Genomic DNA, 70654 nt, shown 5'->3' on the forward strand with positions numbered 1-70654 from the left:
AAAGCAGCACTTAGCAGACTTCCATGTACACAGGGATCACCTGCAAGGTGTGCCAGAGGGCTTGGCACAGCCATGGTGGGGGAGGCAAGGCAGAGGGAGGAAGCCCTTGCAGTGTGAGCGTCAGTGTATGGGAGGCTGGCGTCTTACACTATGGCTGACAGAGATGACACTTCAAACATCTGCTGGAGGCCGTGTGATCAGCATGGCCGCACCCCACCCACTGTGCACTCTATGGCAGTGACCAAGTGTCAGTGGTTTTTCCATCCTTTACCAGGTCCAGGGAATCTTGGTACAGCAGCCTTTCAGAGGCTGTCTCCTCTTCTAGGAAATGGGAGTAATAGTGGCCGCCTCTCCTAGGACAAACCTTGAGATTGTGCCTTTACTAAGGTATTTCCCCTCCACCCACCTGGGCCTGTAAGCCCTACCTCCCGTCTTCCTGGCTGCAGCGAAGTGGAAATGGACAGAGAAGGGGGTGATGCAGAGGGGCCAGGTTTCCTCAAGGTGGGGAAGCCATCAGAACAGAGGTGAAGGCGGGACTATGGCCCACGGTGAAGCTCCCCTGTGGGGTAGCCAGTCCATGAGCCTGGAGGACTGAGCCCTCCCCAGCGAAATGACCTCTCTAAGCAGAGGGCAGCTGTCCTTTTTAGTTGTTGGATAAAGAGTGTTTCACTGACATCACTTCTTTTAAAGTTTCCCTTTCTTCATAAAATAGCAGGCAATTGTGATGATTTATAAGAAGAAATTAAGGAGCTGGAGACCATGTTAGTCCCAGTTCTACCCGTGAGCTGCCTGAAGTGCAAGCACCCTGGAACTCATCCGAGGACTTCCATGGGCTCCAGTGTGCTTGGCCCTTCCATCTGCTCTGCCTCCTTAGGGACACTGACCTGCCTTTCTTGGCCTGCCCCTCTGAAGATCCTTCCTTCCTTAACTACTCAGGACACACCTATGATCAGATTGAGAGTCTCCCTGTTACACTTAAACCTCTTGTGCTTTAGAGAATGGAGCAGATTTTCTGGGTCCCAGTGTTCACAGACACTGAGGTTTCATCTGAAGTTCACTAATTTTTTTTTTTTTATTCCCCCAAGTGTCTTGCATGGACAGTCATTCAGTTCTTTGGTGTTACCCTGTGGCCTGTCTTATGTCCCACCTATCTGTGCAGAGGCAACCCCAGCTCCCACCCTACTGCTGCCTGCCTTAGGCTGGGAGGCGACAGGGGCCTAGGACTGTGGAATACTGCTCTGAAGGGCCCAGGCCATCAGACTTCTTTGGGGTGGGGGAGGTACAAAAGTGCCTTAAAATGAGAACTCATGTTCATGGATGTGCAGCTGGACAAGGGAAGCTGCCCACTGACAAGGGGTGTCAGGCTACTGTGGCCCAGCTCACCTTGGGGATGACGGACACGCTGGGGGAAAGGCAATTAAAACGCGACAATCAAACCAACCTTTAAATAGTAACTTTTAAAAATATAAAAACAGCTCATTACAATGACTTTTCATTTTCTTTTTTTCTTCAGGAATAACTTTCTTCTACCCTCACCCTCCCTCCTGGCTAGAGCCTTAACAAGAGGTGGCAGATGAACATCTGAGACCCAGAAAGGGAGACAGAGACTCCAGATGCCCAAGTCCCCATCTCAGACAGACTCAGGGTGCTATGCCGGCTCCATGCCACGACCTCCACGTCACGTCCGGGAAGCTGCTCAGCTGTGGAGCACCTGGAGATGGGCGGTTTTCACAGAAGCCCCTCCTCCTCCTCACCAGACCGAATCACACATTATAAAATAATCCATAAAAATGCAGTATAAAAATTATCTTCCATATGCTACATCCACAGAGAGCCCACCACCAGGACTCACACTGCCTTTACTTTCTCTCTCTCTCTCTCTTTTTTTTTTTTTTTTTTAAAGAACAAGGTTAAAAAAAAAAAAAAAGAAGACCAAAACCCAAATCCTAATACCTCAGAACATTTGGTACCAAAGCATGGTAACCGCAGGAGACAACTTTCTACCTGGAACCTGTCTGGGTCACAAGAGACTAAAAGCTGTTACAAATCACCACAGTGCACCAGGATGTCCCCCTGCCCCAGCCCCCTCTGCCCTGCCCAGGAGGGGATGAGGGCAAGTCACCTGCTCAGACTTTATAACCCTGTAGATTAATCTGCTTGTCCCCTCTAGGGAGAGAGGAACAGGGAGAAGGCATTTTATAAAAGGACATCACTTCTAATTCTTTTTATTCAAATTAAAAAAAAAAAAAAAAAAAAAAAAAAGCACCCACATCAATTGCTGTTTTTCTCTGGTAGCTCCCTGAGCTGAGTTGCTATGCTTCCCTCTACTGTGTTGTCCTTTTCAGGCTGCGTCCATCCGTCCATCCGGAAGATTAAGAAAGGCTGGAGAGGGAGTTCCTTTGAACCTCCATTTCTCATCACAATGACCCAGTGTGCACCAAAGAGAAAGAGGAGAAGGAGAGAAAGATCAAGACAGGCCTGAGAGAGAGGGAGATAGGGCAAGAGGCAGACAGAGCAGAGGAAACCCAGCTGTCCCCTGTGGACATCAACCCAGGCCGGCCTGGTCTCGGCACTATCCATCAGTCCTTCTGTCTATCTGGCACACCCTCCAGGCTTGCCTAGGATGCCAAACCTGCATGAGGCACGTTCACCTGGCGTTAGGTACCTCATGGCCAATCTGCTTGGCAGTACAGGTTCTTCTCCCACCACAGGACTCTCCTTCCCATTCCAACCCCTCTTCCTGTTGCTCCCTCCCTGTCCCTTTCCCTGATGGGAATTTCTGTTTAAAAAAAAAAAAAAAAAAAAAATTAAAAAAAAAAAAAAAAAAGCCACCACCACGAGTGGATCACAAATACAGCAGGCGAAATACACGGCGCGCTCCCGCTGGGAAGGGGCGTCCTCCCCGACTGACCAGTCCATGACAGGAGTCTGTTATTTACAGTTTTCACAAACCTTGCGCACTGCACAATCAGGAACGAGGTCCCCCTCCCCAGCACTACAACGTGGTCTACTCCAGTGTCCCCAACCCAAGCAGGGAGGGGACAGGTCAGAAGAACGGGGAGGAAGAGACAGAGATTCATGAGGGTGTCTGTGGGGAACTGGAGCCATAAGCCTCCAAATAAATCTATTTGTAGCATCTGCCAGCATTGTTAAGGGGGAGGAGGAGAAGAGAATCCATCCGAGTCTGTGAGACACATCAATCCATGCCCAGAAGTCCGGGCCGTGGCGGGCACGTGCCCTCTCGGCCTGCTGGAGCAGAGCCCGGAGCGCTGCTGCTCACGGCTCCTCCTCCGCCATCCTCGGGGCCTTGACCGGGGCCTCCCTGTCAGAGCTGAGATGGTTTCTCCTAGAGTTGGACAGCCCTGTTAGAGTCCTTGTTTAGTAGATGACCTCATAAACTGTGGCCTTCTTGTCACCAGAGCCTGTTACAATATATTTGTCATCCGCCGAAATGTCACAACTCAAGACAGACGAGGATTCTTTAGACTGGAGGAGGAAGACAAGGAGAAGCAGGAAGGCGTGGGGTGTGGGGAGAAAAAAGACAGGAATTCATTTGGAGCCCTTTGTACCGTTCTCAACGCTATCTGCATGAAATCGCCCCGCTGCACCGCCTGCAGCTCCCGTCCAGAGCACAGCAGAGGGTGGGTCTGGAGCGGGGTGCAGCGAGGGGGCCTCCCACCCACCTCTCCATAAGGAAAAGCTCATTCACAGCTCCCACGGGACTTTTGGAACATGCTGTAAGGATGGAAACAGGACACCTCGCGTGCATTCACAGACAGGACCCGCCCTTTGAGAATTTCTGAGCTGGAGCAGGTGGCAGCCCACCAGACCCTCAGTCCCACAGGCCAGGGCTGGTATCCAAACTTAGAAGCAATCAGTTTAACTATAGACTCTGAAAGGGTCATGTGTGACACATGGGACACCAGACATTTTAGCCTAGGGCCAGGAAATGGCTTGGTGAGGGAGCTCCTGGCTCTCTAGATCAAAAGGAGCCCCCTGCTTAGAAGCCCTCATCTTCAGGGGTCAGAAGCCATTAACAACAGAGTATGTGTCCCCCAGTGGTCCCCAACCTTTTCCTATGCAAAACCCATCCTGGGTCCCCATCAGGTAGGGGCAGGGAAGGGGCCAGGCAGGTCTGCTCCTAGCTCCGGGCTTGTCCTGTTTTGCCTCCTGCCATTCTCGCCTCCAGCATAGCGGCTGAGTCCTGGCTCAGGGCAGGATGGAGAGGAGGACTCGGAGGTGGGCGTACCTGGAAGATGCTGGCTCCATAAGGTGTCCTCCAGGCATTGAGAAGGTTATCTTTCCCAGTGCTCACAAACCACTTGCCTGCAGGAGGGAGCCAAAGGAATTGGTTAGGGTGTGGCTTGCTGCCCTCTAAAGCAAGACCTGCCCCAGACATGGTTGGCTGCCATGGAAACACCGTAAGGACTGCTAAGCAGGGCTGAGTGTGACTCTCCACTCAGGAGAGGCATTTTGCAAAGTGATACACATGAAAACCCAAAGAACACTTTTCTCTGCCATCTGTGGGAATGGGGGGCTAGGATGGACAGGAAAAGGTAGGATCTGAGGTGAATTGCAGTTATCACATTCCTCTAAAAGGTTCCTATTGAAACCACTAAAGCCAACTGGCCCTTCTAAATCTACTACTAGAAAAAGTATTCTTCTAGAAAGTATTGGAAGTAGGAAAGTCCCAGCAACCTGGAGACCCATCTGAAGACATCAGTCAGGGGGCGACCTTCCTCCAGGAGGGCACTCGACCACGAATCCACATACACTACCACACTAATGCTCCTCCAAGCTACGTGGTGGGCACCGTACTCTTTCTGTCACAGAGGAGAAACTCACTGGGGTTTAGAGAAGGTGAGGTGTACTCCTGGTTGCACTGCTTGTCAGTGGAGGAGCAGGGTACCAGATGGCAAAGCTGTGGCCTTAACCACTGGGAGGAGCTACGTGAACAGCTTCATGTCCTATTCCTTTGCCCTAGGCTATTGAGGACAGGTTCTGGCCCGGTGTCCTGAGAACTCAGTACCTCTGAGGAACAAGGATGGGGGACAAGATCCCCAAAGGGTGTTGAAGGGATACCAGCCCAGGGCTGAGCTCTTTCTATTAGCTCTAGACCACTCAGCCAGGATGCCAGCCCTCCCCCAAGTTCCATCAGGCTCACCGCAGTAGGCAAACTTGAGAGAGAGCACACAGCTCTCGTGCAGGTGCAGCTGGTACTTGTCCGGCTTCGTGTGGTGCAACACCTCCACGTTGCTGCTCTCCATGCCCACAGCCAGCCACTCCCCAGTGGGGCAGTAACCCAGCGAGAATATCTGTAGGGGCATACAGAGTTCAGCATCCTCTCCCTCTCAAGGATGGGCAGCTCCCCAAGGCCCTGCTCAGGTGCCCAGGGCCTGGCCCTCCTCCTCCCCACCCCTGCCATTTGCAAACCAAACCAAATGACCACCTGCCCACTGACCCAAGGGAATGGGATGTCATTTCCACCCCCACTCTACAGATAAGAAAGCCCGGTTTTAAGAGCTGACTCTAGAGAGGAGGCAGTGGAACCCCAGTTCAAACTCAGAGGAGCATAGACACTTCATTTCCAAAGACACCCTCTGCCCCTGAGACTTTAGTCACTCCTTAAGAAAAACATGAGTAAACAAAACACTAACGTACTAAATACTTAAGATCAAAATATTAAAATGAGTAATAAAATAAGAAATATCAAGGCCTGGCACTTACTGACACTGTCTACGAACCAGGCTTGTGGCCCTGGCTTTAAGAAGCTTGCCAGGTACTCACGCTAGGTTTGTGGGGAGCTCCTATTATTTCCACCCCATGAGTGAGGAAAGTGAGGAGGGAGTGCTCAATAGAAGCTGGGAGCCAAATCCCAGTTGGGTCAAGTGTATCCAGGTCCAAGGTCTTGCCCACTGTTTCACTGCTTCCTTCAGGAAGCCTTCCCACATGGCCCAATGTGGTCCCAAGTCCCTTGGCAAAGGTGACCCTGTGAGGGACCTTTGTCCCGAGCCAGGCACTGGGGCTCTGGAGGGAAGGGAGCTCTGTGGAAGAGGGGAGCCTGGCTGCGCACCTGAGAGGTGAAGTCGTGCTGCTGCAGCTGCCGGCCCTCCCGCAGATCCCAGGAGCGCACCGTGTTGTCCAGGCCCCCAGTCCACAGCTTGGTGCCATCGTGGGAGATGTCTATGCAGCTGGCCCCGTCTGTATGGCCCTGGAACTGCCTATGAAGGCCAAGCAGGGAGGAAGGGTGAGCCCAGGCAATCCCTGACTGGTGGCCAGTTCTGCCTGAGAGCCAGCAGAGAGGAAACTGAGGACCAAAGACGTGATCCCTTGGCGAGCCTGAAGCAGAGCTGGCCAGGGCCCCCATCTCACTCTACTCAGAGGCCTTGCCCAGGGCCAGGTCCCCTGCAAAAGAGGGGCAGCGGGGTCCTGGGATCCTGAGACTAGTTCCTTCCAGGTGAGTCCTTCAGCGAGCCCACCCTGCTCTGGAGGTGGTGGGACTGGAGGATCAAAGGCCAAGGAGACAGAAAGGCCCTGAAGACTTTTGTGAGATGATTCACAAAGAGAAAGCAGCCCCCTTTCTCAGGACACAGCTCCTGGGCCTGCACTCAGCCTGCCTGGGGCTTGACCCATTCTCCTTGCCCTGGGAGGACTACAGGGTTGAGGCTGCAAATAATCCACACGACTCTGAGGAACACAGGCAGCTGGTGGGTACCGAGAGCGGACTCCAGGGTAAAGTGACCTGTACAGGTTGTCATGGGAGAGCGAGCAGCACTGCTCCTGAAGCCCCAGGTCCCACCACCAAGTATGGCTGGCTCCTCTACTTTGGCCTTTTCTTCCATCCTCTTTGCTGTTTCCCTCCCAAATCTGCTCCAGCTTCGCCACATTCCCGCAGCCTCCTCCAGCCTCCCAAGCCCAAGGAGCCCTCCCTCCCCTGCCCCTCGCAGAGGCAGGTTGTCTGTCGCTTTGCCAGGGCACTCTCATTCAAACTGCTCTGGCTACCCAGCTCTGCAGACAGGGCAAGGCCACAGCAAGATGCTCCAGGCCGGGTGGGTGTAAAGCCTGCAGGACAAGGCAGATGCTCCCTCCTGGCCTCACCTGACCAGGGTCTGGTTGTGCAGGTCCCAGACTGCAATGTTCCCGTCACTGCAGCAGGAAAAGCAGACTTTGGCGTCAGGGCTAATGGCCAGGGCATAACAGGCGGGAGCGGAGGATGTCAGCTCCGCCTTGATGCGGGGTGTGGGAGAGGCCAGATCCCAGATGGTGAGTGTGCTGGCCTCACCACCCACGATGAGTGTGCGCCCATCAGGGAGTAACTTGCAGGAGCGGATGTAGTTGTCCCTGTTCTAGAGGAAGAAGGAGCAGGGTTAAGCATTGTCCACACTTCCTTTCCTGAGCACCCTGAAAGTCACATCTAGTGACACCCTGCACCCTTGCCATCTAATCTTCCAGCCTCCCCTCAAACATGGTAGCTGCCAGGCTGCCTCTGAGTTCTCCAATTTATTGGAGAAAAGAAAATTTATTGGAAAAGTTTTCCAATTTATTGGAAAGAATATTCCAATATTCTTTCCCACCTTTCTTCAAAAACTCCATGAGGTCAGGATCATCCCCACTTGCAAATGGCAAAATGAGGGCCCAACACTGTTCAATCAATCCAGGGCTAAGCCAGGCCAGGTCTAGGGCTTTCCCCTCTGGCCCAGGCTGCTCCACTGCCCTGTGCCAGCTGGAGATGTCCGCAGCCTGGGGATGCTCACCAGGCAGTCCAGCTGGGAGATGGGGCTCTTACTGCCCGGCTGGCTGATATCCCAGATCTTCACACAGCCCTTGCCACCTGTGTAGACGTGCCGGGTGGGGTTGCTGATGGTCACGGCACACACCACCTCCCCATGACTGAGTGTGTTGATCTGGCGGGCATGCCTTGGGATACCAGGGCCTGCCAGGGCATCGTGGGGGAAGGGCACAGGCTGCATCTGCCCATCAGCGCTCACATGGAAAGAGTAGGCTCTGCAAAAGCAAGAAATATCACTCCAGCCATCTATTTCTGCCTCTTGCAGTTCCCACAGGTCCTGTCCAGGTCAACATGAACCACCCCTGACTGGCTGCCCTGCCCTCTCCCCTGAGATCTTTAAATTCAGGAACCCCATGTCACTGGAATGGCTCCACCAGGGTGGGTCTGCTTCATCGTGAACATCAGTTCCGCTTACATTCTCATTCCAAACTGGACTACAAACCCCACGGGCACCTTAGGATGCCCTTTCCCACCGTTTATAAAGTTCCCTCACATTCCAATCCTGGAAGGACCCAGCTGAATGCCACCTCTTCTTTAAGGAGTCAGCGGTGGCAGGGAGGAGAATCTGCCTGCCCCTCCAAAAGCAAACTCCAGGGGCTACTTCAGAGCCACAGGGAGTCAGCTTGGTCTGCCTGCTGTTCTAGATCTCTGAGGGAGTCCTCTCAATGGGCTTCAAGATTCTCCTTGATGATGTGAGCTCTGGGTAAGCACAGGGCAATATCTCTAATGTCTACTCAACCTTTTAAATGATTTTCCCAAAAACCCACGAAGGTGAAAGGCAAAGGAGAAGTGTGCCCTGTAGCCCGTGGAAGACACTGGAGACAGGGAAGGGCCAAGTCTAGCAAGGATGATGGCCTTTCCAGAGTCCCCAAGACCCACAGCAGCCCCGTGTGCTTTGGTCAGGAGTGTTCCTTCCCTCCCAGAGCCCAGCGACTGTGCTCAGCAGTTCCTGGCTCCCCATTAGAGGAAGCCTCTGGGTCTGGTCACACTTGGTAGTTCCCCAGGACAAGGGGCCTAAGTGCCTCTAGCAGGCCAGAAGCCTTCCCAAGGGGAGGCAACCCCCAGCAAGCTGGTGCTCAGGGCATGGGAGGATAGGGTTGTGTACCCTCCCCTGTCAGCCTCATGAAGCATGCAAGAAACACAGCCATAGCTTACGGTTTCCCTCCGGGAATGGAGGCGAGACTCGAGGGCAGGCCTGTGGCCCGCATGGGAGGGTGAGGGTCAAAACCAACCTGCAAGAAAAGACAAGGTAGCCCTTAGTGATGCCACCATACATTCCCCTCCCTGTAGCCACCCCCCCCCCCCAACCACTTACTAAGCTCTGCCCACTCAGTTCAGCCCTCCAGGGCATCAGAAGAGCAGAGCAGAGCAGAGCCCACCCACCACCTTTTCAGAGGAAGCAGGTTGGGAAGGATAAGTGCCTTGCCCGGGACAGTGCAGTCCAGAACCTGACTCTGAACCAGTTTCACAAGGCACAGCCAGCTGGCCCTGCCCCTCCTTCCCCTGCTGCTCCCATGAGCCTGGCACTAGGGTGGAAAGGGGACCACCCTAGGTACAGGAAGTAAGAAGAGAAACTGTCCTGAAGGGGGCCTCTCTCCACTAACCAGACCCCGACTGCTCCTCCATCATGACAGCTGTAACAAGCAGCCCCACCTCTCTAACCCCTGCTATGTGGATGTCACTTGACTTATTAGGACTTCCAACCCCTCCTGAGCCCAGGAAGCAGGTATCAGCCCTACATTCCAGAGTGGAAAGAAGCAGCGCCTGCAGGGAGGTTGCCCTGCAGGAGGACACACGACAGGCAAAGGGGGTGGAACGGAACCCAGACCAACCCCACAGTACACCCTCACGGCGGAGTCTCAGCCCCTTCTCATAAATGTTCTCCTCAGGGCAGCTGTCTGATTTCGAGACCCCCCATTTCCCTTTAGCATGCAAGGAGCACCACTGCAACCTCCATCAGCTCCCTAATCCCTGCCCAGTCCCCAAAAAAGGAGCCAAAAGGTCTACGTACAGCTCCAAAGCTCACCATTGGCGATCGGCCATAGGCAGCAGCTGCGGCGGCGGCGGCCGCGCTCATCTGGGGTGGGATGTTGTGGAGGCCAGCATAGGCGCTCGGGCTGGTGAGGGAGCCGTTCATCTCGTGGTGGCTCATCATGGCAAAAGGTGCTGCGTAGGAGCTGGTGATGGAGATGGGCGTGCGCAGGGCTGAGGCTACAAGAAAGTGGGTATCAGCAGGGAGGTGGGCATCAAGGGGAGTGGACCCCACCATCTGTGGCCACTTCCTTGCCCAGCAGTAATCCTTCCTGCATACTAAAGTTGCCTGCTCCAGGGAGTCCCCCAGCATTGAACCCACCCAGCTGGGATCCTTGTCTTCAGAGCCCAAGCAAGCTATAGCGGGGAGATGCATCTACCTTTCTACATACCAGGACGTGGAGGCCCAGAGAAGAGGGAGCAAAAACTAATGACAAGGGCAGAAACAGGTCTGGGTGCCCTGACTGTCTTGATGCTCCTTTCACACATGCAGCCTAGCAGGGGCCCAGCAATCCCTGACATCAGTGCTGAAGACTCAGGTACCCACGTCCTCCTCAAACCTGACTGTGACGCCCTCAAGGGCAGGTCCTAGGAGGACCCCAGCTCGGACACTTTGTGCTCTGGCCTGCCCATGTGGCTCCAACCCCGGCCTGAGACCAACCCTCCCGCCGTTCCATCAGATCAACCCAGCTCCATGGTGCCTACCCATTATACCTATCGGGTCCATGCCTGGAGGTTTGCCCGGCATTGAGCGGAGCCCCGGGGTTGTGCTGGTGCCTGGAGTTGGGGCATCATTCCTTGGAGTTGGTGTGTTGGACTTAAGACCAGGGGTTGAGGATTTGTCATTCTAAGGAGGGAAGAGGCAGAGACCAAAGGAAGTCCTGAGGACTCTTCTCTCCTGAGAGCTGGGCACAGCACCTAGCATCATCCCCACAAAAAGCTTAGCCCCACCCTAGTTCTGCACCTTCTGCTCAACAGATCCCGTTTGTCAAGGATATGTTGATGGTTCCATAATACAGATGCAGCCAACAGCTCAGAAAGGTTCCCCGACTAGTGTGGGACCAGCCAGCAGGGGGAGGGAGGGTCAGGCACGAACCTGAGCAACTTCACAGCCAGGTCCTTTGTACTCCACCCCCCTCCCGAGTCAGCACACTCCAGCTGCAGCCTGTGTACCCCCACTTCCCGCCCCTTTCTGCCCCCACCTCCTTGGAGGTGCCAGGGCCGACCTCACATACATGACCAAGGTCTTTGGTCTTGGAAGAAGGTGTACTGCTGGAGGAGGCCACCGAGGCAGGGCTGGTGGGGGCATCCTTTTTCAGGCCCCGGGCCTTGTCCAGTCCATTTTCAGGAGGGGAGTGTGCTGGGCTGACCCGGGGTGTTGCTGGATCCTAAAAACACAAGTTACACAGAAATGCTTTGAAAGCCACAACTAGGCTAGTCTTCCCTGCCTTAAGACTGGGATCAGAAAGAGCAAGGGTGACAGGAAGAGTGGCAAAAAGCCTGAGGGCCCCAGGGAGGGACAACTGGATCTTAATTTAGTCTGACCCCTCTGTCTCACAAGGGAGCAGACTGAGGTCTAGGACAGGGTGGGGGAAGTGAGCTGCCCAAGATCAAACACAAGTTCAAACTCAAATCTGTGAGGCTGGACTTGGCCTTGTGTGGCTTCTCTTCAGCAGTTGCTATTCTGCTGGGGACTCACCACTCTCCCTCAAGATGAGGATGGAGCAGAACCAACCTGAAGACTATAAGGGATAGAAGGTGGCCCCTACCTGGGCTCTTTCAGGCTCTCTCCTGGAGACCCATCTCAGGAAGTTCTCAGGTCAGGGTCTACTAAGCCCAGTCACCATGCAGGAAAGCCCTGCCCTTCTCCTCCTGACCCACTTAATGCATCAAGACCAGAAGCCTCATTGCCCTGCTCAGGCAACAGAACAGATCCCACGCTAAGAAGAGACAATCCTAAACACCCCCAAACCAAGAGCCTCCCTACAACGGGGGCCTGTCCTTACCTCATTGGAAACGTCCACCACCAGATCGTCACTCTTGTCCCCATCACTGTCCTGCAACCGAGAGAAGCCAGTAGACCAGTGAGAGGCCACACCCTCCCCTCTTCAACCAAGCCTGGACCACCCCTTGCTCTCCATCAGGCAGGAAGTGAATCCCTGCCAAATGCCAAACTCCTCACTGTATCTACTGTGCCCTACGCCCTGTGCCAGCAGCACTCCAGGTCAAAGTCGGCCTCCGCTGGGGCTGTTTCCAGCCCAGCCTCCTGGGCTCTGGGGCCTCTCTGCTGCTGCTACTGTGCCCACTGGATGGCCTCCTGCTCTGTGGTCATACTTCTCGGCCTCCCTTCGGCCTGCCCTCTGGCTTGTCTCTCTGAAGCCAGAGCCTCCTTCCCAGCTGGTCTTGCAGTTGCCATCATTCAGGAAGCAGTGTGACTCTCACCTTGGTGTTCTCACCACTCTGGGGTCGGCCATTGGCCTCATGGCACAGAAACACAGCTGAGCTCCGAATGTGCTACACATGCAGAGCCACAGAGTGGCCAAGCACTGAGGTGGGGGTGCAAGTACCTCAAGCCCCAGCACTGCACTGCCCCCATGTCCATCCCAGCTCAGTCCTCCTGCTCAGTCTGGCAATGGAAGACACAATGGCCACATTCCCACCAGGATCTCACGTGCCAGAGGACATCACATTATAAAGCTACTAAAATCCATGGCTGAGCAGCTGAACACCTGGGATAGACAGTGAGGACTGCAGGGGCAACACGTGGGGACAGTCTCTTACAGCAGACTGGGATTCCATGAGTACCATAAATGGAAGCACAGAACTGGTGGCCCACCAATGGGAAGAGCCCACAACTCTCCCCAGACCCCAGAAGGCCAGGATGACAGCCCATCCACTCCCTTCAGTGACTCGCATGCTCACAGGGTGTATGACTCTCCTCGCTAGGCCTCCTGTCCCACCTGTACCTCTCTGACTCACTATCCAACCTTCAGAGGGCTCAGGCCATAGCTTAGTTACAGCCTGGAACCTCTCCTACCCAACAAAGCTCAGTGGTACCGGCTGCTCTCAGACGTACGTATCGGCTCAGGCTGTCCTTCTCCTCTGCCTTCCTCTTCTTGGCTTCCATGCTGTAGTCTGCAGAACCCCGGTGCTTCTCGCTGGCCCTGAGGCTTTCTGAGGGTGACACCGAATTATTCTAGAAGCAAGAAGAGGATGCAGGGTCAAAGCCTTGTGCTGAACCTAGCCTCTCACACAGCCTCCAACACAGCTAAACACAGGCTACACAGGAGACCAGAGGAGGGAAGAGGACCTCCACCCTGTGTCTGTGTATCTGCTCACTCAGAGCCTCGACAGGGAGCTGAGCCCTTCCCCAACCCCCAGCTTGGGTTCCTGGGAGCTGCCCTGGCTCATCCTTACTTTTTTTTTTTTTTTTTTTTTGTTTTTGCAGTATCAGAGATTCAAGCCCAGGGCCTCCTGCATGCCATGCCAGGTAAGCCCTCTACCTCTGAGTCACAGCCCCAGCCCGTTTTATTTTTAATCAGCGTCTCAACTATGTTGCCCAGGCTGTCCTCAACTTTCAATCTTCCTGCCTCCACCTCCAGAGTAGCTAGGATAACAGTGTGCACCACCAGGCCCAGCTCCCCATTTCCTTTTGTAACAAGGCACTCCTATTAAATAATTAGCCTTACATTAGTAAGTTCCCTGCGTTCTGGCCTGAGAGGTCCCTCCCCATGAGGGTGAGAGTCACCTATGTGGCTCACTACCCTCTCATATCTGCCACACGTCTCTGTCCATGCAGGGAGATCTGCACGGAGGTTTGAAAGATGGCCCTGAGTTGACAGACAGGAATGTGACAATACTTCATCATCCCCACAGGAATGAGAGGGTAGGAAAAGGCTCTCAACAGCATTCTAATTGTGGAGAAGCAACTGTGACCATCCTCCTCCTCTCCACAGCCAGGTTGCAACTGAGAGAGACATTAGGGCCACAGAGAAATAAAAAAAGTCCAACATTCCAAAGCATCTCCCTCTGCAAGACAGGAAACACAAGGGCAGGGAGAAATGTCCCCCTCTGTCACAAAGCAGGGCCCTATGTGCTTGCAGAATGTACCCAAAACCTCCCAGCAGGAGGCCACAAAAAGGAAAGCCAAGCATTTCACGCTGGACGTAGCTGAAGGAGATCTCTCTCAACTATAGGAGGAAGGGGCATGGGGATCCTTGGGGATCAAAGACCTGGGCATAGGGAATATGGGCAGGAGAAGCACTGGCAGGCAGGCCTGGGAATGGAGCTTTCCTGAAAGTGAGGGGCCAGGAACAAGTTCCATCTGTGGCTCTTAGCAGTAGTGGGGAGCTACTGGCAAGGGTACCTGACAACAAACTTTTGAGGACCTAGCCCTTCTAGGATGCTGCTGAGACTCACTCCTCTCCAAGAACCAAACTTTACAATACAGTCACTCCCTCCCCTTACCCAGCCATCATGTTCTTAGCACCTGCCTTGGGTCAGGCCTGGCACTGGATGGCAGGGGGTGGCAGAATGAGCAAGACCAGTCTCTGTCCTCCACGAGTTCAAGTCTAGCCACAGGGAAGAAAAAGGCCAGTTGATTTACAACCCCAGGAAGTGAGAGATGCATAATGGGGTTGTGGCAGTACAGAGAGACATCTGTTCAGAAGAGAAGGGGCATCGAAGGCAAGTGGGATAAGCCTCACTTCTCATCTTCTCATTGGACTGGAGGCCATGCTGGTCCAAGGGCAAAGGTTGCTGGGAGGGGATGGGACGATGCGGTGTGGGAGCCAGCCACAGAACTTAATTTCCTTTCCTAAGCCGGTTTCTGGGCAGCCCTTCCCTGCCAAGTTTCTGCCTGAAGCAAATTAAAATGGCAGAGTTATCAAGCCTTGAAGAAAAAATGGAGGTTATAATGGAACTGCAGCTCAACCTTCCCACAGCCCTGCGAGAGCGGCGGCGATGCGCGCACAGCCGCAATTCAATTAGCTGCTGCAAGCGCCGGCAGAAAAATCACCGTCATTTCATTTCATTTCCTCCGACGGTGGCGGCCACCCCGTGCTAAGCAGAAATGCTTCCAGCCCCTTGGGCTGGCTGCCCCTCGCAGGCGGGAGGGTGGGTGGAGAGGAGGGGGGCGTGCGGCTGCTCGTGTTTCTCCTTGCGACCCGGTGCGCGGCTCGGGAGAACAGCGAGCTCTTTCTTCTCATGCAGTCAGGCTGAAAACCCTCGCCGCTACCGGAGAGTCATGTCAGGCATTTAGCGGCATCGATCCAGCCCGCCTCTGGCTGGCAGGCAGCCAAAAAACTAAGTATTTTTTATTGCTTCGGCTAGGCAAGGAAATATGAATGAAGCTACCTCTAATTGGACTCCAGACTAACCCCTCTGGGACAGCTTCCAGCCCGTCCACCCGTCCCCCTCCCGCTCTGACACAGCCCTGTCCTTCCTGCCGTAGGCCTCATCTGTTGACAACCTGGCTTCCAAAGGCTCATTACTTCAGTCTACACCCTCCAACACCATCGCCACATGCACACGGCCCCAGTGCCCTGACTCTGAGCCACCAGGCCTGGCCTTCCCACCCACCCCGGCCCCGGGATGGCCTCTGATTCACTTCCATCCCATTCTCCCGCAGCCTAGGTGTGCCCCCTCTGCTCTGGAAGCCTGGCCCGCATAGATGTCGGCAAATGCTGTGGAGGGAAGAGTTTGGGCTCCTGAGGTTGCCTGTGGGCTTCTTCCAGCAGAAGCTTTCATCAGCAGGGACACAAAGCCAAAAGCAAACAGGAATGAGGGCAACGAGGCAGATGAGGTGAGGACAGGAGGGTGTGGGGCTCAAACACCGTTTCCCTGCAGGAGGTTACTGTTACCCAGGAAACCTAGGCATTTATAGGGGTCCTCCTGATCAAGTTGAGAAGCCACCTGGAAGGGAATTATCCCTGTGGTATGCAAAAGGAAACTGAGGCTGCGAGAGGCCACAAGTGCTACCCTATGTCTCATAAAGCTGGGACCAGAGCCAAGCCTGAAGGTGTCCACTGCAGCCTTCCTTCTATCAAGGCAAACAGACTCTCCGAAAATGCCACTGTTTGAGGATCAGCACTAAAGCAATCAAAATGGATTTTCAGCTTCAATTATTCCTTTCTTCTGCACCTAGCCATTCCCGGGACCAAATGGGGACCTGGATTTCTGAGCACATAGAAGACAGAAGCATTATAGCTAATGGGAGGTCTGAACACCCAACCTGGGGTGGAGGGAGGGCTGGGAAGGGAAGGTGGGTCTGGAGAGAGGGAGGTGCCTGAGGAGACTGCTGTCTAGATGGTTAGTTAACTGCCTGACCTTCCAAGTCCTACTTAACACGAGGTAATAACCAAAGCCATCCTAACAGATTAGATGGCCCCAGATACAAGGATGGCGATGAGGAATAAAATAGCTCTGCTAATCGCTGGAGGATTTTTTTTATCCAGACTCCACTGTGCTTATTCAGAAGGCTTATTCACTTGAAACAGAACCTCGGAGCCTCAGTGTGATCAGAAAGATTTACAACAAATCTCAGAGCTGGCAGACACGCAGGCGGCCTGGCCTTAATGCTTGCTTGCTAGCACTTTCTTAAACCAAGTGAAAGCTCAGAACAGGGAGAAGCCTCAGGCATTTGAAGCAGTGGAGGATTCGGGATCATGCGGGAGGCACCCAACCTGCCGGGTGGGTAAGAACCTTAGCCAGCAAAGGACACCTGGGTCCTCAGCCCTTGGCTGAGCTCAGTGACTCCAAAAAGACCCTTGGAAGACTCAGGTTGTCAGCTGACCTGGTTTCACATGACAGGGAGAGCTCATTTAGCCAAAGCTCCTCATCTGATAAATGATATACCAAAAGCCTGAAGAGATAAAGGACTTCCATAACCAAAGGTCACTCAACAGGTGACGGCAACTCCTATTTTATGACAGTAACCACCCCCTTCCACCAGGGGATGAAGGCACTGTCACCAGAACATCAGCACTGAAGCCATATGTGCTCTCCTAGTCCGGGGCACACATAAATCACAAACCCTCAGCTTCAACCCACAGAACAACAGAGAATCCTGAGCCCAGAGTGGACAAAAGGCGAGTCTCAGGTGTAGTTCTTGGACAAACCTCCAGGCCAGGAGCCCAAGTCCCTCCTCCTCCCAGCACCCAAACACAACTTCACAGGGTGCAGAGCATTGGCACTTACCGCACTGGATTCTCTCTCTTTGGGGAAGGAAGGCCAGGGCAGAGTCAGGACCCGCAAGGAAAAGGACAAAAAAGAAAGTAAAAAGGTCAGTTTCCTCAGTCTGGCTGGCTGATAGGCCCACTTCACTGGTCTTACAATGGGAAAAAGGCCTGGCACTCTCTCAGGGTCAGCCAAAGCACAGCCAGTGGGCTAGGTACCTCAGTTTGGAAATTATCCAACCCAATTCCAGTGCCCCTCCTTAGTTCCCAGGGTGGGCCAGGGGAGGCCTTTGGCCCAGCTCTTCTTGATGCCAGAAGGACATCAGTTTACTCTTGAGCAGACTGGGGTTCTTAAAGTCCCGAGCCTGGGAAGGTTCATGCTATGCAAAACACCCGTGGGATCTGGGAATTGAGAACATTATGGTAAAAAGAAAGGAATTGAGGAGTGGTTTTTGTCTTGTTTTTTTAATTACTGCTGTCCTCTGTTTCTTTGCCAAGACGACCCTGGAAGCTGAAGCCTGATTATTTGCCCAGCTAAGCAGTAGCTCCCATTCTCCTGTCTGCTGTGGAGGCCCCTTTCCCTGTGCCAAAAGGACCATTCTATAGGGACAAAAACTTGGCCTCTGGTTCCCAGGATGTGGCCTGGGGCAAGGCAGGATGGTGACACTGCCTCTCCCTGGGTCCAGAAGACACAGAAGGCATTGGCCATGTGGCTCTGTAAATACCCAAGGGCACAGCACACGAGCTGACAAGTTTTGTGAAGGGTCTGCCATGGAGCCAGGCCCTTCCCTTTCCTGACCTGAGAATCCCTCCCAAGCCCCAACTCAGCGCAGGTTCCTGGGTCCTCATGGTCAGAGCCTAGGTGCAGGTTAGAAGAAATAGTTCTGGTTCCAGTTTCCCAATCATCTCCCTGCTGGAATGTGCTTGCTACCTCCACTTAAAGATGCTCAGCCAACAAACCTTTACTTGAGCACTGACGGTACCTTTTCTGAGGCTTCTGCATGTGTGAGACTATATGCTTAGAAAAATATCTAGAAAGATGGTCCTTGTCCTCAAGAGCATGGATGGTTTTGGTAAGGACAAAATAATTTCCAGGGATACAGAAAAGGACAGCAACAAAGGGCTGTCTTGGGGTGACAATTCTGACCAGTCTGACCAGGAATACATCTTGAAGGCAGAGGGCTGGACTAGCCCTTGAAGGACAGGTGGGGCATAGATGTAAGCTGAACAGTGGAGGGTGGGCTGCTCCAAAGGCATGGTCAGATGCCTGCCAGGACACAAACACCAGGAACGAGGTGGGTTGGGCAAGGTGCATAGGAATGGGGTGCCGGTTTCCACGCACCAGGGGAGTCAACAGATCGCTCCAAATCTTTGCCTAACTCCTAGTCCTAGAGTGACAGCACCTGCCATGTCCACAGTCTATGGGGTTTGCAGGCACAGGAACCCCGCCCAGCTCCATCCCGTTCCCAGCCCCAGCTCAAGCCGCACCTCGATGATCAAGTTCATGGTGGTTCTTCTCATCCTTCACCGCAAGGTGGGCCTGGCTGCCCAGGGCGCCAAGTGCCAGCAGTCCAGAGCTGCTTCCCGTCACTGGGGGGATCCCAGGAGGCTGGAGGCCTGATGGGTGGGGCGGCAGCTGGACGGGGGGGCCATGTGTGGCATGGGAGAGGTGCTGCGCCTGGAGCTGCTGCTGCTGCAATGAAGTTAGTGGTGAGCACAGCTGAGCAGAAGGCAGGGGGCTTAGACTGCCTCTTCCCATCTCCCTCACTCCACCATCAGGAGGTAGCAGAGGGAAAACCACCCCAAAACCTTTGCCCCCAGTTCAGTCCACATGCGTGTATCACTAAAGGAAGTCTGTTAATGAACTGCAATTTAGATATAAGATTTATGTCTTCAAGCACCCCACCCAACCCCACACTCCAGTTTCAGGACAGAACTTCTCAGTATTTGTTTCCAAGCCAAAGATAAGTAATGCATGCACTTATAAACCACACAGCCATCAGGGCTCCCTCTCAGTTGAGGGGAATCTGCTTTTAAGCTCACAATTCATGCGTACATGCCTTCAACATCAGCAGCCAGAGCCTCCCACCCTGCAGTTGAATCCTGGGGAAGACTCCCTAATTCCAAAGCACTCCAAGCCTGGCTTAGAGCCAGGAGAGGGAAGGCCATAGCAAAGAAGCACCATGAGCAAGATGAACTTGCAGCCAGTGGAATGAGAGCTGATGTCCTTGGACATCAGAGCAAAAGACGGACCTGCATTAGAAACCCAACTCTGGCAACTAACTATGTGGCCTTGGGCAGGTAACTTCAAGTCCCTGAACCTCCAAGTTCTTCATCTGTTAAGTGGGGAAAGAGCCGCTTACTGAAGCAGAAGATCACTGTAAGACAATGTTTATAGGGCTTGGGGCACATAACCACTGCTCACCAGGCACTGGGTCAGCAGCTAGCACTGGCTGAGTCCTCAGTGGGCTCCCCACTGCTCTGACAACTTGGTATTCTCATCAACAGCAGCCATTCTCCCTACTTCCAATCCAGGACTCTGTTCCCAGGGCCTCAGGACTCCTTGTTCCCTCCCTCCCCCATAGCCAAGTGGAAAGACAGAATGCCACACATCATTCCTAAACTGTGCCAGGTGCCATACTACACCATGCCGATATTTCTTAGGGATGGGACTGTCTCTTAGGAGTGGTGGGGCTGTGCTTATTTTACAGATGGCAAAAGGATGCTTAGGGGGATGGAGGGGGCAGCCAGTAACTGACAAAAGTCCTGCCACTGCTAAGTGGGATTCAGACTCAAATTAGTCAACCATCAACCTCGTCCTAAAAGTGTTATAAGAAGATCCTTCAAACAAGAGGAGTTGGGAGCGGGGGGGCGAGGGAGGGTGGCACAGACAGGTGAGCCATAGAGAGCAAAGATCTGCCAAGCTTCAAGATTTCACTCCAGACAGGGAGCTTTACCCACCAATGTGAAATGGCTTTCTGGAAATTGCTAACATACAACAGGACATGAGGAAGATCTACATGTGTTTGTTCAAAGGTTAAGGGTCCCTATTCTCCCCTGACTAAGATGCAAATTGCCAACCCAACTCCACCCCAAAGTTAAGGTAGCCATGGAGGCCACCATGCTCCTAGGCCAAGAGGCCACTGCTTAGGACTAGCAGCACACCTCTGGGATGTCTGTTGTTGGGCACTGGTCCTAGGATGGTCTGACCCCAGATCTACCTGAGATACCACCACTGCAGACACAGAGTAAAGGTGGCCTTTGAGCCAGATTCACAGGGCCCCATGCAGACATCAACCCTCCCAGCTAAGGAGTTCAGACTCCTCTCAAATGGGCACTTACCCAGAGCCACACCAACTTTCAGAGAAAACACCATTTTTACATCTTATTCTGAAAATAATGTATGCTCATGTAAGAAACAACTAAAAACGAGTACAAACTTATAAGTTTTTTTTAATTATCCTTAAATCACACACACCCCTAAAAGATTCTGCTACTTGTCTAGAAATGTATTTCTTCACAAATGGGCTCTTGTTAACCAGATTGCTAGATAATCTGATTTTAATTTAAGTGTTCCAAAGAAATCAACTTGTCCTTTTGGATGACTACTTAGTATTCCCTGGTGTGATGGGACCATGCAACCTTATCTAGATACCAAGTTACAATAAGTCTCCAGGGGAACCCTATGGTTTTAAACTTGTTGCTATGAGGCCCTTTAATTCTGTTGATAATAACTAGAAAAGGCTAAGGTATTTCATCCACTTTCCATAGTACAGAGCCAGTAAGACTCCTTGCAGAAGAAATAAGAAAGAGGAGGGAGAAGATGGCTTCAAAGTGGCTTTGCTAGCTACAGACACTGCTAACTCCTTCCACACAATGCATTCGTGTCTGCAGCTGAACTTACTGAAGCTAGGTATCTGGGGAAAGAAGTAGATGAATAGTTCCAAACACCCTCTCACTTGACCAGGTTAAGCCCTCCTCTCCTACCCAACCTTCCAGGCTCAACCATACCCAGTTAAATGTCACATCCTCAGGGCACCCTTTCTACCTTCCCAGTGAGAACAGATCTCTCCCTTCTGAGGGTTCTCTGAGCTCAGACTTGGGAGCCGCACACGATGGACTTGCAGCTCTATTCTTCATCAGCAATCTAGGGATCTAGGACAAATCAGTGGACCTCTCTGGGCCTCAGTTTCCTCATCTGCCAAACGGACATTAAAGTGGAGCTCCTCTCTTCAGGCTGGGCAAGAATCACACATATCGCTATGTGTTGAAACAAAGGAGGTGTTCAAGCAACCATTAGCAAACCTGATGAATGGATCAGACACCACCACTTTCTGTCATCTTTACATGGGGCTCGGCACCTTTTGAGTTCCAGGACGACGGGCCATTTATCTCATCCATCCCGCCACCTCTAACAGTGCCTGGCACATTTTCTGGGTGAGTAAGTGAAATGTTGGAAAAGATATAAATGGAGAGACTGAAGTCAGTCAGCAGAGAGCTCTGTCCAAAGGGGATCAAGTGCCGCCCAGATCCATGCCCCTGAGGTTCAGTGCGAGGCAGCTACAATAGGTAGTTGGCTAGAGAGCACCAGCAGTGTTAGGCATCCTGCTTCCTCAGATCACGACCCAGGGAACCACCAGAAACCTGGGACAAAAGCTGCTGGGCTTCCAAAGACCAAGACAATGCTACTCTGCCTTCGCACCTCAGGGAGGAGCATTCTCTTTGCAGCAGAGGAAAGGAATCTTCTGTGCAAAATGCAAATGTTTCTTTCTTATCTTGAAGGACAAGAGAAACCTGCTTGGCAGAGCCAGAAACCACCCTGTGGTCTCCTGAGGGTGATCTGAAGGCATGGTCAGCACCAGTCCAGCAGACTCCGGGGTGCAGGGACAGAAGAGCCACTCTATAAGGAGATAGTGTGGCTATCTTCTTGCTCAGGGAGAGAGCAGATGCCAGCGGTCGTCAGGCAGAGAGTCTGCCAACAATCGTCTTGGTTGCAATACAGAATAAAAGTTTTCTCCCTGATAGGGTGAGGCAGTACGCAGCTGGTAGTGACCCGCTTGACTCAACGTCTCTGTTACAGCCTCAGCCCTGCAGGCAAATAGGGCACAGCCATCCTTAGGCTGAATTCTGTTCCCTACAACACATCCTCTGGCTTCAGAGGACAACATGCTCAAACACAGTGATGTCTGAGTGAGAGGTGACACTGTATTTCAACTGGAAGCCTTCCCCATGGTAGAGAAATGGCATCAACTCCACAGTCTGAGCCCACCTGTCTACAGTTTCTATCATTACTTCAATTCTGGCACTTCTCCATCCATAAGATGAAGGATGTCGAGGACTCCCCTTTTCCGCCTCCAGCCCCAACAAAGGGGCCAAGAGCCTGGAACCAAGCCCACTCCTAGTGCTTCTATCTCCCACCTTGAATACTGCATGTCAGAACACAAACACAACCAAATTGCATGTCTCTTGGGGCATATATGGGTCCTCTGTTCTCTGCGTCTGCATCAGACACTGTGGCTGGAGCTCAGAAGCTTTGGTGCCCACAGGAGAGGCAACGGGAAGACCTTGCTGCAGAGCGTCCATAACTGGGTGATGCTCCTCCTGCTGTAGCCTTTGCTCGCCGCTGCAATGCTTCACTTCTGAGGTTCACCACGTTGGTCAAACTTAGTGAAGTTGTCTAACCACTGCATTTCCAGAGCCGAACTGGGCAAGGGCTCCCACCAGAAGAAGCAAAGGCAGGATCCTAATGCAAAAAGTGAACACCCCTGACCCCCACCGGAGGGAGAACAGCCTCAGGCCTCTGACTGTTGCTCTTTTTCACAAAGCTGAGTGGGCAGACAGCACAGTTCCACATGGAATCCAACTTTCTGGTTTGGGAAGAGCTTTGCGAGCTCACAATGATCCTTGTTATCTCCACTTCAGAAAAGGGCAATGGCTCCTGGGGCTGAGCAAGTCCACCAAGCCAGCAGCAACCAAAGCCAGGACACAAACCAGCAGGACCTTCCCCAGCACAGCTGCCTGGCTGAAAGAAACTGACGGATTGAAGGCACAGACTCTGCCATCCCGTTCCACTGTGCAAAATCGCACCACATGAATCTAGCTCATCAGCATCCTTGCCATAAATGCCAGAACCTCAGGTAGGGCTTCGCACGCAGTACTTGTGTAGTTTGCAACAAGCTACCATCTCCCTCCCTCTCCTCCCCGCCACTTAAAAACAAACAAACAAACAACAACAAAAAAGTCAACACTTTACAGCATCTCTTCCACTAATAAGTCCCCCCAGGAAAAGCAGGCCAATTCATTTGTGGACCAGCAACTAAATGCCCCCACTGCCCAGTGCAAAGACCTTGGCCCATCACAGAACACTAAAAAGTGGGTTCTGGAAATGGTTGATCAGCTCATGGGGTCTTGGATCAATGCTTCCCACAAGTTGCTGACCAAGCATCACACTTCCCACCTCATGCTGAGGAATCCTGTCCTTCTAAAGATCCCCCAGTAAGGTGGATCCCAGAAGTAGGGCATGTAACAGTAACAGGTCTTCAAACCTTGAATGGAAAGCCTGCATCCCAGGGGGACATGAATTCCCTGGGGTCCAGCAGGGCAGTGGGTGGGTTTGGCCAGCAAGCCTGGCTCCCTCCATCTGTCCTTCCTTCTCCTCTCCACACATACCACCCTGACCTTAAATCCAGCCTCGACTGGAAAAAAAAAAAAATCCCAGACTCTAATCCACCTGGTAAACACGCTGCTGGCTACATCCATGCCCATGCTAGACATATCTAACTGCTTTCTGAGTTTAACTGACTCATGACCTCCAATCCTTCAACGCCATGCCAAGAGGGCCACAAACAGCTGACTGGAGCAGACATGCCACGTGAAAACTGCCAGTCCTCCTCCATCTTTTCACAAGTGGGGAAACTGAGGCCTGGAGGAATGCTATGACTAGCCCAAGGCCCTGCTACCTCCCAGACCAGCCTGCTGGGCAGATGCTTCCCTTCTGGCAGTCCTTGGCCCTACGCCCTTGTCATGCTTCTTCACCTCACTTTCTAGGGGCAGCTCAGCTGCCGGCTTGCTCTCCTCACTCCTCCAGGAGGAGATGAAAGACTCCCTGACTAGATTAGCCACCTCCTTCGCTGGAGTGCAGCGAAGCGCGGCCCCCCGTGCGAGCATGCCTCAGCTGTCCGTAATTCCTGCCTGGTGAGGCTCTGTCAGGCACGGCGATTAGACGGCTGCCTGCTTAATGACAGGGCGACGGCTGCATTCACTCAGAGCCTGAGAAGCAATTACCTTGAAAATGGGGGTCACAGGCCCCACTCGTCCGCTTTAATTGAATTCCAATATCTGCCTCCAGCTGCCTTGACCTAACTTGTAGCTTCCTAAATACTACTTAAAGGAAGTGGAGCTAATCCAAGCTGTGCCTCTTCCCCAATTTTATTCCTTTCTTCAAATGTAAATATATATACATATACACATATATATGTATTTTTTTTAGAGGATTTTAATTCCCAAAAGAGAGGCAGAGGGGGAGTAGGGACCCCACTGTCACCATTGTAGGGGGTGGAAGAACTCAGCCTGGAAACCTTAAGAAGATGCCTGGGAGCGGGGGAGGAGGAGGAGCAATCTGAGCAGGGAACTCACAGTGCTGGCCCTGCCCTTGCATCCCCCGCCCCCATCACCACCACTGCAGAAGCAGTGACTGGCTGGTGAGGAGGACACCTGTCATACAAGCTACAGCTGCACCTGGCAAGTGATGAGCCCTGGGTCTTGGGCCTGGCTTGGCTGCTGAAGATCTCTTATCAACAGCATCAGGCTAGGTCAGTGGTCCTTGATCACTTTTGTCCACAGACATAAGCAATGTCTAGGGACATTTGTGGACATCACAAGTGTGTGGGGGGTGCTACTGACACCTAAGGGTGCAGGTCCAGGATGCTTCTGAGCATCCTACAATGCCCAGGACCACAAAGAATGATCTGGTCCTGAATTTCAATAGTGTTTAAGTTGAAGAATCCTCTGAGAGATGATTGCTGGAGATGCCGCAAAACTTTAAAAATATTCCCCTCAGTGGGTGTTGCTTTTCAGCTCCAACCCCTTCCTCTTCTTCCTGTTTCCTGACTCCACTCTGCTCCTCCCACGCAGTCGGTGAGGGTCTACTCTCCCCACAACACTGCAGAGGTCAAAGTAGCCTAATGCTCCCCTCCCCTCCAGCAGCATGTGCAGTTCACACAGGTGCTGACACCTGGAGGAGAGACCCACAGGGCTGCCTAGGCCAACCACCTCAGAAACCATCATGGGGCAAGATGGCAGGATGGAAGAAGGGTCAGCGTCCACCACCATCGCTCTGCCAAGCTCACTCTGATCTCCCAGAAGTCCTGGTGGAAGTTGGGAAAGCCCAGAGAGATAAGCAGGTCCACCCTCTTCTTTTACAGATGCAGAACTGAGGCGCAGGAAGAGAAGAAGCCTGCCCAAGGTCATGCAGGGAAGCACCATGCCTAAAACTCAGGCCTCCGGTTTTCTGCCCCAGACTGAAAAGCCAGGAATTGCCATTTATCTCACCATGCAGAAGAAAATCCCAGGGCCTTCAGTTCTACCTTGAAATAATGACCTCACATAAGAACAAAAAGAGAAATAATGAAGACCAATCACTGCCCCAGAAAATGCTAGGGCGAAAAGGACCTCAGCTAATCAGTCTCCTGCTTCCCAAACCAGACTATGCTTCCAGAAACAGCAGGAGCAGATTCCCAGACCCACCCCAGGATCAATGGGAAAATTCCAGGGCAAGTTACCTGGAATCTGTATTTCCAGTAAGATCCTTGGGAAATACCAACTGAGTGGTCTGTTGGTGAGGGAGCAGTGATCCCACTACTCCCTTCATTTTAGGGACAAGTGGTAGATAAGGACACCCCAAAGTCACTGGAAAAAACAAAAAACAACAACAACAAAAAACTTGTTCCTCAGGTGCTTATTTTAAATATCCTTAGCTGCACATCAAAGAAACAAGCAGAAGAAAGCTCCTCTCTGAATCCAAGAAATGCACAAAAAATGTGAGCCAGGTATAGCCACTAAAGAGGAACACCTGGCTTCCCCTTCGTGCAGTGCTCAGAATAGCAGGGGCCTCACAGAGTACTTGTTTTGTTTCTTTTGTTTTCCCTATGTCTGGGTGAATGGAACTTCTAGAAGGTCAGGAAGGTCTGTCTAGGTGCCCCGGATGGAATTCACAAGGGCACATGATACTCAGCCATGCAACTCAGCATATGGGACAGCAAACCCAAACCAGGTTCCATAGCACAGTGCACATCAACAGTACAGCAGAGACAGTTCTGACCCCAGGTGGCCAAAGAAGGGCAGACCTCTGCAGGAGGGGCAGAAGGCCCAGGGCGAAGCATGAGGCAATGGTCTGGTACTGGTCAGTCAACCTGGCCTCAGAAGTGACCCCAGGTCACTGCCCTCTCAATGACAGGGGTACCAGAAGTCAGGGTCAAGGAGGCTGGAGGTGAGAACAGAAGTGGACCTGTGGCATGGCTGGCATTCCTTTAGTTTGTGGGCTGGAGGGAATTAAAAGTCACTAGAAGAGAGTCCCAAATGGATCCCACTGGGATGCTCAGGGAAGCCGGAGCCCTGGGGCTGCCATTCTTTGAGGCCAGCTAAGGTCAGGGTCCATCTCTGGTTATGGTAAATGAGAGGAATAAAAGGGCTATACACACGGTGAGAGGCAGATTGGGGAGTCCACGTACCCCGATGATGGCGTTCAGCTCTGTCATGGTGACCTGCTTGGCGCGCTCCACTGCCTGAGCCACCTGCTGCTGGTGCTGGAGGGAACACAGGTGGTTAGATGTGGCTGTGCTGCCAAGCAAGGAGTAGGCTGGTGGGCTGCAGAGCACCAGAGGAGCCTCCTGGGACACAGCCCCCAGAGACAACAGGAAACCCGCTAAACAGGTCCAGGACACAGGGGAGGCAGGTGGTGGGCAATTTTACTTTCTTCTTTAAAACCTTCCAAATGAGCACATATTAACTTCCAAGCATGTGCTAACTTACTTTTAATTGCTTAAAATAAAGATGAGTGCCAAAGATGACTCAGTAAACCATGTCCCTCAACCACACATATTACAAATAAATAAATAAGGGAAAACAAAACAGAATCCTTTGTTTAATGCAATCTGGATATAAACTTGACATTACATGATATTACAGAATAATTATTAATTTCCTAAGTACAAGGCCTACATGGTAATCATACAGGAGAAGGTGCCCATTTTTAGGATACAGTTACAACAGTTAGTGGTGAACTGTTGGTATGTCTATGATTCATATTCAAAGGGTTCAGCACAATGGTTTATATACCTTTATGTACTTAAGTCTACCCTATGTACTTAAGAGAGAGAGAAAAAAGGGTCAGCTAGAGAGAAAAAGTAGTGAAATGAACCCTAACGAAAATGATGGACTTCTGAGTGGTAATGATGAGTTGGTGTAGATTTAGGAATTCTAACAAATGAACCACTCTGATGTTGGGGATGCTATGGGAAATCTCTACTTTCCGCTTAACTAAAACTGCTTTAAAAAAAATAATAAAGTCTATTATTAAAAAACTGTTTCATTCATCGCCTTTGACCCTAAGGTAGTACCAGTCGCACATGCAGCCATCTCCTCTACTGAGCTGCAAGCTCCCAAGGTGTTGTCATGTCTGATTTCAATCATTTCTTGGTCACCACTTTGCCTCAGAAACCCATGTGTCCAAGAGGAAGCTGACATGGTCCCAGCCACTGAGGGGGGCTGGAGGATAGGGTCTACCCTTGCTGGGCAGAAAAGGGCCCACCAAGGTCAGCCCACTTGTCTGCCTGGCACCAAGGAGGCTCCTTGAAGATGTTTCTCTCGAGTAAGCCCTGTAACCTGGCTGCTGCCTCCCAGTCAGTCCCATGGAAGCTGTGCTTAGAAGGTGATGTGACCTGCTGGTCATGCCCCTGGTGAAGACACTCTGTACCTGGGGACTGAGATCCCCTTTGAGTACTGGTTCCCCACACAGAGTCTGGCCCTTGGCACTGACTGGCCACCCTTGCTTGCTCCCAGATATGGGGATGGAGCACAAGAAAGCAGAGGCTCAGGATAATCTCTGAATGGGACAGAGGACTTGCTGTCCATCACTACTGCACTTGCAGGTCAGGACCCATCCCCTGGGCTTCAGGCAATGATAGAAGGAGCAAAGAGTCCCTCTGAGGTGGCGTCCACCCCTGGAACGGCTGAAGAAGACTCCATAAATCACTTGGGTGTCAGCTGGGTCCACAGGATTGAACAGGGTGGGAGCCTGTGCTACAGTGAGACCCAGTCGTCACCGAGATGACTTGGAAAGACCAAGAGGAAACAATAAAAGGAGGCCTCACCTCTTGTGACAGGAAGGGCATGATCTGGGCCAAAATTGTGTTCAGTCTCTTCGCAATCTCTGTCTGCAAAGGAAAGGAGACCACACAGAAGCTTGAGCAAACACATCACATCAGCAAAATATCACACACAAGTGGAACTGCAAACCCCCAACTGCAGCCCCTCTCCTTGCCTCCCTCGCCACCTTCCCGTCAGGGAGCCATCTCTCCCAGCTCCCCAGCAACCAGGCTGCCTACATCTTGGGGAGCTCCCTATCAGAGGTGGTCTACAGTGCTGATGCAGAGCACAGCTGGTACCCTCTGGGTGGGATTCCTGATTAAATCAAAGCCATGCAGCACCCCGTTCCCCAGGAAAACCCAATGCAAGTGTGAAACTCAGTTTGGCGAGGAAGGAATTCCTCTGTCCAATGTGCCCACAAACTATGAGGAGCTGGGCACATGGGAAGCCCGATTAGCACAGAGCCAAGGGCTCCCTAGAGCCAGCATCACATATGGTGGTCCAAGGCTTTCTGGGTCTCCCCTTGCTCCCCACTTTTCACTGCCTCCTCTCCCACACACAGACCTACCCCCTTCCATAAATATGCAACTGAGCCTGCGTCTCAGCATTAAGTTTTCATAGGGCACAGCACTGCCTTGTCTAAAAAGCTGCTCAGACAGGGGACCCATTTGTTTCCAGCCCCTCACACAGGCTGATCACAGAGAAGCAGATCAGCTGTCTCATCCCCAACCCCATGACAGACCACATTTAGAAAAACATCCAAGCATTCCAGTCCTGTGTGAAACCCAGATATCAGATCACGAGTGGTGCTAAATGGTTAACTGCATCCAGACAGGAAGGCCTAGAACCTCCACCGACAGACAACTCTGGATTGCTTTCCTCATCTCATTGGGAATCCAGAGCAGCCAGGGCTGAGGTCCCAGGGCCAGCTTCAAAGCTTTCATCAGCACATAGCAATCTTTCAGAGGCAAAACCATGACAACAGCCTTTAAAAATCTGTGATCATCTGCATGTCAAATGATTCTGGATGAGAAAACCATGTGCACTTAAAATAAAAACAATGCTGTCTGAGGCCTACCCAACAGACCCTGGGCCTTGGTAGAGATCCTGGGGTCAACTGCCCCCACCAATCTCCAGCACACATCCACACACCCCACACACACTCACATGCACTAAGGAGGATGCCTAAAGGCGTTTGCAGTCTGTGGTGAGAACAAGCCTTGGACTGAAGAACCTGATGAGTTTTTGCAGGCCTGCATCCTGGGGCTGCCAGCCAGGGTGGCCAGACTCTCCAACCTAGAATGCTGCCCACAACAGCAGGGTGGGGACAGGCAATGTTGCTGGCAGCTCTTTGCCTGGAACACTCAGATCCTCAGGAACAGAGCCAGTGTTTCCCAGCAGGCACCACTCTGGCATTTGGAGTAGAACAATTCTTTGTTATGAAAGACTGTCCCTCAAACCCCAGACCAACTGTGTCACTAATGATCCTCGCTTTCAGACTCCCTGGGGTGGGAGGCAGGGAGTGTCATCCCAGCTCAGACTCAATGGCCCCTGCATTTGCACACAGGTGTTACATACTCACAAGGATGGCTACCTTCTTAACCTCAGTGCTGTTGACATTTTGGGCCTGATAATTCCTTGATGTGTGCACCTGTTTTGTGCACTGTAGGACTTTTAGTAGCATCCGTGGCCTTTACCTAGGGGTGTCTATCATTCATTCCATAAAGAACCTCAGAAGATTTCTAAGTAATTATTGTATAGATTAACCTAGGTAAGCAGAAAGAATTTCACTCCCAAACAGGGTACTTTCTCACCTCTGCTTAGTTTTTCCTGCCCCAAATCCACTGAGCTGGGGAAGGGAATGAGCATAATAGTTAGGGTTGTATATGGCAGGAGTTCTAGAAACCAATCAGCCAGCCTCCATCTCAATCTAAACTTGTGCAGAGCAACAAGTTTACTCACCTGTCACATGTTTATGTGCCAAATAAAAACAAAAAATACATTAAAAACAAAACCAAAACAGTCTTGTTGCTTAGAAAGTTCACTTGTCCAAGGCCTTTTGCCTCAAATGAATAGTATACTAATAAATGGAATATAGTATGTGCTTGATAAATGTTTGACCAAAAAAATAATATTAACAGCCCATATGCATTTATTTTTATTTAGTTATTTATTTGGTACTGGGGATTAAATCCCAGGGGTGCTTAACTACAGAGCTACATCCCCTATTTTGAGATGGCATCTGGCTAAGTTGCTTAGGGCCTCGCTAAGTTGCTGAGGCTGGCTTTGAACTGGAAATCCTCCTGCCTCAGCCTCCAGAGCTGCTGGGATTATATAGGTATGTGCCACCATGCTTTTTTTTTTTTTTTTTGAGACTTTGATCCTGGGTCTACCCCACAGTGGGAGCATCTGTGGAGGAGCCCAGGTGGAAGGAACAAATCCTTCACAATGCAGTAAGGTAGTACAGTCAAGTCAGACCAATGCAAGCCACCCCCATGGGTCTCTGGCTACTGCCCTCCTCACGCCAGGAAGACAGGCTCAGCAACTCCAACTCACAATGCCTGGGAGAATCATAAAAGGACTCTTACTTTTGCTTACTTCCTCTGGCAAATGGGTCAAGGATCAGGGTCTTGGGGGAAAAAAGTGGCTGTCCTTTCCCTTCCCCACATCTTTAGCAAGCATGTGGCCACACACTCCCCACAAGTGGGACCTTCCCATGGAGCCTGATCCAGAGCCCAGCATCCTCTGGTTATGAGTAAAAGGGATCCATTGGGATTTCACACAGACATGCCCAGTTCAAGGTCTGGCACACAGGCCAGCAGGTGCCCACAAAGGGATTGCTCAGAGCCCTGTGGACTGCCCAGGGCAAGTTCCCACTCAGCAGCACCCTTTCACCTCAGCACTCAGGCTGTCTTTCCTGGGGCCCAAACACATGGAGGGGACTTGGCATGGCAGCAAGGACTCCCGCACGGGGTGGGGCATATGAAAAGGCAGAGGTGGCTTTACATCTGGGGAACTTTTATACTAGGGCAGAGCTCCCCTGACCTTGGTCCTGGGCTTTTTTTTTTAGGGGTGAAGGAGAGAAGGATGTGGAGAAAGCATGCAAAGCCCCCTCCTCCCAGCTATAACTCTGCCAAAGCTGCTGCTGAATATCATGCTCTTCTCCCCCAAAAAGGAGAAACAGGAACTGAACCTTTCCCATATGCACAGGCTGCCCAACTTAAGAATGGCCTCCACACACTCAGATGAGTCAAAAGAATGAACTGGAAAACTTTACTGAACAACTTAATTGTATTTTTTTTTTTTTTTTTTGAGTGTGATATTTGAGGGAGGGGAAGCAATTGGAAGTAGCATGTTGGCCAGACAATCACTCAAACAAGAATGATAATCACATAATGAAAAATGTCCACTGAGCCAACTGTTAGAAGCATGTGAGCTCTGAAAACCCTGAAAGGAAGGCACTTATTAAAATCTTCACTCTTCAGATGGGAAAACTGATGCTCAGCAACTGAGCAACTTCACTAAATGACTTTCTGCCAAAAAGTCCAATTTCAGCATTTGGGGAGGGTTCAGAGAAATATTTTTGTAAGAAAAAAATGACCATCGGTGTTAATGATTGACAGCATTTCCTATTAGAACAGCTGTCCAAACAGCCTTTGATCCAACTCAAACAACCTCTAAGCATCAGCTCCAAAGGAGAGGAAAAAAGAATCAAGACGCATGACTTCAACAATGGGGACAAGGCACAAATCACAAACTGGAACTAGATCATATATCAGACGACTCCTTTTGGGCAACTGGGCACAGCCTGTTATCAACAGGCAGCTGAGGTCCAGGAGGCTCACCTCTGTCCTTCAGTCCATCTTGGTGCCACAAGGCCACTGGCTGCGAGCCAGGTCTTCAGAAGCACCTGCAAGGTGGTGGGAGGGGAGAGGGCTTCTTTGGAACACTCTGGGAAAAGGTATTCGGGGAGGCTGATGCAGCCTTTGAAAGTTGCTTTTCAAGTGTGGTTCAAAGAGGAGAGGCTTCACTGGTGGAAAACACAGCTCCTCAGAAGTAACTAATCTACTAGATGCAGACGCAGCAGCTGAGACAAACGGGCACAGAGGTCCCGCTACATTCAGAATCTGTGCTACCAACTGGGCGCTGGGAATAACATCTGTCCTGCGTCTCTGTTGAGATTGTTAGACAAATAAATGACAGAAAACGAGATCGTGGGGGGCAAGTGTAATTTCCCAAAGAGCAATCTGTTCCCTGCGCCTTAGTAGTTCCCATTCGCACGCTCATCTCCTCATTAACGCAGGACCTCCGAACATCTTGCTGTCAGCTGAGGGCACTTGAGCATTCTAAAAGTACATCTCCCTACCAGCCATATTTGCTGTGACTTAGACCATGCTGGTCCTTGACCATTGACACTGAGGTAAGGGGACACAGCCTGAGCTCCGCAGCCGCTGGGATTATACAGGCGTGCCGCAGGCTCTCACCCCTCAGCAACCACTTGATACTGGGCCCGTCAGCACCCAGTTCATCCCGGGCCATTTGGCTTCCTTTGGCTGACTGCGTTCAACACAGTCAATGGCCACCATGACAGCCACTCTACCAAGAAGGTCTCTCTGCTAGTTAGTTTTAAACTGCCCAGTCATCTGCACCTGTGGACTCTTAAGTGCACACTTCATCTTAACCTCAGCCAAACAAAAGCAAAGCCAGGGAGAAACCTGCCACTTTAAAGAGCATGTTTTGCTCCAGCACCACACTGAAGGGACCTGACTTCTCCTCCTAGCTCCACCTCTATCTAGCTGTGTGACTTTTTGGCAAATCACTCCCTCATCCCAGCTTTAATGCCTCCAAAATGGAAGAATGAAAGGACAACTAGATAATTTATTAAGTCCAGGAGCCCTGGTTTAGAATACCGCACCCTTTTGAACTGCTCTGTGACACATCACATCTTCCAGAGGCTCTGTAAAACAGCATCGCATGCATTTAAAGGACAAGCAGGGAGGAACCAAGCCACATGGAGCGGTGGACAGACTCTGGGCAGCAGGCCAGGCTGGCTGGGGGGCTGGCTGGGACCAGGTCCCCAGGTCCTGTCTTCATAGCATAAAACATCCTAGTTTGACCAGCAGTAGAACTGTGCAGGGTTGTCAGAGGCTGCAGGTAAGGGCCAGAATGCCCATCTCTAAGTGTTAAGCATCTCCTGTCAAGATTCTCCGACTCACAAAGAAGGCTGGTTGGTGAGCCTAAGACAGTCAGTCAGGCAGGGTTCTTTCAGAAGTTTCATTTAGTGGGAAGTAATTCCATGTCTGTTAGGCAGGCGAATGGCCATCCATCCGATGCTATTAGGCATCCCGTGACATCTCTGAAGAAGGATTTCTTCCTCAAAGAATCAGGGCAGTGTCTTGGAAAGAGCACTGTAGTGTGGGTGTGGACACGTGTGAGAAAGATGAGATTAGGAACAGATACCTGCCTATTTTGAAACTTCAATTATACTTGAGCCATGTGGAAATGACAACCTTTGGGAAGACTGGACCTGGTCTTGGGGCCTCAGGTCACTCCTCGAGAACCCTGTGTGTCTGGGGCAAGGTCTCAGTCAGCTCTGGGGTTCCTGAATTTGAATCAGGTTTCTCCTGGTTCTCTCAGGAGAGCCTGTCCTGCCCTGAGGTGTCTGAAGTGAACCTGCTTCATCGTGAACTAGAGTCAAGAGGCATGGGGAGGGACTGAGGCGAGCAAGGGCTGTGCAGGAAGCAGCTCCAGCCCTCATGTTCCCAGCAGCCAGGCGCCACATCAAATACTGGAAGATTCCAGAATAATGTGTCTGGACAATTTTAACTTAAAATATCTCATTGCATTTCCTAGGCAATTCTAAATTGATAGCCCCTCAATTATTAACTAAAAGATGACATTCCTTGTCAGGCAATTTCTCCTTGGGCTAATCGGTGAGTGTTTATCGACATCGGACGGAAAATCCAGGGAGGGGGAAGGGCGCTACCTCCCAACAAAAGCTGGGGTGGGTTCCCAGGCTCCTTTCCATCCATGCCAAGGCTCTCTGTGGTGGAAGAAAGGGATAAATAAATGATCCACTCAGCAGCCTCAGGAGATAATGCCCTGTCCTGGAGAGGCTGCTTACACCACAGATCACTCAATGATAGGCAAGCCTCCTTTTTAAAGGCTCTCTTAGCACTGACATATTGATCAAATTATATATAACTACAACGTCATTAAATATTTATGGCTTCCAAGGAAGGCTACCGAATTCTTTATGCTGGGAGGACAAGCAAGGCCCAGCCCTCATCATGACTCTTGAGGATCTGTCTACCAGGGGAGGGAAGAGGACACTGGCCAGGCAACCATGATAGCTACCCTGGGCACCAAGCCCCCTGCCCTTCCCAACAGAGTGAGATGGCAGGCTGGAGAAACACCCACCCTTCCCCAGCTAGGGTCAGTGAATAGAGGGGGCCTGGGGCTTCTGGATTGAGACACCTTCCCTTTCCCTCCAAAACTCTGGGGTGCGAGGGAACTGGGAAAGGCAAGGACTCACACACCCACAGACCCTGGGAGGGCCAGCAGCACCCACTGGAGGGCGGCACTCCCCGCTCGGGATGCCAGCGTTTGAGCCTCAATTTCAGTGGCACGAAGGAAACAGATTTGGGTGCAGCCTCTCAAAAAATGAACCAGACCCCAGGTGCACGGGCACACTGAGATATGGAGGCAGGCCTCACTGCACAGGAGGGAACTGGGCCTAATGACAGCTCAAGTCCCTCCCGGCTCCGAGAGTCTCTAAGACTTTCACTTCTCAGGCTCTCAGTTTCCATCCACCAGGCTTCCTGTTAACAAGATCCAATAATCTTTAAATATTTGTTCACTTTAATTTCTTGGTTCCCAAACACATTAAACTCTGCTTGCCTCCCACCCCCACTTAGGAGGGATGGCTCTCAAAGAGCTGGCTTGTATAGACAGAACAGGCAAAGCTTTTTCAGATTACACCTCCCCAACACTGCCCATTCATCCCAGGAACCCCCTCCCCCTCCCCCTCCCTCCCCTCAGATAACCCTGCCCCTCCCCCACCTCCTCCAACTCCATTGGCCATCACCCGCCAGGAGGAAAAATTCTCGATTCATCCCTGTGGGGTTACCATGGCAACCCCCAGCCACCTAATCCCCCTTGGAACATTATGCAAATCTCCCTTTGCCCCTCAACAGGCTGTAAAAGTCACATTACCCTTGCAGAGGCAGCTCATTAAATTTTGGGGGTCTCCCCATCAGGACAGGGCTACAAATGAAATTAAGGCTATGACATTTTGAGGACAGAGGCTCTTTGGGTGGCATGAAGGGAAAATAAAGTGGGGGGGGGGGCGGCACAGAATTGACTGTGGGCAGAGACAGAGCCCCATTCAATCCACCCAGCCTAAGTTCACAACCAAAAAGCAGATCCCCTCCTTCAATTAAAAGGGTCAGAGAGTTCTTCCCCAAATAAGGATTGGCAGCATTTCAGGGGCTACGAAAATCCAGATCAGTTATTTAGAAACTTGTCTTCTACCATCTGCTCTATCTCAAATTGACTCCCACACTCAACCTCTCATTTTACAGACGAAGCATGAGGCCCAGGGAGGGCAAGGAATGCCCGTGTTCACAACAGCAGCACAGAGGTCATCAAGCCGTCCACTCCCCACCAGCCAACCCCGCTCTAGAGGCAAACTCTTTCCGCTCCATCGAGAGTCCTCAACCAGTGGTGATTCTGCCACATCCCCTGGGGACTTGTAGCACTTTTGAGTGTCACAGTGAGGCAGTGCTACTGACTACTAGTGGGAGGAGGCCAGGGACACTGCTATAAATGCTATAATACATAGGACAGCCGCACCACAGAGAGTCAGCTGGCCCCAAATGTCAATGGTGACCAGGCGGAGAAGCCCTGATCTACACACTGCGGGTGCCCAGGTTTTTTTGAATTCTTAAAGGTTTTGCTGGGGACTTGCCCATGTCGAAATCAAGGCCCCAAAGTGTGGTGGTCTGAGGTGACATGCGGGAAGACCACTCCCTGACATGCCTATGGATAAGAAGCACTGGCCCCCAGGTAAAGCAAGACATGGCTGCCGGTTCTGACCCTCTTGCTGGTCCACCATGAGCCCAGTAGCAAGTCACTTGACCTCTGTAAACGTCAGTGTTCCCGTTATTACACGGTGCTTGTGATGGGCCTGGGCGGCTGCAGGACCAGCACATGGAGTGAACAGTAACTCTTTGTGGCTTGGGGCTCTGGGAAGTCTTACAATACACAAGAAACAAGGATCCTGTCCTCTCTCTCTGAGGTCTTGGCTATTTGGGGACTCTTGTCCCACTGTGAAAATACCTTATTGAGTCCCATCTATGTGCAAGGTACTGTGCTGAGCAGTTCATATACACCATCTCATGGAATCTTCCTGCACTCTCCATACCTGCACTGTCCAGTGTAGGAAGCTGCCAGCCACCTGCGGCTAGCCAAATTTAATTGAAATTAAATTAAAAACTCAGTTCCTCAGTTACAGAGGTCACACTTCAAATGCTCAAGACCATACACAGTTGATGGTGACAGTGCTAAACAGCACAGAGACACAATATTTCTATCACAGAGACACAACATTTCTATCATGTAGAGTTTTATCAGACAGCTCTGCTCTAGCAGGTAGGTATTATTATTGTCCCCATCACAAATTGAAGCTCAGAGAGGTCAAGTAGTTGCCCAAAGTCACACAGCAGTAAGTCTGGACCTAGGATGGAAACCATGTTTGTCTGACTCTCTAAACCACCAAGAAACTCTACCTCCAGTTGCTGGTGCTCTGCACTTACAGTCTCAGGATCCCCCTGCAAGCACCAGCTGACTCCTGAGGGAGAAACTGAATCCACCAGCACAAAGGTGCCAGTAAAACTGCCTTATCAGAGACCCACCACCTCCACTGAGTAGGCCTGGGCAATGCCCAGTGGGCATTCAGCATCACAGACATTTGAAGGGGCCTGATTAAGTGGAAAGCAAGGCAGAGCCAGGAGAAGTCCCTGGGAAGTTGGGTAAGAAACAGGCGAAAAGAACAAAGGAAGCCCAAAAAGGGTACGAGAAAGGAGTCTGCACAGCCCCCACAAAGAGCTGCCTGCAGGCTGGGCTGCTGGGTGCCACACCCAGTACAGGTTGACGCGGATGGAGGACAGTGTCAAGCCAACAGTGGGAGGACCCTGGAAGAGGCAGGCAGTTCTCTGGGACTCTATAAACACTGCTGCTTCTCCCCTTCATGCCTCGCCTCATGCAGCTCCACCATTCTCTGGGGTGAAGTGTGAGAACTCAAAGATTGAGGGGTGGAGACAGGGGTGGTACTGACACCTCAATTCCTTCGCCTTTCCTAGGCCTTCTCCCTGGAGGAGGAGATGAGAGGAAGGGTCCCCCTGGAGAAGCAGCTCACGGTGAGGGTTTGGGGACCAACCCAAGCACCCGTGGACCCAGCTGTCCTGCAGTGCCCGCCTTCTCCACCTCACGCTCTCATCCTCACTCTACAGACCGGGGTCACCGAGCCCCCATCCCAGACCATTTGGCATCACCCGCCACACCTCTGAGCCCACTGGTGTCCTGCCCCTTCCTGGGTAGGGCAGAATGGTGGGGAGTTCTGTACCTGACTCCCATCCACGTTAGGACTCACTCCTTGCCTTGTCCCCCTGTCCACACGGAACTGCCTTCCTCTTCCATTTTCCCAGCAGGAATCACTGGGGGTTCCCAAAGCACCTCTGGTTCTGGAGGTGTGCCCCTGCCTGTGTCGGGCACAGGCTCAGCTTCAGACCCATGGTCCGGGAAGATGGGTAAGCGCTGGCCCAGGGAAGCACTTGGGCAGTGGGTCCAAGGCCTCCTCGAGCCTTTCGGTCACACAGCTGGCTGGGTGGGGTGGAGTCCACACCCAAAGCCTTCAGGATGGACCAGGGAGGGGGTCCCGGGTTGCACTGGGTATTAATGGGGCTACAGGACCAGCAAGAAGGAACTCTTGTTGCATCCGAGTCTCCCGTGCGAGGGGGCCCGTATAGCGTTCCAGAGCAAACCGAAAAAGATTTTCTCCTACTGGGTTAGTGTAGTTTTCACTCAGAATTAAAAAATGAGAAAACAGTAGAAGAGCTGGGAACAATAGCTTTCAGGGATTTAAAAGGCAAATGAGATAAGGGCCACAACACTTGGAACTCCATGCCCAAACAAACAGCCACGGCAGGACAAGCTCAGTTTACAAATCCACGGCTCAGTTCCTCCTCATAAGCCAAATTTGGCATGTTTCACCTGTCTCTTCCTCATTCCTTGCTCCCCCATATCTCTGCTTTCTCATCTCTCTCCCTCTCACTTATCTTTCCCCTCCCCTCGTCTTCCCCTTTTGCACTTAAACTGGTTCACAGTGTGAGATGAAAAGAAAAAAAAAAAAAAAAAAAAAATGCACAGGATTCATTAAAGACACTTAAAAATAAAGGTTCATGACACTTTAACGACCCTTTCCACAAACACGATTCCTGCAGACTGCAGGCCTCTCAAGAACCTTAGGAAGCCTGTCTCCTTCCCAGAAAATGCATAATGCCACACAGGTTCAAGGAGAGAATCCTAAATTGGAAGAGTACCCTTTTCTCCTGGAACGCCCACAAAATGCACACACTCATTCTATAGGCCAAGGGTCACGAAGGGCTCGGTGGTCAGTCAACACAAACCGGTCCTGTCCCTCAGGGAACGTGCAGCCCCCCTCTTTTCACACCCATCCTCCCCATCCCAACTGGGAATGCAGGCTGCAAGTGCCCTGAATGTATAGGGTCATCTCCACCCCGGGTTGGGATGCTTTGGTCCTGATGGCTGCTTGTCTTCAACACAAACACTCATTATTTAGATGCAATGTCGACTCTGTTTTGCTACAGAAAGGAGAAGGTGCTATATTGCCATAATCTATAATATTCCGAAGATCAAATCTCTCAACCACTTCATCCTCAATAAAGGCCCTTCCTGGGATTATTTTGCATCAGCAGCATGAGCTGCTGCAGAACACTGGACCCTGCCTGTCACTCACACAGTGGGTGAACAGAAGGAAGGGTCTTCCAAAGACCTTGAAGCCAAGCCCACCCATGTTCCCCACCTTTTGCAGGAGCAGCCAGCCTTGGGAGGGAATGGGGCACCGGCCTCGGTCCCTACCCCAGACCTGGGCACCGTCTCCCTGGCCTCTCAGGCCCCACCTGAGGTCTTCTCACCGCTGAGCCCTGGCTCTCTTCACCCTTCCCAGGACACAAGTGAACAAGGGCTGCCCATACAAGTGACAAAAGGGGCTGAGGAGGAATAAACTCTTTGGGGCTGACTAGATGAGAACCCTGGCACCCCCCAAGACTGGTGTGAACCTCCACTTAAGAACACACCCACCTGCGCTACCCATCCTCAGGGTTTCCAAACAGGACTCCTGAGCACAGGCGCTCTGCACGTTGAAAGGTGCTCCAGGAACCTGAATAGGAAGGGGCCTGGCATCTTCCACAGGCTGACCTGTCCCCCAGGTGTCTGTGACAGTGGCCCTTGCCTGAACACTCAGTGGTAGCTTGGTTGCCTCAATTCCCCACCCTCTAGCAACATCCTTAAGCAAACAAAAAATCTGAAACCGATGCCGTGAGAACTGAGACCCCCCCTGGAGAAACGCAAGGTCCTAGGGACCACAGTGGGAAGAGGCTGACCAGAGGTCTGCGGTCTGGGACGGACCTTAGGACAAACAACGCAGCAAACACGACTTTACTCGTGTAGAAGCAGGACATTACCCCTTCCTTAAGTTTCTCTTAGCCCCAACTTGAGGGGAACATTTATTTTGAAAGACAAGAGGAAGAAAAAGCCAGGAGAGGAGAGGAAAAGGAGAAAGGAAGCAAGCATCTTGGATGTGTCTCAGAGAGCATTTGTTGAAAACAAGATATTGTCCCTTTAAGCATATAAAAACAAGGCCCTTGAGCACGCGGTTCTCACTCTGGTACACAATTATGGGTGCTTTCAGCTGTCTAGCACTACTTCAAGTGCGCTCTTAAACCAGACTGTCAATGGCATGTTGAAAGCTATTTTGCTGGCTGCTATCATTAATAGCAAAGTGGAGAGCTGGGCTGATGAGAATTAAATATGGGGGAGGGGGCGGGTCATAACCAGTCATTACGAAATTACCAATACGAGACGAGAGACAATGCCACTTTGGGGAATAAAGTTCGAACCAGCACATTAGGGTGGAGGCGAAGGCAGGGGAGGCTGTGAAGGCCCAGGGTGTCTTCCCCACCCCCACCCCGCGGCAGATGGACTCGGGCCAGCTCTAGAGAGCCATATGGGGACAGGGAGTCACTGAGTCCTAAGTGGTGAATGTGAGGGCAGAGAGGCCTTGGAGATCACTTTGCTGCAGAATGTCACCACCTCACCTCGCGTCCCAAGTGCAGTCCCCGCCCCACGCCACTCCAGAGGCTTTGGTTTCCTGAATGTACTGAATGTATCTCACAGCCTTCCCCAGAGCTACTGCCACCCTGGAGGAGCTAGGCTGCTGGCTTCTGCCTAACAGACCCCTGCCCTCCCTCTAAGGCTCTCAGGCAGCGGTCACTGACTTCCCTTTCCCAGGAAGAATGAGAGCTAGCGAGCCTGTCACAGTGGGCCACACTGGCACTTACCTCACTGCAATTACTTATTTAGATGCTTGACTCCCCAGCAGAGGGAATGGTGTCTTATTCGTCTGTGTAACCAACCCCAGCCCACACCCGGCACATCCCAGGCCCCTAATAACCGTTTGGGGAATGAATCCAACCCCCTCATTTCACTGATGAAGAAACTGGATGCAGAGCCACAGAAAGAAACCTGCAGAGGCAGCAGTCAGTCCACAGTTAAAACCCCTACTTCTGACAGACACCCCAACATGTTTACTGAGGAACTATTACACATTAAGTGCTACAGAGACCTCAGCAGAGGGGTGGCTTCTACAGCTCTGAAAATGAGATAACAAGATGTGAGAAAGACACATGTGTGCCAGATCACAGGGAAAGCCCAGCTGGGAGTAGGTCTTTATCACCTTTTGGTCCCTGGTATCCCCGTATTCTGTACAAACAATAAGAGAAAAGCATTGTCCTATGCAGAAAGGAAAAGGGGATTTATTCCTTGACTGACTCACTCCTTCAACAAAACAAAATGGAAACAAATAGCCTCCGTAAAACTAGACCCTTCCTTTGGGCACCAAGGGAAGGAGGAGTTCAAAGAGTAGAGGGGAAGCTTAGGGCTCTCCAAGGCTCCTGGTCCCCAACAATTCATGGGACGAGAACAATCAGAAGCCAGGTTCTCACCCAGGCCCAGTTCCTTTGATGGTAACAGTAAGGATAAGGAACCACTTTTCCATATCCCAGGGTCATTTCCACTGTCAAATAGAGAAGTAGAAAAAAGACCCAGAGAAGCTCAGAAACTCCCATTCTGTACAGCTCCATTGTCAGCTAAAGAAAGGGGATCCACAGAAGCCTGGGGTGGCAGCCAGTCCTGAGGGTTGGGGCAGCCTCCCTTTAGCTGTACAGGACAGACTGAAGCAGGCCCTGGGCTCAGCAGACCCACTAAGCAAGGCAGCAATCCAGTCAGTAAGAAGACATGACCTGTGTGATTAGAGAATCAATTCCAGGGAAAAGAGAGATGGCTAGCAGGAAAGGTCAGATGAAATCCAGGGTATGGAGGGGGCTCTAGAACTCCAGCATAAAAAAAAAAAAAAAAAAAATGAATTTTGCAGCTCAACCCAGATGCCACACCTGGCATAAGGACATGCCCATTCATTCCTGAGGGTGGTACCTAGGTAGACTACCAAGGTAGACCCAACTCCTTGGCAGGGTCTTTGTAACTGCTACCCAGTGGCTGCCTCTTGACTATGGTCACAGAACTTCAAGCTGGTTGGCCTGGAAATCTTCCAGCCGAAGCCTCATATTGCTTAGGTGAGAAGGTTCAGAGGGGAAGGAGGTAACAGGCAGATAGAGATTTTCTATGGTGTACTTTGGCCTTGTATTTATGGCCACTATGTGGCTTGGGTAAAAAGGTTTAGCTAAAAAGTTCATAGGTCTTTAGCACCTATGAACCTTCCCTCTGGGATTGCTAGTTATGCACTCTGTGTTATTACTGTACACAACAAATCATAAGTTGTGCAAATAGCTGGCAACTCAGAACAAGACTGCAGACAGAGGACTCAGCTAATACAGTTATACAACCAGAAATGAGGTACTTTGAACTTTGGTGGAGCCGGGTTTGTGGCCTTAGCCTTTTTGGATGATAATGCAGAGAGAAAGCAATAGTTAACTAAAGACACCTAGGGCTAATGGCTAGTAAAGGAGCACTCCACCTTTCCTGGGTCTTGCAAAAAGAGACCTAAGGTTATGAAGGAAGCCTACAATGGCAGCCTTACCATGAACATGGGACTGTATTAGTCTAGACATACCAGCTCTTCTTTCTGGGCCTCAGTTTCCTTAGTGGTAACTTGAAAGGTCTGAATGAAAATCTTAAGGCCTCTTTCAGTTTCAGGACTCCAAAAGAAAACTTAAAGGCAGGGTTATTTGGTTTACAGAAAAAGGTGACCACAATGTTAGCATGACACTGTCCCCAAATAAAAAATGTCTCAAGTTCACTTTCAAAACATCCATGCTCACCAACAGAGGGTGAAGAGCCAGAATGACCTAGCTACTCACAGCACCAGTGCCTCAAAGTCAATGCATGACAATTGCTCTAGAGCCCCTGCTTCTAAGCTGGCTTTGTCATCTGTGGATGATATTGGAAAGATGGGAATGATAAGCTGGTCAGTCATCGCCTCCCTGGCCTTGCTGAATCACCCTTGACATTCTGCCTGGAAGCAGGAGTTTGGAGGAGGTACGTGACCTCTTGAAGTCCCAGGCCAGGCCTGTGATTCTGTAATCTTTGCTTTACCATAATTAGGGAGGGAGGCAGAAGAGTAGGAGGAGAAACCATTTATTACTTCTCTGGGATTTGACAGCTTGGAGAGAAGAGAGAGAAACAGTCAGGAAAGGAGCCAGCCACAGTGAGTTTAACCTCTCAGTAAAATAAAAACGGGCTGGACGCACCTCATCAGCTGCCCTCTGTCAATACTTGGGCCCATCTGGCAGAACTCGAGGTTCCCAGCTAATTGGCATTTCCCATAGAGCCAGCAAAGAGCTTAAAAAAGAAAAAAAAAAAAAAAAAAATACATGATAGAGTGTGTGTGTGCGCGTGTGTGTGTGAGCAGGCTAAGGAGCGCCACACTTCCCAAGGTGCGAGCTCTGAAAATCATCTATTATATAAAAGTACAGAGAGTCCCCACCCCCACCCTGGAGCTTAAAGATGAAGAATCCAGCCTGTTTGTTCCAGGCAGATGTAATCACACGAACAGTCAAGTCTAGAGGGCAGGACACTGCATGAATAATTCAAGCACTCCAGTCACTTGATTGTGTGTGCAGATAAAACACCAGTCAACCGCTAAACAGGTCAGCTGATAAACTTGTTTGCTCAGGCCTAACCACCATCCGCCAAATGCACCCAAGACCTACACTACAATTAGTGGCAAGGTTTTCTTCTGCAGAACCCTCGCAAACCTAGGGAGTGGCCAGCGCCATTAGGTCAGGGTTGCATTTCTCAGCGCAGGGTTTCCTCACCTCCTTGCCTCTTTGTTCCTATACCGCCACGGGGTGATTTCACCCAACTCAGAGACTGCCACAGCCGGCAGAGACAGCACATTCAGGGCACACACATTCATGCTGGGACTGGGCTGGAAGGCAAAGGTGAGAGGCCAGTGGGGTAAAAGAGCCAGCTGAAAATCCAGAGACTCTGCTGTGAGTCCTAGCTCTGCCCTCTGGCCTCCCTGACGCCTCGGTTTCCCCACCTATAAAAAGGGCAAAGAATCCCTTTAGCCACCACTGGCAGCTGAGAGGATTAAAGAAGACAATGTAGCCAAACCTCAGGCATTCTCTCCCTAAGAACCCTGTTTGGGGAAAGGCCAGAAATCCCAGATGCACACAGCTGCTCTTTATACAAACCCCACCACCAAATGCCTTAAGATGTTTAACTCTTCTGGGTTCACAGCATCCCCAGGACTCAGAGAACAGCTTTGCTCTGCCAGCCAAGGTGGTTCCTTTGTGCCAAAGAAACATCCACTCAGACATGGGGACACCACCCATGCAGACCTCAACATGCAACGACATATTACACCTTAATTACGAAGCTCTTAGAATAACTGCTGCTATAAATTTAAACCTGGATGCAATTACCCTCTTTAAACCTCTTTAAACACACCCAAGATACTAAGCACCAAGAAAGAAAGAGGGGCGGGGGGGGGGGGGGGGGGAGAGAGGGGGAGAAGGGGGGGGAGAGGGAGAAAGAGGGAGGGGGAGGGAGAGGGGGAGAGAGAGAGAGAGAGAGAGAGAGAGAGAGAGAGAGAGAGAGAGAGAGAGTGTGTGTGTGTGTGTGTGTGTGTGTGTGTGGAGAAAGGGGGTAAGTGGCACTCTGCATAACACATCCTTGAAACACCTGGGAGACCCGGGTTTCAGCACATGCATTTTTTTCTGGACCAGTCAGACCTAGTCAGTTCCACCTGGAGTGGGGCAGAATCTATCTCTAGAGTCCTGAGGGGAACCCTATTTACATACAAAGCAGGGTCTGTTTATTATTTCTGTGGACCTAGAAGTGAAAACGTGGTAACCTTCCTGTGCTTTCCTAGAGAACTAATCCCTCAGGAAGCCACAAACTGGCTTCCCACACTGCTATCAGTAACTCAGGCCCCTTTCTGGTGGCCCTTCACCCAACACTGGGGCTCCCTCCAGGACAGGAAAGAACTACAGATTCAAAAGACTCTGTAGGAAGCCACTGGAAGAGGTAGGAATCTGAACCCTTCCTGCAGGGTCACTTACCCTTCTCACCTGCTCTTGGGTCCTGCCTGCTTTAAAGAGCAAAATTTAAACCTTGTAAACGACTGTTAATTTAGAGCAGAAAATCTATTCAAGTCACGGTCACCAAAGGCTAGAATGAGTCAACAGCCTTCTGAGATTTCAAGAACAGCAATTGTTAAAAAGAACAACCAGGCCTGCGCCATTTATTCGTGCCAAGTCAACGCTAATCGGCCGCCAAGCCAAATTATAGGCAGCCTCTCCTCTCCTCGGAACACAAATACACAAATAGGCCTCTCCCAGGGCCAGCCTAGCACTGGGACTAGTTACTGATATGCACCAAGATAAAGGGTGTTTGTATTTGCTCGGTTTGAGGTATACTGTTATTAGAAGAGTGACAATCCGAGGTAGTTTACATATCCATCAAATGACACCACACTAGCTAAACTGGTTTGACTTCAGGATTTCAAAGCTGAGCTCAACCCCCAACCATCTCAAAAGGCCTGGCCAGGCTGCCCCAGGCAAGTTACTTCAGCCTTCAGCTTCAGCTTCCTTCTCTGTAAAATGGGAACAATGCAGCTGCCTTCAAATTAAGATACAGATGAAAAAAGTCTCCTTCTAAATGTGAGGCATTAGTACTCTATTTCATTTCGGTTTTATGTTTTTAAGCCGTTAGTGGCTTCATTCCCTTAAATTTCGACAGCTCAGCCTGGCTTTTAAGGCTCTTGAAGTTTAATCTTATCAAGGCAGAACATCATATTTTTTTTGCAAAAAAAAAAAAAAAAAACCTCCTGCATTTCCTCTGGAGGGTTTTACATTAAAACAGATAAAAGCAGTCCACCAGCTCTAGGTGCTCAGGAGTCTGTAAAGCAAATCCTGTAGGTATGACTTTCCCTTTGGTCCTTTATCCTCCACCAAGATCCAAGACCAGGACTAATTTCACAAGCTCCAAAGCTAAAAGCTCAACATGTCCAAGAAATCTGCCAAGACTCGACACCTGCATTTCAAGGACTGGATCCATTTACTCTTGGAGAAGCGGTAGGAGGAACAGAAGAATCAGGCTCATTTTCAAACAAGGGGGGACACAGAAGTCCACATATATGTTTTTTAAAACTAAATACATTTCTTAAGGAGAAAAGCACTTACCTGCTTGTGCATTTCAATGTTCAAGCCATAGGACATCTCATAGTACTAAAAGCAAAAAGAACTGCCATTAAAAGACAACAAAGAAATCTGTTCACTTTTCAAAATCTTTTCTTTTTTTCCTGAGAAGATTTTGGCAAAACCATACTTTATGATACATGGGTTATGGAAGTTTAAAACAAACTCCAAAGCCAGCCTATGTTGAGGTTTAAGCGCTGGCATCAGGCGAGTGGGCGAGTGTTCCTCTCATCTCAACAGAACATTACATACACAGTAGTAGGAAAAGCCAGGCCCTCCCTCCCACAAGCACCACATGTGCCATATATCCTGTTTATACAAGGTGCGGGTTCAACAGGGAATGGTGTGTACACTGGGCCTCTCTTGTCCTCTGAGAGTTATTTGGCACTGTGCAGAAGGCCTCTTATGTGGAAAGAGGCACAGGGAGTCATGCTTTAGTGCCTCCCATACCCTCTCACAAACAGAAGATGTAAACTTGCTGGAACAGACACTGGGTAAAGGGGGAGATGTCTATCTATGGTCCCACAGCAGACAAGACTCTTCCCTGAGGAGGGACGTGAAGGCAGAAAACTTTAAAAGGCTCTTCCACTTCTCAGAAAACCCTGGGGAGGGAGGGTGCTTCTGTCCCACTCTGGCTGGATCCCAAGGCTGCAAAGCAGAAAAGTTTCCAAACATCCCCTGGAGGTCTCCAAGAGAGACTTTTATCCAACCCTGACGCGGGATGATCCAATCCTAACTCACTAGCCAAGACAGGGCCACCGGCCCTCTGAGAAACCTTTAAAACACAAATCAAAGGCGCACAAAGGTAGTGCAGAGGTCTCCGGTCTGGAATCTGGGTTTCTCTCTTTGCCCCTCCTTTCACCACGCTCCTCCAAGTGGCCTGGCTAGGGGACGCTGGTGTATGGGCGGAGGGCATATGCAGATTACACCGCTCTCCCAACTGCCCTGCGGCTGGGCCGCGGTGGGTGCTCGGCTCCTGCCTCCGCAGATCCCAGCTGCGACCCGACGGGGTCTGCGCCCTGCCCTCCGCTCCCCTCCCGGGGTCGCCTCTCACCATCACATAATGGCGCTGCATCTCCGTCTTCTCGTTCGCCAGCTTGTCGTACTCCACTTTGAGGCTGCGAGGGCAGGAGGAGCCGTTCAGGCCTGCCGCCTGCACGACCTCCTCCCGGACCCAACCTAAGGACCTCCGAGAGCCACTTCTCCCTTTCCCTGATACCCAGGGGTACCCTGTTGCCCCGCCAGCCTCGGGGCGGAGGTGGGGCTGGGTCCCCGCCACCGGGAAGAGGGACCGAAACTACTGGAAACTTCGCACGGCCGGGCGAGCGGACTTATCCTGGCCGCCGGGGTGCGGCCCCTGACGCAGGCTCGCGACCCCCGAAGGCCGAGCAAACCCGCAGGTGACCACGACCCTCACGCGCGGGCGGCTCCCAGAGCCGGGCAGCTGCGGGCAGCGAAGGGTTAAGGCGGCGCGCTAGGAAAGGGGAAACAAAAGGCGGAGGCCCGGGCGCCCCGGGGTCGGCAGCCCCTCGGTCCCCGCGGGGGGTGGCAGGAGCCGCCCCCTCCCCGCCAGCCCCGGGCCGCCCCCGCCAGCCTTACCTGTGATATTGAGCTTGCAGGAACTGGAATTCGTCTTTGATCCTGTCACAAGACTCAGCCACCGTGAATTTAAATCCCGGCTGCCCGGGCTGATGGGGAGCCTGGAGCCCGCGAGGACAAGACAGGGGAGGGGCGCGGGCTTCAGAGGGGCTCCAAGCCCTTGCCCGGCCCTCCGCCGCGTCCCGGCCCCTCCCGCCGGGCTCCACCGGAGCGGCCACCCTCACCGCCCCGAACCTTCCCAGCAAGTTTCTCAGCTCCCCGACGGGGCGTGAGGGGGGCGCCCCGACCTCTCCTACCCGCCGCGGGCTCCCATGCTTTTCACTAAAGGGCCCCCATTCCCAAGGAGGCGGGGGCGGGGAGACCCGCCGGGCTAGTTGGGAGACTTAGGAGAGGGGGCGGGGGCGGCGTTCACAGCTCCCCCTCGAAGGTCCACAGCCCCCGCGCCACTCCGGCGGAATTGCCCTCCTCTCCACGGCGCCCCCCCACCCAGCCCCTTTGTGTGAGCAAATACACACGCACACACACACCCCATAGGTAGCGACACGCAAAATGGAGGTGCCAGCTAAACTGCCTCGTTTACCCTGCCATGATAGATGCTTAAATAAACCGAGTTGCAATTACTCACCGGATGTCTGCCTTGCGGATACATGGCAGGGAGGGGTCGTGATTCCGAGAGCGTGGAAGCGCCGAGAGCCCGGGCCGGAGAGGTGCGGGGGAGGGGGGAGCCGAGCCCGAGCGGGGGGCGGCCGGGGAACCGAGAACTCGCCCCCGGCCCCCCCAGCCCGCTATCACAGCGAAATCCCAGAGTCGGGCGCCCGCCCCAAGTGGAGACAAAGAGCTGCGGAGCAGGCGGCAAAGTCGTCGGCGGGCGCCGAGGCCGGGCGGCGGGAGCGGGCTTTGTGCTCCTAGGGCTCGGCGGGCTGCAGCCGGCCTCCTTCCCCTGGCTGCGTGGACAGTGTCAAAGCCCGGGGCTGCGTGGACATCGTCGGCTCCCCGGCGGGTTCAGAGCGGGGTTCCGGGGTCGGGGGCTCCTCCGGGGGCGAGCGCGGGTCCCCTCTGGATTACTCAGCGCGTAGAACCTGGAGGGGGTGCGTCGGGGCAGCCCCAAGCATCCGGGGCGCGCGGGTCTGATCCCAGAGGCAGCCGGGTCGGGGAATCGCGGCGAGAAGAGGAAGAAGGCAGGCGCTGAAGGTGGCTGCTTGGGGCCGCAGGAGCGCGGGAGGGTGAGGGCTGGAGCCCGGCGCGGGCGCTTCGACGCCCCCCCTCGGAGAGGAGAGCCTGCTGTTCCGTCTGCTACTGCCGCCGCCGCCGCCGCCGCCGCCGCCGCAAATCCTTCCCAGGGCCGGGGGGAACTCCGAGTTCAGTAGGTGCAAATCAACCGCCCTGGCATCTTACTCCAGCGGGCACGGGAAGCCTCAGCAAAGGGGTCCTCGCTGCTCCCAACTTGAGCTCTGCGTCCCCAGCGAGGAGCGCTCGGCGCCACCGCCGCTGCCGCCTAGCTGCGCGCAGGCAGGAGAGCGCTGGAGGAGAGACGCAGCCAGAGACCGGGGAGCTCTGCGGCTTCCTTCCTTCCCCTTGGCCCGGCTCTCTCCGAGCCCCGACAAACCCCCGAACACAAACACTCAACACACACACATACACACACACCAAAAAAAGTGCCTCGGACCTGCGGATACCACACACAGACAGGCAAGGGGGACGAGCACGAGGTCTGAACTGCCGCGAGAGCAGTTCCAAATAGGGACTGAAAAGTAACAAAATAATGTGGCAGCTTCGCCCCGCGCTGGCCAATGGGAGCGCGGAGTCCCCACGTGGGGCTGCTGGGCTCGGCCTGCGACTGGGCGCCGCCGGGCGCGACGTCACAATGCCCTCTTGTGTCTAAAACTATGCATGAAAAGTAGCAATCAGGCCCTACCCGCTGGTGACTTTCGCATGGGAGTGAAAAACAGCGCTCCTCAGATCAGGAATTAACCGAAAGACATATAATAAATAGATATATATTATAGTCCTGAGCTGCTAGTTTTTTTCTCTTTTCTTTTTTCCCACGATCTACTAGCAAATAATTATTTAGCGGGAGGGGGAAAGAGAAGACAGGAATAACAACAAAAGAAGAAAAGACAAGCTGTACGATCTTCAAAACCTGTGGCTAGTAGTAATGTATCGGTTTATTCTGCAGTGGTGGAGAACGATTCCTCCCTCTAATCTCATTAGGTCTGCAAAGCAGCCCAATTAGATACTATAAAACAAACAGAATCACTTTGTCACTTTAATGTTTTCACTTCACAAGATTTAGGACGGATAAAATGGTGGCTCTCAAAGTTGCCTCCAATCTTTAAAATTTTGCTAGGAACTGAGGGTGTCCCTATCTTTATCCCTTCCTACCGCTGCCCATCAGCCCCCAGCTTCCCTTCTTTGTTCGTTCGCCCTTCTTTTCAGAAAGCCAAATAAACAGCGCCTCTGATGTGCGTCGGCTGCCTGCGAGAGTCTGAGGAACTCTGGCTTGGCTGGCAGCGCAGATGCAAGCGCCCGGCTGCCGGCGGACAACAGGCTCAGTTCGCGGCTGGCCCCACTCGGGGTTCCTTCCCCGTGAGGACAGCTACGTCCCGGTCGCAGGCTTCCCGAGAGGGCTCCGGGCCGCGCTCCTGGTCCGAGGGAGTGGAGCAGGGAATAGGGTCAGCACTCTCCCGGCCGCGACCCAGGAGCTCCAAGTTCCCACCCGGTTTACTCGGCCTACTCGCTGCATTATCACAGCGTTGGTAACAGCTTGTGGAGGGGCGTGTGTGAGAGCCTGGGGTGTTTGGGGCGCCAGCCTCGACGCCCCTGGGGGCGCAGTCGCCCCCCAGCCTCCCGCGCGCGCCTCGCGCACCCCTGCACGGCTCCTCGCAAGACTCCCTGAGCAGTCCCAAAGGCCACTCGATGCTTGGGTCAGTTTGCCCGCAAAGCGATAGCCTCGTCTCCTGCGCTCGGGGTCACGTCAGGGCAGACCAGCCCCAGGCAAGCGGCCCTCGGAGAGAGCACAGCCAGGTGGGCGTCCCAGGAGGGTCCCCCAGCCTCTCCCGCGTCCTCTCCGCAAGCCCGAACGCACCCCGGGGCGGCGGCGGCCGTGCGCGAGTAGGCCGCGCGCCCCCGTATCTATATTTCCCCCTCATTAGGAGCCAGAGGCTCGCTTTTGCATCTTAATAAGGAGCTGAGAGCAAGTCGGCCCTCGGAGGCCGGTGCGCGGGGAGTTACACGTGAGCGCCGGCCTCGGAATTGAGTCTCCCCGTGCCCGCTTCGGCCGCCTGCCCCAACCGCGCTTCTCTCTTCATTTATTTATTCTCCTAAATAAAAACATAAATCGTGTGCGGCGCGCACAGAAAAGGGGGGGTTACAAGAAACCCGACTCGACAGATGCGAGCATCTGGCCACAGCATTCATTAGACACAAAATGGCTCCTCTTTGGAGCTTCCTTTTCCCCTCCCCCTTCTATGCCCTCCCCCTTACGTCACGGGTGGGCGCACCCGCTCCCTTCTCGCCCCGCCCCTCTTTTGCTCTGGCCCCCACGTGGGGAACGCTAACCACGCCCCCGAGCAAGCCCTAACAACCAACCACAGATAGCTAAAGAGGCTCTAGGTTACTGATTGGTGAAGCTTCCGGGAGCTGTCAATCCGTGACCAGAGCTGTCAGTCAAAACCACGCGGGGTGGGGGAGCGCTGACAAATGCCGAGGCTTCTGAGCCTCCCGCTTGCAAATAGTGCTTGGAATGGCTGCTTAATTAGCTTTGAATGGCTTTTCCTTCCAGCTCAAACAATCTGTCACTACCATGTGGTATAAAGGAGCCATGCATAAAAAAGTAAGCAGAGGCTAAATATCAATTTGATTTTGTGTATCAAAGGAATATTTTATTTTTCTCCCTAGTAATGAAACGTATCAATTTAAATAATAAAAGGTAAAAACACACACACACACACACCCGAAAAAAAAAGAAAGAAAAAGAAGAAAAAGAATAACCAAAAATAATAATAATAAAAGAAGGAGAGAATGGAAGAAAAAGAAAACCCAAACTCCACGGTGTTCCAACTCTTGCGCACGACTGAAATAGGTAATTTCTACAGGCCACGTTCAGAAGGAAGCATGACGACTCACCCCCCCACCCCCGCCCCTTTAAACTTGCATTTAATGTTTTGTTGTTGTCCTCCGCTTTCTGTCTAGGAGTAATGGGGGAAGGGTGTCCTGTAAAGTAGGAGAGGAGGTGGGGGCGGGGAGAAGGGCAACTTTAAAGAGAGCTCTTTGAAGCTGCTAATCAAAGTGGAGGGGTTTTTAAGACCCTGTAAACTAAGGGTCCTACAGCAGGTCTCGATTTGGCAGCCGAGAAGAGAGGGGGGAGAGAGCGGGTGTACGTCTTGCCCAGATTTATTAAACACAATGCCTTCAAGATTCCCGGGAAGCGGCGCCTGGCCTGGTCTCCTTCTCTCGGTCTCCCTTCGGACTGGCTCCGACGGCGCCCGCCCGCTGACGGCCAAGGGAGCCCCTGGCCCCCCAGGTCGGGTCTATGCGGACTATGACCAGAAAAGCACAGCAGCTCAGTGTCAGATCCGTGTGTCTCGCCTGCCGCCACTGAGGTGCTCCGGGAAACCCCATGAACCAGCGAGCTCCTGCAAGGCAGACAAATCCACGTCGAATTCTCCTGTAAGCCCCGGCGCCGGGCATGGCACTCTGGAGGAGTCCGTCACCTCGTCTGATAGACTAGGTTTTGCAGAGCGCCGCCGCCACGGCAGAGCCAGACTGCCAAAGCGTGCCAGGCAGTAAGGAAGAATAATCCTTGATCGCTTAATAGGTACAAGGCAGGCCACTGCTTCCCAGACACCACTCTGTTCATCCTCACTTCACTTCCTAAGAAGAGGCCTGGCTGGTGGCCCATTTTATAGAGTAGAAAAGAGAGGCGAGAAATCTTAGTAATTTGCTCCAGACTGGGCAGTGGGTCAGAACTAGAATCCAGGGCAGCCGGCTCTTATGCAAACATTTGCAAAAGAAAAGATATTCATCATTCGTTCGTTCGTTCATTCATTCATTCATTCATTCCCAGACCTTTCTGAGGGTCTGACTGTGGGGCAGGGCTCTGGCCTTTGGACCTCCTAACTCTCCCCCACCGCCTGAACCCTGAGCAAGAAAGGGGCAGAGAGCTAATTAACTAGACCAGCGCCCCTTTAAGCTCGCTATTGCTCTGCCCCCACTCTCATGCCACCCCACAAATTAGGAAAAACAAGGAGGAAAATATATTTCTTTTATGCTTGAGAAAGAGAAAAGAAAATAAAAAACATGTATACAACACCCTGTCCAAAGCGCTTGACAATTATTTTAAAGAAGGGGGGGAGTGGAGAGAGAGTTCAAACGTCTCTGTCTCCAGTTCTAATTGGAAACGTTTCAACTGTTTATGTTACAAGAAGTGTCAGGGTCATTTGCTACCGGAGAGCTGACTTTTCATTGGCTGCTTAATTGAGTACCTCGGAGTCCACCCCACGTGGGAGAGGAATTCCTGGCACATTAAAAAAAAAAAAAAAAAAAAAAAAAAAAAAGTCACCGAGTGAGAAGGAAAGCCTGGCCTGGATTTGCAGAGTGGAGGTTCCCTAGACCCTCATTTGGGGTGCAGGATGATTGATGGGCAATTTCTGCCAGCCACAAGAGCTGCTCCTCTGGTTCTTTAAACATAAATGTCAAATACTTCAGATAAGTGTTAATATATGTTTCCACCCCTTTCTTGGGAATCTGAAGACCTGGCTCTGGTCAGCCACCAGGCTGTGGCCTCCTATTTGAGGAACTGATCGCGGTGCCCTGGTGGGGTTATAAACCTCTCCCTGTCATCTCTTCCCCTAGAGTCTCCACAGGCTTTGATTTTTCAGAGGTTTGTTCTTGGAACTGCCCAAAGGGGAAAGCAATCTCCCTCACCACTCCCCCCCCCCCCATTAAGTTGATTCTTTAAGGTTCCTCTGATTCTTGGACTTTATCTTCATTACTAGTGTAATTCTGTTTCCTCCTCACCCCTCCATCTCCCAGACCTTTCTCCACAAGCCAGCACCTCACCATAGAGCAAGAGGAAGGGGAATTTGTATTTATTTGACAAACTCAGGTAGTGCTTAGTCTGTACCAGATGCTATTTTAAGCCCTTGGCAAATATTAACATATTTAATCCTCACACAAAGAATGAAGTGGTTGTCATTAGTATCACTCCCATTTTACAGAAAACAAATTGATAGTGGTACAAAAACTTACCCAAGGTCACTTCAGTAACTGATGTACTTGAACCCAAGCAATTCAGCTCCAGAGTACACAATCTTAGCTAAGTATGCCTTGATGTCTCTACAAGGTTGGCTTTCCAGGACTGTGGTCAGAGCTACAGGATGGACCACAAGAACCTAAAGGTCCCCGAGAAGTCCCATAGGCAGCTCCTAGAGAGCACATCCTGCAGTCCTCTCATTTCAGGGAAGCGAGGCTCATGAAGTTGGAGGGACTTCCCAGAGTCTCCCAACTTCTTTTCCAACTCTTTGGCTGTTTCAAGCTATGTGACCTTGGGGGACTTATTTAATCTTGCTAAGCCTCCATTTCCTCATCTGTAAAGTGGAGATAACAATCCTGTCTACCTCAGAGGATTGTTTGAGGATCGATAGAGATAATGCATGTGATGTACTTAGTACAGAGCTGGCACATTAAGTGATCAATAACAGTTAACGACGGTGGCCATGATGATGATGTAGAACCAGCTCGGTGTTTCAACTTCTTGAAGGTTTTCTGCCTTTAGAGGCGAGGAAGGCTCAGTATGCCAGTACTAGTAGAAAGTTATGCAGGCAGACACCCCCACCATATTCTGTATACGTTCAGCCAAGCCCTGGTAGGGATGCCCAGCTCCCTTGGAGTTCTCAGGAAGGCCCTCTGGAGGTCCTAGGGCTTTCCCTCCTTCTTCAGACTCTCCATTCTTTACCTAGTCCTCAGATAACCTGGGATATCCCTATTGCTCATGGGTCCCTGGGGTGTGGGGGGAGAGGAAGGGAAGAATGAAGGGGCAATTCAAAGCTAATCCCTGTGGGATACAGGGGTAGACAGAGGCAGGAAGAGATATGACCACCACCACAGTGGGAGTTCACAGGATTTCTGAGATAAGCCACAGAAGTAAGTATACAAAAGTATAATATTGGGCTGAGAATGTAGCTCAGGGTAGAGCACTTGCCTAGAGTGTGCAAGGTCCCAAGTTCAATCCTAATACTAAAGGAAGAAGAAGAAGGAGTGTAGTCTTGGTCTGAGGGGGAACAGTGTTGTGAGAAGGGGTTCTCAGAAGACTTCCTGAGAGGGTGAAGCTTGAGCTCAGCCCAGCAGGATAGACAGAAGTTCCAGCAGGTAGAGAGAACCAGAATGAGCAAACACTTCTAACAAAATCCTTCCTTTGCCTCTCAGCCTACCAGGGGAGTTTCCCTTCCTTGGGCCCTTTCTTGTTTCACCTCCTGACAATGTATTATTTGCTCCCTGAGAAAGGAAGCTAAGAACTTGCTTCTCTGTGACCCTTGTCCTCATCGCCTCTCTCATTGCAGGTGCCAGTGAAGGATGACCCTGAAGGCTGCTAAAGTCAGGAGAGAATGAATCCACTTACCAGTAGAATAAATCTACCATGTGGCAGCGCTTGCTGGGAATCAGGGAGCCTGAAGATCAGCCAGATCCTGGACAAGACTGCAAAACTCCCGGGGCCTCAGTTTCCACACCTGTAAAGTGGAAATAATGGCACCTGCTTGCTTACTTGGTGAAAGTTTACAGGAAGCCTACTGTATGCAAAGATTGCTTTTGAACTACCAAAATCTAGGGAAGGCCTTGCCTTTGGGACATACGTAAGCCCAGACTGCTCCAATTCTAGGCTGTACATAAGCTCTAAGTATTAAATTAGAGTCCATGTAGGGAAATAGGACTCGGTAGAAGGGCTGGAGTCAAAAGTCTGGGAAGCAGCCTATGGAGTGTGGCCCTTGGCATGGCAGAAAGCAGGGGAAAGAAGAGTTCCAGGTAAGAGAAAAGGTGCTCAGCGAGGGCACTTCAGAGAACAGGCAAAGGAAAACACTACCTCTCTCCAGAAAGCTAAGGCAGCCAGACTGCCAGGTGGTGATGTACAATGAGGCCCTCCTGTCCACCTGGGACTTTGTGGGGGGCAGGTGTGCAGAGTAGGCATGGAATGTGTTTGTTCACCTGTCTTTAGCAGAGGCAGAAGACTGGAAACATTCTCCCTACACCTCCTCCAAAAGCCAAGCGAATTGCATCCTGCTGTCCCCAAGGTGCACTTTGCTGACCTCTATTGACTAATGGCGCAGGGTTTCCATGCCTCATGCTGGAACCGGGTAAATATTTATCGAAGTGATTGGGCGTCCTAATTAAGAGATTTGTGCTGTTTCTTTCTTTCCTTTTTAAGGATTCAAAGCTGAGGCTTAGGAGATTAAGAAATAGTTTGCTGGTATTAATGCATCCCACTTCACAAGGGTGGGGGCCCAAATGGTGACAATTATCCAGGCCAGTGGAGGGGGTGCTGGGGGTCAGCCTGGATGCTTAGGGCAGGACTCTTGCCAAGCATATCTGGCCTTTGATGGGGGTTCTGAGTTGGGGTAGGAGGAGAGAGGAGAGGGTATTTGCTTGACAGTTTTGTTTTCATTTCCAAAGCTGCTTACAGCTTTATATTTTTCCATTAAATGGATTTATAAATATTTTTGTCACATATATTCAGTAACAGTGATGAGTTTGTTTATCAGATATGCTAATATATACTGGTGCTTCTCAGTTGGGGGTTATTTGCCCCCTTGGGGACATTGGGCAATATCTGGAGACATTTCTGGTAGTCATGACTCAGGGTAGGGGTGCCACAAGCATATGTCATAGGCAGAGACTAGGAATGCCTCTAAATATCCTACAATGCTCAGGGCAGTCCCCACAACAAAGAATTATCGGATCCAAATGCCAATAGTGTTAAGGCTGGGGAACTGATGTATACCCTCTTATCTAATCTTAACAACTAGGATAGTTCTTTGTGTCCCTTTTTTTGCAGAGGAGTCAACTGAAATACAATGTGTCACATGAGCAGGAAGGGAAGGAACTGATGGCTGAACCCAAAACCCTCTGTCTCCAAAGCTCATTTTCTTTTCTCTATTCTTAGCACCCTCTCTACCAGAAAGTGATCCAAGTCAACCAGCTGTGAGTTCCTACCAATGTATAGCATTTCTCTATTTTACAGTTGCCCTACAAATAAACGATTTAAAAAAAAATCCAATAAAATCCCTCTGTGGAGGGCTGGGTGATTCTAGACAAGATCTAGAATCCACTGGAAGCTCCTGCAGCAAAAACAATAGGCCTGAGCCCTGTGAGTGACTGTGTTCCATGGAAACAGTCACAGTAGTTGCTGTTGGCTCAGCTCTGAAAGATGTCAGGGTAAAAGATCAAATATAAGAAGGTTGTATGGAGCTTGGTGGGGAGGGTGGACCCAGTAAGGGGTATTCTTTATTTGCTGTAGAAGTGTCTTTCCCAAAGTTGAGGTTCTGCAGGAGGAAGATTTGAGGCAACAGAGAAAGGAGAGCTGGAACACGGATAGGGCTGTAAAACAGAAAGAATGACAGAGACTCTGAAGGTCCAGGCTTCAGGTCAACCCTGGCAGTCAGGGAACATGGAGAGATGGTGATAAGAAAAAGGACAAGTAGGCTTCAGTTGTAAGAAAAGAGGAATAGAATTGCAAAAATGGAAAATTGGAATAGAATTGCAAAAATGACTCATTTGGGAAGCCTGGAGATCCAACTTATTTGACAATGAACTCACCACAAAACATATATATAATGAAGCAAGGTGCAGAAAACAAAACTAATACCCCTTTTTTTTGGTCCCGTTTTCAGCTTAAATACCATGTCTAGAGACTCCTCATATGTAGAAGAAACAGAGCTCCAGAGTCAAGTGGTTTCTCTCCCAGAACAAATGATAATGGTGAGTTCTGAGCAATCCTCCCTCCCACCATTGGACAGAGGAGGCAAGGAAGACCCAGAGATGTGGAATGACTTGCACACATCACACAGCTCATGAGTGGTGGCACTGGGCTTCCATGCCAGCCCATTTTGGCTGCAGAGGCTGTGCCCATGCCCATTGTACAATATCATCTGGCCTCACCAAACTTCCAGTGAAGGTTCCATTGGAACAATGCTCTGCTCTCTATAAAACAGGATGCTAGCACTTTTCTGAGATGTCATCTGATTTAGGACATTGACCTCCTGGCACTTATCATCCAGTTTAGCCCCCTTACTAGGCAGCTTCCTGTACTATGGAAACTAACAGCTAAGTATCATGCTTACCTCACTGTCGGCATTCTGGATGAAAAACATGGTTCCAGGATAAGAAGCCCTCAAGCAAGATGAGAAAGCAGCAGTAAGGTGGAGACCATCTCTGGCTGCAATCATTTCTGGTTGGTAACGTCTCCACAGAGACGTTAGAATGCACTGGAATCTGCACCTAGATTCCAGTGTTATCCACTGCCTTCCTGACGAGGCTGAGCTCTAGGTGTGTGGAGGATACCACTTTCTGAGTTCAGAATTTTGGTGACAGATCTAGATCTTCTTGAAATCAGAGTGTCTAGATGGGACCACTGTTTCTCCCATCCTCCTGACTGTATCAGAAGAGGGAGTCCCCTACCCCTAGAAAGTGGAAGAAAACATGCTGGGAATACTTGGTGACAACGGATTTGGCAGTGATGTTTTGAATAGGACAACAGAAGCACAAGCAGCAAAAGCAAAGATAAACAAATGGGTATAAATCAAACTTGAAAACTCCTGAGCATAAAACTAAATGATTGGCAGACTGAAAAGGCAGCCTGCAGAATGAAAGAAAATACTGTTAAATCATGTGTTTGTTAAGGGATTAGTATCCAGAATACATCAAGAACCCCTACAACTCAACAAAATCACTCAACTTAAAGGACTCGAAAGATATTTTCCCAAAGAAGATATTCTAATGGCCAAAAAGTGTTTGAAAAGATGTTGAATGTTACTAATTATTAGAGAAATGCAAGTCAAAAACCACCAGGAGATATCATCTCACACCATTGGGATCACCACTACAAAACAAAACAAACACAGAAAATGAAAAGTGTTGGTGAGGACATGGAGACATTGGAACTCTTGTGCATTGTTAGTGGGAATGTAAAATGGCACAGCCACTATGGAAAACAGTATGGTGTTTCCTCAAAATACTAAAATAGAATTGTCATGTGATACAGTGATCCCGCAATCTGGTATATATCCAAAAGAATCAAAAACAGAATCTCAAAGAGATGGTTAAACATTAATCAACCTTGTTCATTACAACATTATTTATAATAGTCAAAAGATGGAAGCAACCTGAATTCAGGCCACAGACAGACAAAGGGATAAAGAAAATGAATTAAGACATACAATGGGATATTATTCAGCCTTCAAAAAGAAGGAAAACTTGCCACATGGTACAACCTGGATGAACCTTGAGAACATGAGGTTTGAAGAAAAATAAGTCAGAAAAAGACAAATATATTTGCTTTGATGAGATAGCTAAAGTAGTAACACTCAGAGCAACAGAAATGGATGCTGGTTGCTCCATGCTGAGGGGAGAGGTGAACATGGATTGTTCAGTGGGCACAGAACTTCAGTTTTGCAAGATGGAAAGTCCTACAGATCTGTTGCACGAGTCATGCCTATAGATAACACTATGTACTATACACTTAAAAAAGATGAAGATAGTAAGTTTTATATTATGTATTTTTTATACCAAAAAAAAAAAAAAAAAAAAAAAAGCGGCAGCCCCTGCAGCCAGTGGCAGGTGAGTGCTGTTGAGTTCTTCACGTGGTTCCTGGAGACCCAGTCCCTCACCTTCTCCTTCCTTCTTGTTATGCTCTAGATCTGGAATGTTCCCCCCAAAGTCTCCTGAGTGCAGAGAAGTGATTCTCAAGAGGATCACTTTTGAGAAGAGGTTGGATCATGAGGTCCCTCACCTCATCAGTGGATTAACCCATTGATGGCTGAATGGACTGCTGGGAAGTGGGACCCGGTTGGAGGAAGCAGGTCACTGGAAGCGTGCCCTGGAAGCTTTTACCTTCTCCCACCTGCTCCCTTACTCTCTGCATCCCTGCTGCCTTGAGCTGAGCAGCTCTCCTTTGCCACTCCCTTGTCTTACCTCAGGCCCAAAGCAAGGTGGCCAGCTGACCATAGGCTGAAAGCATGACTGAGAATAAACCTTTCCTCTTCTGAGTTGTTCCTGTCAGGATTTTGGTCCCAGTGATGAAAAGCTGAATAACACACTTCTGTTCAATGTTTTCTGTCCCACACAGCTAGAGGGACTGGTTCCTGCTTCCAGCACCTGAATCAGGACAGATACACACTTGCTTCTTCCAGAAAATCCCTGCCATGTCCATCTCAGCCCAAGTGGGACTTCTGAGGCATTTTGTTCTTCCTTGATGTTTACCTGGTTCACAAGAATAGTGATATTGATGACTCATGGCCCTCAAGGGTGATGAACCTGGCAGAGCTTAAGCTACTAATCCTGACATTCCTACATTTTGCTGTGGGGCCTTGAGCAAGGCACTTGTTTCTGCCAAACCTCAGTTTTCTCATCTGTAAAATGGAACAATGATAGTGACCTTCTATAGAACTGTTGTAAGAATTACACAGGATCCTGCTGGCGGGTGGCAAACCTTCCCTGACTTTTAGTGATTCTGAATGAATGAGGACACATCAACTACTGTCTCAATGCACTCAGACTCCTCAGCTTCTCTCTAAATCCAAGCACGGATGCTTTTCTTAACTAGAGCCAGATTCTCTGCTCCTGGATCTTAAATTATGTCTCATGTTAACCGGAAACCTGGAAAGAAGGGAAACCGGAGCTCAGAGGCCCAAGTGCAGGAAGTCAGTGCTGATCAGAGGGTCCTTGGAGTGCCAGGAAAAGGAGGGTACAGGTGGATGAGTTTTCAGTGGGACACAAACGTATATGTGTTGGGAGGGCATGAGAGGGTTGGCACTTGCTCACCCAGAGCCAGCAAGGGCCAAATGTGGAAGCAGCCTCTGTCTACTTGTCTGCTGCCTTCCTCCCTATGGAGGCCACACCTCTATCCCTATGGAGCTGGGAACCAGAGTTGAGCTGTCCCCACAATTGACAAACATAGATTCCCCCTGTGCTAATAAAAGACCTTCTCCAGCCTAATGAATTGTAGGCTCAGAACTACAAACCCAGGCAGGAGTGAGTCCAGGCACAGGAAGAATGCATTCCCCCATGGGGTCTGTGGACCTAAACTTCAGGCTGAGTACTAGGAGAAGACACCTGTGATGCTCTTGGTTGGGATCTGCAGAATCGAAGGCTGGGCAGAATCAACACGCAAAGTTATCAACACACAGGCCACTGTGAACACAGACCAACTCCCAGATGATAAGTCAACATGCCCAATTTTAGAAAAGGGTTCCCCAAAGGAGCTGAGGAAGATCAAGACAGATGACTTGGCCCTGGGTGGCTGATGACTTTGAGGGCCATGCCAAGTGACCTTGCTTGTATTAGGGGGACAGTGAACTCAATGACTACTAGTTGTTGGGCTCATGCTAAGCTGTTTACACAACTGTCTCATCAAACTGTAGAGCAGCAGGTTCTGTTCAGACCCTCTCAGGACCAAAGTGCCCCAGGGGGGATTGGAGATTTAGAATATGGAGCCCCCTCCAAACTGCCCCAGAGAAGGTCAGACACCTTGTCCAAGGTCATGCCGTCCCTGGGAAAGCCAGCATCCAGTGGTAGGTGTTAAGTGGGGTACAGGGGCCCCATGCCTCAGTTTAAGGTAACTCTGAAACGTCAGCCCAGTTCCAGAGCTCGCCCAAGGGTCACTGAGGCCTTTCTGTGACTTTTTCTAGCTTGACTTCTCCCTGTACCCCATTCTGCTTCCCAACAGGGGTTAACACAGAAAACATTCAGAAAACCCCTTGTATGAACGTTCTTGACTTTACATTTGCCAGATTTAGCAAATAAAAATATAGATAGGACATTCAGTTAAATTTGAATTTCATTTAAACATTTTTCTTTTAGTTGTACTATGTCCCCAGTATTGCCTGGGACATACTAGAAAAACAATCACTCGTTGTTTATCTGGACAGCTTTAACTGGGTGTCCTATATTTATCTGCCAAGGCTGCTTCATCATCTCTGAGTCTGTCCTCTGGGATATCAGACCTATAACAAACCACATGACGTGGGTACTACCATTGCCCCCATTTTAGAACCAGAAAACTAAGCCTCAAAGTTCTAGTCACATAAGTGACCCAGACTATCAAGGAGGAGTGAAACTACAGCAGTGGTTTTGGGAGCTGGAGTTGGGGACTGTGGGTGGGTGCTGAAACTTCTGGAACAGCTTTCAAAGCACCACCTGTAACTCACTGGGCCTGCAGCTCCAAAGAAAAGGGATCCAGCCCGGGTTTTCTGGACAGCCTTCTGGGGCAGGGCTGAACAACCCCCTGGAAGAACATTTTAATCAGCCACCTTGTCTCTACCTCTCTTGGCCTTTGCTTTCATTGTCAGAGTCTGTGTCAATAGCTGGAAATCCAGGCAGCAGCACAAGTAGACATTTCGCTCCTTCCCAAGCAGAGATCTCACAAAGGGCAGGGCTCCCCTCTTTACACAGAAAACAAACAGGTCTCCAGACTCCCAGGGGCTGGGGGCCGCCTGGGGCAGAGGCTTGGGGGAGGGGGAGGGGCAACCAGCTGGCTCTGCCTGACCCAGGCGCCCACCCTCTCTGGCTGCCCATTTCCATCTGCGTCTCTCCAGAGAGTGAAGCTGACTCAAGCCCCAGCCCTGCTCATTGGATCTGTGGCAATTCCACTCACCCTCCCTTCTAGCTGGGCGTGACCCCTAAGCAAGAGGGTTCTGTTACTCCCCTGTTCAAGACCCCTCTGTAGCTCCCTATAACCACAGACCATGCGCCTCAGGGTCTCTCTCCTCTCTGTGCTAATGAAATCCCACCCCATTCTTCGAGACCCTGCTTTTCTGTGAAGCCTTTGCTGCCCACCCTGCCTTGGTCAGACCAAGTCACTGCCTCCTCTAGCTACCAGGTATCCTTCCTTATGTCCGATGCCCTCTCCCCAGGGTGTCCTGCTCTTGTGTAGCTGGACAGGTGTGGGTCTGTCCTTCAGCCTGTGACATTCATCTGAGCTTTGTGCAGCACTTTCCAATGCCTACTTAGGACCCCCTCTGTGGAGCCCTCCTAGCACAGTGGGCAGGCACAATGCTGGGAAGAATCCCTGGCTGGCTCTTTCTGGGCCCTGCCCCATGCCTGCCCAGCTCCTGCTAGCCCTGGGGAGGCTTGGGCAGGAGTTCCACTTCTGGTTTGGCCTGCTTCCTCTTTAACTGGAATGCTGGCTGGGTGACTGGGAGGTCAGCTTCTGGGGAGTGCAATGGGAAGCTCCCAGCTACGGTGCCATTGCCAGTAAGGTAAGCAGAACTGGGACTGAGGAACACGTAGGCAGTCCGTAGGCAGCCAGCCCTGGAGAAGGGGAGCCAGAGGGGGTGCTTTCCACCTCCGGTGGCCCAGCCTCACTGCCCACCTGAGAAAGAGGCAGATCTGCCCTCTCATTTTCCCTGGCCACCACAGGGCTGCCCTGAGGACAGGACCCAGACAAGGGCTTCCACCCAAGCCTTTAGAGTGAGCGCCTTTCCTCAAGGAATATTATGGGTCTCTAGTCCAAGCAGATCCCAAATCCTTCTTCTCTCACCTCTCCCCACTGTAGCCAGCAGGTCCTGGCACCATGTGACTCTGCTGGGTGACTGCAGCAGTGCCCCAACAGGCCCCAGCTTCCACCCTCCACCCCACCCTGGTCTACTCTCCACGGAGCGGTCAGGATGGTCATGTCACTCTACTACCCCAAGCCCTGACCTCCTTCCCCATTTCTGAGAAAAGCCCATGATCCGTCCCCACATCCTCTGCCCAGCTCACCTGGCTCTCCCCACTCACCAGTTCTTCTGTGCAAGACACACCCCGTCCCGGCCTCCACTGCGGATCTTTCCCTAGAAATCTTCTGAACTAACTTTCCCCCTCCTTTACACCTGTCTTTCCAGTAAGGCCAAGCTGGCCATCCTGTTTAATACTGAAGTCCCCTCACTCCCGACTCCACCCTGCTCTGCTTTCTGCCACTTCAGCAGCACAAACCATAAAACTCACTTATGCTGACTGCTTCTGTCTCTCCTGCCCTGGTGTGTCCACTTCATGAGGCCAGGGACTCTGTCTCATTCACTACTGTAGCCCTCAATCAGCGCCTGCACATGCGGCACGCACTCGGTAAATATTTGTGGGTTGAGCTGAGTCTGGAAATGTGGATGACAGCCGTCCCTATATCACTAGGCTGGGAAGGTTCAGTCAGTCCATTAGCAGCACTTAGCCCAGCGCCTGGCTGTGGTAAGTACTCAGTGGATGTTTTTATGATTAATATACTAAACAGACAGGCTGGGAAGATACTTGTTAAAAAGGGGCTTCCTCGTGAAGGGGAGGGTGCACCTGCGTTCTTCCTTCCTGTTGGGGGTGCCCCATTCTGTGACTGGGACTTTAGCTGACAGAGACCTGGCTTCCCCACACAGCTGCCTTCTCTGCCTCTGACTTCCACAGAGGTTGCTGGGTAAGGAGCTCCTTGGCCAGGGATTCCTAGAACAGTCTCCCTTGAAGGAAGCCGAAGGTCTGCTAGTCCAGCCCCTGAGCTTGTTTCACAGGGGAACACCAAGGTCCCTTGTGGGAAAGGGGCTTGACTGAGGTCAGAGAGGCTTTGCCTGAAGTCAGTTTGGGTCCCTCTCCCCACATCTCCAGCAGCTGCGTGTTTGGACTTTTTCCAAAGCAGAAGTAGGTATTCAGCAACCAGTGAAAAACCAGTTGGTTAATGTTAATATGGAAAGCCATACACAGGAATTTTCAGTCTTCATTTTATTGTGCTTATATTGAATCACCTATGTTGCAAAGAATAAAATGATATGAAATTTAAAGCATCCTGGAAAATCAGAGATATGATGGCATTTTCATCTCAACAGATATTTATTGAGTAAATTATGTGTAAGTCCTGGAGCCATAGAAGGGCAAGACACATTCTTTCAAGAGTCCTTCAGTGGAGCTGAGCATTGTGGAACATACCTGTAATCTCAGTGACTGGGGAGGCTGAGGCAGGAGGATCACAAGTTGGAGGCAAACCTCAGCAACTTAGCAAGACTCTACCTCAAAATAAAAAATAAGAAGAACTGGGGATGTGTTTCAGGGGTAAAGCACCTCAGGTTCAATCCCCAGTACCCATCCCAAAAAGAGATGAATGGATAAACAAACTGATATGTCCAGATAATGGAATATTACTCAGAAATTTAAAAAGATATGAAACTATGAAAAGACATAAATGAATCTTAAATTACTAAGTGAAAGCAGCCAATCTGAAAAGACTACAGACCATGATTCCAACTCTATGACATTCTGGAAAAGGCAAAACTTTGGAGACAGTAAAAAGAAGAGTGGTTATCAGGAGTTTTGGGTATGGAGGGATGAGCACTTGGAGCCCAGAGGATTCCTAGGGCATTGAAACTCTGTGTGATACTATAAGGGTGGCATCCACCATATAGTACAGTATCATATGTCATCACTTTTGTCAAATAATATGTCATTACATATTTGTCAAAACCCATAGAATATAATACAATACCAAAAGTATTCATGGAATGTACCACACCAATGTAAGCTATGAACTCTGAGTGATGATGACGTATTCAGAAGATTGAAAGATTATAACAAATGTACCCTCTGATGAGGGCTATTGGTAATGGGGGAAGTTGGCAAATGTCAGGGCCAGGGGTAATCTCTATTATTCGGTTTGTCTATAAACCTAAGATTACTCTAAAAAATTAAAATCGATTAAAACGTTTGTTAAAAATCAACTCAGAATGAATACAGAGAAATACACCCAGGAAACCAAGTGCACTAAGGTCACAGACTGAGACTCTCAGAGGAGGGGAGGTCTTCGAGGCCGCGTTTCCACCTGCTCCTGTCTATGACCCCGCTCTTAGGTGAGATTCCCTTACTACGCTGCTCAGAGGGAGATCTTTTTCACTGGGCACAACTTTCTTGCGATCTCAGTGGGTTGGAGGTAAAGGGCCTTATGAGGTCACTTCCCAGCCCCTCTGTGGTTTGGATGAGCACTAGGGCATAGAGGGGCAGTGACAGCCGTGGTCTCACAGCTGTGAGCAGTGCAGCGAGGCCGTCCCCAGACTCGGGGCTCTCTGGCAGACCACCCTCTACTCTTCGACCCTTCCTCAGTCCACACTGTGGCCCATGATGTTCGGGCAGGGAGGGATTGGGATGGCCGAGATGCAGGTGCCAGGCCCAGGGTAAAGGGATGTGCAGGGCAGAAGGGCTCCCTATGCTCCAGGTCCAGGCCAAACAGCAGTCCTACCCTGTCCAAGCCGCCTCCCTCTCCTCCTTCCTGTGAATGGCCATCCTCCTGGGGCTTGGGACTGCCTGTCTCCCAGCCTCTCTTGCCCTGGTTTGCCTCTGCCCTGCTCTAGCCTTCTCTACAAGGGGATGGGAGAGGTGTCCCAGGGGTCGACAGCACTCAGGACCAGGACTTTGGAGGAGGCAGAAAGTGGGGTGTGGATTTCTCCATTACCAGCTGGCCAGCTGGCGCAGTGCAGGTCCTCCTCAGCAGGAAGGCAGGAGAACAGTTTCCTGTGGCCTGCCGTGGAGAGGGGTGCAGAGGCACTCCCAGGAGTACCATCCATGGGTCCAGAGCACCTGCCTGCCTTTCACCACATAAAAAGCCACCAACTGCTCCTATGAGTATCTAATTATTTCATTTTCTCCTCGATAACCTGACACCAGGAACTCTGGGTTAGGGACATACCCTGGCTGGGATCTGAGGGAAAGAGGGAGCTGAAGCAGAGAAGTGTGGTCACAACCCACACATGCCACTTGCTGGTTAAAGCCCATCTCCCTCCGAGGCCATCAGAACCCTGCCACCTGAGCTGCCTCCTGGTATCCCACACTGGGCTCTGGCCACGAGGCCCTTTGGTTCCTTCTTCAACCAGCTGAGTGCCTGCTGCCTCCGCCTCTGCTTCTGTGTGGGGCTGGAACTGGCTGTACCAGCTGGTGATGGTCCACGTTCAGTGATGTCATGCCACACTGTGAGAGTGTTTACACCCGAGTTATGGACAATTGACACCCACCAACTGCCCCACCCCCAGAGCCAGCTTCTGGAATTTATCAGCAGACCACTGAGCTCCTTTTTCTGGGAACATACTTTCCTCTTTTTCACACTTCAGTTCAAATGGCGCTTCCTCAAGAGAGGCCTTCTGCTTTCCAGGCCTGGTCCCACCTGCTGTCCCAGGCCTATTTCTAGTGTCTCTCCTCCCAGCTGAGTAGAGTATGGGGCAAGTAGTAGGATGTGGGGAGGGACATGGGACCAGCTAAGGCATGGCAGTTGTCAGAAGGGGAGGAGGGTGAATGCCTTTCCGTGGGAGCCACACATCTCCCTAGTCTGCTCTGGTTAAGAAGGATGTCTTGGGCTGCAGGTGTGGTTCAACAGTAGAGCGCTTACATAGCATGTGCCAGGCCCTGGGTTCCAACCCCAGAACTGCCAAAAAAAAAAAAAAAAAAAAGTTTTTGTCCCCCATTCATTCTTCCAAGAATTTTCATTTTCAGCCTTGATAGTTTTAAATCTCTGCCTGTCTCTCAGAGGCCTCAGCATGTATCTTTTCTCTTCACCAGCGTGTGTCTTCCTGGCCTTCCAAACCTGGCTTTCTGTTTTTAGCAAAGCCCTCAGAAGTTGCAGCCACATCCTCAACTCTGTAATTCTTTCTCCCCTTTCTTTCTGAGACCTTTCCTTCTCTAGCATCTTTTTTCCCTTCCTCCCTTAGAGTCTCCATTCTGTTCTCCGATTCTTCTCTTCCACATGAAAATCTTCCTTCCAGGCTCAGACGTGCACTTGGTCATTTATACCTTCGTAAGAATTAGTGGTGAGGCAGCCAGAAGCTGTGGGCATGCCTGGTTCCTCTTCATCTGCCAGGGCTTAGCTCCTCAGTTAGCAGAGTTCCTGGGACAACCTCTTTACTTATGGTAATCAAACTTTATTTTCTTCATAGCCCTGACCACAAGTTGTGATATTTACTTACCTTCTTCTGGCTCGTTGTCTGTGTACTAGAAGGTTGGCTGTAGGAGGGCGGGGTACATGTCTGTCTCCTCCACTGTCACATCCCTGGTGGCTGCCCCATCTCTGTGCAGGATGTATCTGTGGACTGTAGGAACGATTGCTCAGATCTGCACTTTGCCCCACCCGGCTGGGTCACCAGAGACAACTCCCTTGCCCTTTGTGCCTCAATCCTATCTTCTGCAAATGGGGATGACTGTACCCGCCTTTCTGGATTGTAAGCTTGCACGGATCAAATGTGATGCTTGATGGGAGTCTGAACACCTGCCATGTGCTGTTGGGGTACTAGGCATGTTAGTCACAGTGAGCGTCCAAATGATCTGCCCTCCTACCTCCCCTCCTTTGTGCATTGAAGGGATTAAAGAAATTCCAGGTGACAGCTAAGAAAGAGGTGACGAGAGAATAATCATGCGACTAGTGGAATAGCAATAATAACCATATAAATAACAATAAAATAATAACTACTTTTATTAAATACTTTGTCAGATACTGTTCTTAGTTCTTTATAAAAACTAACTTCTTAGGATTGGGAGTTGGCTCAGTGGTAGTGTGTGCAAGGCCCTGGGTTCAATCCCCAGCACCATAAAAAAAAAAAAAAAAAAATTAACTTCTTAAAACAAACCCATGAGGTAGGTGGCATCATGGTCCCTGTTTTACAGGTGAAAAAAATGGAGGAACAGAGAGGTTAACTGGACCAAGTAGGGGAATTGGAATCAAGTGTTAATTTTTGACGGGACTTTTCCAAATCTTCTTAGCGTAATAACTTTGCTCATTTGGTTTCATGACTGTTTATGGGACTGCTAAAACCAAGAGTTTGTGTTTGAGTGTGCCTTTGCTTCTGCAGCAGGAACTGGAGGCCCAGCGGTGAGTGGGGCTGATCCCTGTACCCAGGGAGCCCATCTCCCAGGATGGGGACAGCCAGGAGTAGGGGCAGAGGAGACAGGCTTTCTTTAGGACTCCAACCAACCCCAGGGCATTGTCCAGGGGTGTGTGTGTGTGTGAGAGAGAGAGAGAGAGAGAGAGAGAGAGAGAAAGAGAGAGAGAAAGAAGGAAAGAGAGGGAGAAAAGAAGAAGAGGAGGAGGAGGAGGAGGAGAGGGGAGGGTTGAGGCTGATTCTCAGCTTCCCAGTGGGTCAAGAAACTCCCTAAGGTACAGGGAGGGCTGTCCCTTGCCAGTTGTGCTAATCTGGGACAGACCTAAAGTCCCAGAACCCTAGAAAATCAGCACTAGAGCCAGTTGCTCAGTCCTCAAACAGTCGTCAGCACCAGGCTTTGGGCTTAACATTAGCGATACAGTGGGACCAGGCAAAGCCCCCATCCTCAGTACACATCTGTGGTGGGGAGCAGGGGACCATGGGTCAAGGTAAAGGTCAAGGTAAAGGTCAAGGTAAAGGTAAAGGTAAAGGTCAAGGTAAAGGTAAAGGTAAAGGTCAAGGTCCAGGTCCTCAGCCCAGAGAAGGCAGGACCCCTCCAGGGTCAGGATTGGAAGCAGACACAACTAGAAACAGGGGCTCCACACCCCCAGCTGCACCCTCTTAATTCTGACACCCACCTTGGGATCCTCTGGCCCCATCACAGGCTGCTGCAGGAGCACATGGGTCACACAGTCACTCACTCCACTCACTCGCTTTTGGCTTACCCTTGGGGTCTGTGAGTGAAATGGAAGCTTCTCCACCCTCCAGCCTCCCCTCAATCCGCCTCTTTATCACCTTGTTAAAGGAGTTTTGCTCTTCATTTGGAACCTGGAATTTCATTATTTCCACGTGATGCTTGGGGATAATAGGCTGCCACTTGAAGGCTGCTTTTCATCTTCAAAGCCCTCAGCAGACTGTTAATTAGTCCTCTCTCGCCTGCCCTGGTGATGGAGATAAGTGTTCTGGGGCTGGGAAGGGGGAACCCAAGGGACTCGAGGGACTTCCCTTAGGGGTGTGGGGCTGAGTCAAAGTCTGAGGGGAAGGGGCCCAGGATTCTGGAATCTTCTGATCATGGATATTGAGCTCCTGGGCTCCTCTCTTCTTGTTAGAAAAGCGAGTAACGGAGAGACTTCCTGGACTCAAGGAGAGTCCGGAAGCAGACAGCCCTGCGTTGTAATCCCAGCTCCTGATTGCATAGCCTGGGATGATGTTGTGATTTGAATATGAGGTGCCCCAGAGGTAAAAAGATTAGATTATGAGATCTGTAACCTATTAGTCCGTCCTAGTTTGAATGACTGGATGGTAACTATAGGCAGGAGGGACAGACCTAAAGTCTCAGAACCCTAGAAAATCAGCACTAGAGCCAGCTGCTCAGTCCTCAAATAGTCATCAGCACCAGGCTCGGGTTCAACACTGTGGAACCAGGCAAAGCCCCCATCCTCAGTGGACATCTGTGGTGGGGGGAGGGGACTGCGAGGTCACTGGAGGAGGTATGTCACTGGGGGCATGCCCTGGAATGGTGCATCTTCACTGCTGCCCCTCCCCTGCCCACTCTCCTCGGCTTCCTGA

General features: G+C 51.1%; 1 protein-coding gene across 14 annotated transcripts; it reads right to left on the reverse strand.

The window, feature by feature from the left end:
• Nucleotides 1-1438: 1438 nt before the first annotated feature.
• TLE3 (TLE family member 3, transcriptional corepressor) lies at nucleotides 1439-49710 on the reverse strand. Of its 14 annotated transcripts, none has more exons than XM_079129345.1 (20): nucleotides 48604-49710; nucleotides 47979-48079; nucleotides 47434-47497; nucleotides 46365-46409; nucleotides 28365-28427; nucleotides 26724-26798; nucleotides 18484-18685; nucleotides 17018-17034; nucleotides 12897-13016; nucleotides 11827-11877; nucleotides 11056-11208; nucleotides 10535-10667; nucleotides 9816-10000; nucleotides 8945-9021; nucleotides 7755-8004; nucleotides 7099-7346; nucleotides 6074-6221; nucleotides 5165-5315; nucleotides 4250-4326; nucleotides 1439-3486 (listed from the first exon to the last, which is right to left on the reverse strand). In XM_079129345.1, exons 1-20 carry the CDS (start codon nucleotides 48625-48627, stop codon nucleotides 3379-3381), a joined length of 2292 nt encoding a protein of 763 aa, XP_078985471.1. In that variant the 5' UTR covers nucleotides 48628-49710; the 3' UTR covers nucleotides 1439-3378. The 14 variants fall into 14 exon arrangements, with proteins under 14 accessions (XP_078985471.1, XP_078985472.1, XP_078985478.1 ...); XM_079129346.1 differs by having other exon boundaries at nucleotides 10526-10667; XM_079129352.1 differs by having other exon boundaries at nucleotides 9801-10000; nucleotides 10526-10667.
• Nucleotides 49711-70654: the final 20944 nt, after the last annotated feature.

The sequence above is a fragment of the Sciurus vulgaris genome (assembly GCF_902686455.1).
Source record: "Sciurus vulgaris genome assembly, chromosome: 2".
Classification (NCBI taxonomy): domain Eukaryota; kingdom Metazoa; phylum Chordata; class Mammalia; order Rodentia; family Sciuridae; genus Sciurus; species Sciurus vulgaris.

What these genes read in the sequence shown, in the direction of transcription:
- TLE3 (XM_079129341.1), bottom strand. Translation starts at nt 48,627, where the DNA reads ATGTATCCGCAAGGCAGACATCCG. An exon ending in TGCAGCGCCATTATGTGATG is followed by an intron (nt 46,410 to 47,433) that starts GTGAGAGGCGAC and finishes TTTTGCTTTTAG; the next exon opens with TACTATGAGATGTCCTATGG. An exon ending in TCTCCCAGCTGGACTGCCTG is followed by an intron (nt 7,347 to 7,754) that starts GTGAGCATCCCC and finishes TTCTTCCTCTAG; the next exon opens with AACAGGGACAACTACATCCG.